The sequence below is a fragment of the Phyllostomus hastatus genome, unplaced genomic scaffold (assembly GCF_019186645.2).
Source record: "Phyllostomus hastatus isolate PE091 unplaced genomic scaffold, TTU_PhHast_1.1 phas_contig_34, whole genome shotgun sequence".
Taxonomy (NCBI): Eukaryota; Metazoa; Chordata; class Mammalia; order Chiroptera; family Phyllostomidae; genus Phyllostomus; species Phyllostomus hastatus.
The window spans coordinates 5,546,924-5,619,012 of record NW_025333857.1 but is presented as its reverse complement, the minus strand read 5'-3'; the positions used below and the strand labels follow the sequence as shown (position 1 = coordinate 5,619,012).

General features: G+C 38.3%; 1 pseudogene; it reads left to right on the top strand.

Moving 5' to 3' along the window:
* Positions 1-19,954: 19,954 nt before the first annotated feature.
* On the top strand, positions 19,955-48,359 carry LOC123819845 (annotated as a pseudogene).
* The last annotated feature ends 23,730 nt before the right edge of the window (positions 48,360-72,089 follow it).

Sequence of the window (72,089 nt, the reverse complement as noted above, 5' to 3'; positions counted from 1 at the left end):
TTTCAAAAGAAACAGGTGGTCATTGCTATTGTTGTTAATGACGTTGCTTTGCAGTATATAACTCTAATTAGTTATTTGCCTTTTACCTTTAAACCATTTAAATGTGCGCTAGACAGAGTTTAAGTAAGTAACATTTGTTAAAAATGAAAGCTATTTCACTTATTGCAGATTGTGGTGTCAGTGGACATGGCCCCTTCCCCTCTTAGGACTAAGGGCTGGTCAGGGGGGCCCTGGCCAGAAGGAACATGTTTTGTTTTGGGAATGGATTATAACTTCTTCCTTATCTCCTCTTGGGAGTGGCTTCTTGTCCTGTGACTGCTTCTTAACTTTTTGCACACTGAGGTCATGTAGTTTAGAGTCACAGGTAGGGCATGTGCCCTGTTTATCTGAGACCCCAGCCTCAGACTGGAGGACGTGCTGTCCTTCTTGCACTGACCCTCTGCGGTCAATGCACTTCCCTGTAATGTGAGTAATAAAGGCATGTCTACATCGGCTAGTCCACCCAGTAGTTTTTTCCCTGACTATCATAAACACTTAAGCAGCTCCCTGGTTTGGGGCTCCTGTGCTACAGAGACAAACAGAACAATGGGAGATTTAGAGGACTTAATTATCAAGAGGTATCAGTTATGTAACTGAGCCTGATGGCAAATAAAGCACCTTTTTCCCTACAAAATTTTTACTTCCACTGAGACAGTGGTTATTAACTTGTTCATGTATCAGAATCACCCAGAGGGTGTCTCACAAAACAAACAGAAAACCCATCCCTAGAGTTTTTGACTCAGTAGGTCTGGGATGGGGCCTGAGAATTTGCATTTCTAGCAAGTTCCCAGGTGATGACGATGCTACACTCCAGGGATGACACTCTGAGAAGTGTTGCTCTAGGAAGATCTCAGTGGCCCTTGATTTGGACTTACAGAGGTAAGCGTAGCTTTGCCTCTCTGTTATCCCTCTCCTAGGATTATCACTTGAAATATGATAACACCTCTAACTTCTCCATTTGACCTTGAGTTATGTAAAACAAGCACACTTCTCACTTAGTATAGCATCCCTAGGCATGCACAGAGCTGGGGCTGGGGAAGAGTAGATAGTTAATAATTATGTGTTGAATGATACTCGACTGGTCACTAAACAAGTGAAAATGTAAGTTTTGAGCAAGAGATAGAATGTGGGGGGGGAGTATATACATAACTATATTTGTGATTTGAAGTAGCCAGACAGTGTTAAGGAAAATGCTGTGCATTCAGGAAAAAAAAGAACATTAAGAAGGCAAGGCATGTCTAGCCAAAGAAAAAAATAAGAAATTAGAATCTGAAATTCACTTAAGTTACTATAGTATATGATGGGAATAAAATATTTTAGAAAGATCACAGTAATAAAAATGTACAAATGGTTTCAACATTGTCAGATGAACTATTTGGCCCACTGATGCCTTTTAATACTCCATCCTGTGTAGCTGGTAAAACTGAGAATCACTCTAATTTACCTGTAGTCTAGCCAAGGGCACACCAAAGATTACAGAGGTCACCCACATCCTAAACAGAAAAAAAGAATTATAAGAAGAAAAAAAATGGGAAAGACCTAGTAGGTCATTCAGTTGTAGTCTTTTAGAGTAGTGGAAGATTAAATAAAGTAATAAAAAAATTCATGGAAATATACTCACAAAAATTTAAGATTCTCTGATCCTCTAATTTTTAGTGCTTCATGAAGTTCAAGGGTTTATTGTCAAGTCATTGCTTAAACCCCTATTCATCAAAAGAAAAATAAAAGATTATTCCCTATAATCTGCATTGGAAATGAAAATAAGAAACGCAATGTAAGAAAGTTGATTTTTATGGTATTAAATGACTCATTTTTCCTGTGTTCATGAATTTCTGGTTCGTAACTCTACTTATCCAAAATATTAAAATGACCTTCAGGCCAACCCCTTTACTTATGAGTGAAGGGGGAAGAGAAAATTACTAAAAGTTGACCATTACAGAAATTACTTGTAAGGCATTTTTCTTTGATAGCTGCAGTTTTACTCATATTATCATCCTTTTCCGTTGACAAGTCTCCAAGATTTTAATCTCGGATTGGAAATGTTACGCTATCAGAAAGGGCTTATATTGTCAGGAGCAGTGCTGCTGTGGAATACAGAATCGTGTGTGAGAGAGCTTGTTGTATTGAAAAACATACCATTGCTAGGAAAGGCATTTAAATGTTTAGTCGGCTTGCTCATAAATCACTTTCAATGTGCTCAAGTTCTTAGACAACATATTGAAAGCTTTCTTATTTCTTTTATTATAGCAGTGTCATTTGCATTGCTGAACTTGGGGTTATGTTGGCAATTCCAGATAAACCCGTCCTTGGAGGGTTTATAACGCTGATTAAATTTCACCCTAGCTGGGAATTCAAAAGTACAATTTTTGTGAGTTATTTTTTAAACTAAAGTATATTACATATTTTAAGAAATGGTCAGATTGACAATTTGGGTTTACAAAAGGAAGCAAGTGACCTAAAGCACGCAAAGCTAATGTGGACATTCGGTGACCTAGGTATGTTTATCTAAATTCAAAGATTTGATTAGTTGTTTTAGAAAAACATGGTCAAGGTATTTTTGAAATTTCTATTAACTATTGGAAATTGTTTCTGTTCTTTTTCTTTACTTTCCTTCTTTTTTACTTCTATGAATAGCTTTTCTACTCCCTTTCAGTAAAAATATTTGAAACTCATTCAAATATCTATAATATTTAACATTGGGCAGACACATACTCAGTGCTTTCATTTTTGTTGCTTTATACAAAGCTAACACCAGTATCCCTGTCTTTTACCTACCACCTTGGGTTGTTCTAGGAATGAAATGAAACATCAATTAGCTAACATTGAAAAAAAGTTAGGGAAGTTAGAGTACATTGATGGGGAGCCTTTAAATTGAGAATAAAACTGAGTTAGAAATATGAAGAATTTCTGAGAAGCAGAATTTGAAGGAGATTCATAATTTTTTAAAAGATTAATCAAATTTTACCAAGTTTGAAAGATAATTGAGCTTCCTCTGGATTAGAGCATAGGAATAGTTAGGCTTAGAGCTAGCTGAGGGAAGGTGGTCTCAGAGCTTTCTGGGAATTATTTTTCAATTCACTATCTTTTTGAAAAACAGGAATAAAAGGCAATACAGACTCAATTGTTCCTGAGGATAAGAAATGTGCATTTATAATCAGATTGGCTTAAATATTTGCAGCTTCATGTAGAGCAAAGATTTGAGTATTGGCAGAAACCTGCCAATACCAGGCCATGCCCGTGTAGGTGTTTGAAAACCACAAGGTGACCCAGGAATTCCAGAGACCTCTAGGGTGGGCCTAAATGTTTTCAGGAACTTTCTCTTGCAGGGAAGATGCCAACATCAGATGTCAGCTGCAGGAGACCCTCCAGTACTAGCTCCACCCCTGTGATTTAAACAGACCTCTAATGTGATCTGATTTATATTTTGGAAAGAGCACTCCTGAGGGCAGTAGGCACCACTTGAAGATGAGATCCACCAGAACAGAGAAATCAATTAGGAGGCTGTTGTCAAAACTTGGAAAACACAGTAAGAACCTCTGTATGAGAGTTGGCATGGAAGTGAAAAGTAGTTATAATTTGAAAGATATTTAGGGAAAGAATTGACAGAACCTGTTGACTCACAGGTTTTGGGATGGGAGTCAAGGAAAAGAGAAAATTAAGGAAACTCTAACCCTAAGATGCTGAAGTATCAGGGTTATCAATTAGTACAAATAGACAAAATACACAGGTAAAGTACAGATCACCTCATAGTGTGAGATACCTAGAGTGGTGAAAATAACACTGAAAGGGAAATGGAAGATAAGTTATACAGAGTTTCTAGAGAAGGCATGACACCAAAATGAAGACAGGCTCATAACAGCCCTGCTAATAACATGAGTAACTAGAATTCTCTTAGGTATCCGTGCTTCTCTGTATATGCTGGGAAATTGAGTATGGATCAAATAGATACGCTGTGCCACTATTTATCAACAGATGTAGTGGGAAGCACAATCACAAGGGTGAAAAAAGGAATGGGAGGACCTTTAGAGTTCATAAGGCCTAACCTTGCTTCTGAGAAGCCCACCAGCCTCTATAGTGAGCTACAGTCATATGACCATGCCATGCCAAGTGGAGAAAAAGAAACACACCATGCTGTACCTTTAAAATGCAATCTATTCTCAAACCCCCAAAGAAATGATCAGTACATGCCATAGAAGTCATATCACTAATATAAGTTGCCTAGTTTAATGACCAGGTAGCAATACCCCAAAACAAAGAAGAGAAGACAGAAAGAGAATCACAATCAAAAGGAGAGACATTTAGTTTGAAACATCTCTAATTACACAGTGACGTCCATCAGGTGAGTGAAAGTGTGGGAACAGCACTCAGGTATGTGAAGTGTTCTGAGAACAAAGAAACCTGTTCCTTGCTCATGTTGAGAAACTCACAAAACATTAGCTTAATTTTGATATATGATATGTTTACAAAAATCTGTTTCTTTAGCTTTTAAAAAGCCGAAGATTTCTTCTCCCACCTGAGGGAATAAAAATGGCAATAAAGAGCAAAGTGAGTATCCCATCCTGCCACACTAAGGAGCCGAGGACAAAGCACGTCAAAAAGGAACAAAGAGCTTCTGTTTCCAGCATGTTCTCAGACTAGGTACTTTGATGGATCCTGACACTGAAAACAACAAAGAATGCTGGAAAATATAAATAACCTGTATCAGGGAGCTGGCAACAAATTAGGAGATTCTCAGGGGCCAAAGGGTAAGGCCCCTGAGAGTGAGATGAATGGTAGGAAGGTATATGTTGTGTTATTATTATTTATATTCTATATTTTTTATAAATATGCATTCACATTTCCTTTGCTAGATATTTGCACTTCACTTTATTTGTGTCACTTCAGTTACTCTGTCTTTGTCTACAATGCTCTGTGCCATGGGGAAGCTTAGTCTTAAGGACTACATCAAAATGCTGCCTTTTTTTTTGCTCAATTCCTCCACCCCCAATCCTCTCCCAAAGCTGTCAGCCTGCTTTCTATCTATGAGTCTTGTCTCTATTTTACTTATTAGTTCAGTTTGCGCATTAGGTTGCACAGAGGAGTGAAATCATATATTTGTCTTTCTCTGACTGGCTTATTTCATTTAGCGTAATGTTCTCCAGGTCCATGCATGCTGTCACAAAGGGTAAAACTATCTTCTTTTTTATGTCTGAGTAATATTCCATCATGTAAATGTTTCATAGTTGTTTTATACACTCATCTCTGATGGACACTTGGGCCACTTCCAAATCTTGATGATTGTAAATGCTGCTGCAGTAAACAGAGGGTTGCTTATGTTCCTTTGAAGTAGTGCTTTGGGTTTCTTTGGATATATATGCCCAGAAGTAGAATTTCTGGGTAAAAAGGCAGATCCATTTTTTAATTTTTTGAGGAAACTCCATACTGCTTCCTACAGTGGCTGAACCAGTTTACATTCCCACCAACAGTGCACAAGGGTTTCCTTTTCTCCACAACCTCATTGGCACTTCTTTGCTTTACTGATGATAGCCATTCTGACAAGTGTGAGGTAATATCTCAATGTGGTGATTACGGGGGATGGGGAGGGGTAGATAGAGGTGGAAGAGGGTATAAGGGGAATAAATGGTAATGGAAAAATGTGATAAAAAATAAACTATTAAAAAATGTTTGCAGAAAATGCTGCCTTTCCTATAGCTTCTAATTGAGTTTGGCCAAGGCAGCAGATAGAGAATGAGGGAGGGAAGTGGGGTTGGGTATGTACTCTCCTAGGTCTTTCTGCATCAGGTAGCCATGGTGTTGGCCATGTTCCTTTGCCAAAGACCACAACCCATGTCAGCAGAACTTCTCATGGAGCAGAGCACCTTCTAACAAATGCTCCTCCCTGCCATTTCAGGCTTAGCATGGCAGAGGAACAGGCAATGGGTCCATGACTTTGCAGCCCCAGTGAGCTTCACCATGCTTCATTGTTTTCTCTACACCCTACTCACACCTTTGTACAGAGTCTCTCATTAACCCTCCTTAGTTACCCTATGTGGCAGTGCCATCTGTTTCCTGGCAGGCCCCTGACCAACATAGTTACACCATATGTAGTGGAGAAAATTATCCTCATAAAGTACAAAATTAGTGGCTAAAAGTGCCCAATACTGAAGACATTGTGTAAAGAATATACATGGCAACACACAGGTACCTGGTGACCTCGATAAGCACAGGCAGTTTTTGCAGTGGGGTTGGAAGCCCTTCTAGAGCAGTGGCTGGGAGAAGAGGAAGTGCAGTCAGTACAGGTAGAAAGGGAGATAAAAGATTGATTGGTGATTTATAGGTGGCAGAGTCAATATGTACATACACATGCACACACACACACACTTTTTAGTTTTGGGTTTGATAGAACAAGAGATCAAGCCAGATAATTGCAAATAAAACTAAAAAAGAGTAACTAATGAGTGCAGGTCCAAAAGGAAGCAGGAGGAGATAGGATGATGGAGAAGCAAGAGCCTTTTTCCTCTGAAAAGAATCAAAAATAAAGTTAGGAACAAGTTTGGAGGTGGGAGAGATGGACGCTTCAGGCCTTTGTTCTTGCCTGTTGTTCCTTTTTTTTCAAAGCAGGAGCAACACAGTTTTCTTCAGAGGCAGGGGGCTGTGAGGCTGGAGACTCAACAAAACTGGTAAACTTTGGAACAGCTACTGTGGACATTGAATAGGTTGCTTTACTTTCAATCAATCATCTTTTCATTCACTGTAGCTAACCCACCATCAATGGAGAGAGATGGAGACAGCAAAGCATCCAACGTACAGGTTTCCTTAGCTGTCTGGGAGGAGATTTAGATGAATTGTTGTTGGTTTCTATTGTTGTAGAGCTCATAAAGTAGCCCAGGTTCTTGCAAATGTGACACAAGGATTACAAACATTTATCAGGCATTCCAATAAAGGAAATGCAGCAGGAGCAAAAAGTGAGGGAACAAATGAGAGGTAGCAACAGGAGGGGAAAAAACCTAGCAACCAGCAAATAATAACAAAATAACAGCATCCAAATTCATCCCACACAGTCACTGCTGGTTTAACAGGGAAGCAAAGAAAACTAGGTTTGATGAAGCTTTGTGGCTTAATAAAGTGTCTTTGAGGATTGAGGAAATAATGTGTACAGTGTGTTTTGTGTACCTGCATCATCAAAGGTGTGGGATTAATGGAATCAACTCTTCTTTCTCATGTATGACAATGTGTTTATCACTATTTGCTTATATTCTGTGGCCCGATGAGAATGTCTCCAGCCCATTGCCCTGCCAACCCTACTCAAGTACTAGGAGAGTTCAGCACCACTTTATGTTTGATTATTAAACTTCCTGCTGAAGCTACCCACTAATAACAGTAAATGTCAACAATGTGAACAACTCTTAGAAAATGAGAAACATGTTATGGTATTCAACCTATCTAAATGCAAGTGATATAAGCCTCAAAAGTTGTGGTAAGTAATGATTGTAAGTAAAAACTCATTTTTAACATGCCTGTGATACGCCAAATGTCCTGCATAGGAACACCATCACTAAAAATGGCCAAAGGCAGGGAGTGAGCTTACAAAGCTCAGGCCCCCACTCTCCCTGCCTGTCCTTACCCAGCTAGAGCAGGTGGGCTTTAGTATTTTCAAATATAGTCTTCAGGTAAGATTGTGTTTGAACAAAGTTTTCTACAACTGAAATTTTTGAAAATCGCTGCACTAAAGGAACAAACATTTTAAAGGAATCTTTTGGCAAATCCACCCCTGAACCAAAGAACTGTTCATCTCTTGTGTGAACATTTATTGAGTATCTTCTGTGTATGAGACACTATTCTTTGCACTGTGATGGCATCATGAGGTTAAAGGTAAAAGAGAGAAGAGGGAGGGAGAATAAAAAGCAGTTCATTGATTTGAATGTGGTCCTTGAGCAGGGAACAGCTTTGACTGGAGGAGTAAAGCCTTGTCTACCACAATGAAAGAAAAGACAAATGGTGTCTTTCTTGGGGGCAGGGATGGTGGAAAGTTAACTAGAGAAGGGAAAGGCTGACAATATGAGGAAATTCCTGTTTGATGGCCACTATCTCCTTTACAAATAATTCTGCTGCATTCGTCTCACATTCAGCAATGATCTACTATGTGCCAGACATTATACTAAGTGAAGGCTATAGAGATGCATAAGCACATACTGGGCCCTCAGGAGCTTGCAGTCTAGCTGAAGCAGTGAAACAAGGAGATACGTGGCTATAATTAAGAAAGAATATGAGAAAATCCATACTAAGTAGAAAAGAAAATAGACAGCCTGTACATACACAAAAGAGAGCACTTTTGACATAGCTCACCAGAGAAAATCAAGACAGAGATGAGGTTTACACCCAATGCCTTTGAGGATGATTAGGGCTTTAACAGATAGAAATGGTGAAAGCTGATTGAAATAGTAGAGTTCTACTTAAGAATGTGGGAATGATCTTTGTATAATACATACCATTATAACCTGTGTGCTTCCTAAACTAACATTATCTCATTAAATCATCACAATAATGTTGCAAGTGAGATAGTATTGTCCCCATTTAACAGATGAAGAAACCATCTCAAGGAAGGAAAGCAACTTGGCCAGTGGCACATGCCTGGTAAAGAACAGAGCCAGGATTTGAATTTAGGTCTGTCTGAGTCTGAAGTCCGTGTTCTGTCCTCAGCACCAGACTGCCTCTCTGCAAGGGTCCCTTTCCATCATCCTTTTCCTGCCTTGCTTCCCCTGACTCTCAGCTCATCTGCCCATGATCAGCAATCAAAACACTTTTTTAAAATAATAAATTACCCACTGTGAAGGGATATTTGTCACTACAGCAAGCGTGTACTGAAGGAACACACATTCTCTTTTAAACTTCAATAGGTTTTCTTTTATCATGACCAGAGACCACAAATTCTTTAACTGCAAAAGTCGCTGTACAGCCAAATTCCCACCGGGGCTGGGATGCAGCTCTGAGCACCTTCAAGAAGTCCATGCCTTACTCATTTGTGAATCTTCAGAACTTACCCCCGTGCCTGACACAGGGGAAGAACCTAGCTAATGTAGTTGAGATGGAATGAACGAAAAGTGGAATATTCCCATTTGCTTTGAATAAATGGGCTGGTGAAATCAAGTGGAGGAAGATATCCTGTCTAGCAATTCTGCTTGTATTAAACCCATCAACCAATAACGTGATTCCAGAAAACTAAAAACTGGTGGTATATGTTTGTTTCTCTATATATTGACCTGTTTGTGTTTCAAGCTCCAACTCAAAACCCACTTTTTCCATTTCTATTCAACTGGTATTTATTTAGTTCTAATGACCACCTCTGTGATAAGACACATTTATCCTCATTTTGCAGCTGAAGAAACAGGTCCAAAGATATTTTTGTGATTTTTATCCATTCACTCAGCTAATAGTGGTAGAGAACAGATTTTACCCCAGAAATGTTTGATTCCCAGCCTGTAAAATAGAACTTATAAAGAAATCTTAGAAGAAACTTATTCCAAGAAGAACTGACTAACCCTCTTCCTAAGAGAGAGGTGTATATTCACAGGACCAGCAGAGAAAGCCACTTTGCTCTTGGCTTTGCCCACAGGACATAAAGAAAAGATTATGTCACACAGGCAGCCTCTGCAAATGAAGGCGGAAGACCCAGGAGAGCTCAGAAAATAAAATACCCAGATTTAATTTCCTACTAATACATCTATCATTAATCTTTTAAATGGGTTTTATAAGAACTTTATTATACATAACTCTAGTCCTGAAATCTCAGATTTACAGAAGGTAAAATTTCCATAAAATATAAAATGTGAATAATTTAGATTACATTCTACTATACAATAAATATAAATCCCAGACAGGAAGAGATCTATAACCTCATTTACCTCCTGACATTCACAGAGCAGCTTTTCCTGGCAAAAGTTTTAAAAAATTGCTGACTCTAGCAATTCAGAGGGAATTCTAAAAAAGGAAAGGGATAGTTCTCTTTGACCAAAATGCCTTCTTACCAAAATAGTTTGGAAAACAGCTCTAGAGTTGGGCAGTCTGGTTTTAAATTCCACATCTGCCACTTACAATCTATGTGACCTTGGACAATTTAGGAAGCCTTTCTATGTCTGTTTCTTCCTCCATAAATTGGGCTATGATTGTTAGACGCTCAAAGGAAAATAATATATACAAATTATTATCTTATTTCCAGGCATACACCAAGCACCTAATAAATGTTAGTTATCATCATCATATATTAAATATATAATATATTAGCATATCTTTGTGCCTCCCAAAACCTGGGCCAAATTCTTTACCTCACCTTTCATTCTACTAGGCCAGTGGCAGGTGAGGCTCCTTTTAAAGCAATGGCCTCCACAGTGATTATCCTTAACTTCAGAGGAAGGAATTCAGAGAACCCTGGAAATCCTAACATATATTTTGTTCAGTTTTCTAAACAAAAGCAGCTCAACAGCAAAGTTACAAAATTAAAAGGCACTGTTGTTTTTAAAGTTACCATTTATTCGGAACTCACCATGTAGTAAGTGCTTTACATATATTCTTGCAAACTTTCCCCACAATCCTGCAATTCAAAATAATTTAAATTTCGTAACTGAGGAAATGGATTCTCTAGGAAGTCATATTGAGATGAGGTGTTAGGAGGCGGAAGGCCAGCTCAGGCCAGTCTCACAGTACAATCCATGTTATGTCCACTCCATCAATGCACAACATGAGTTACTGCACCCATATTCTCCCTTTGAGAATGCTGCTATCCTGGAGCCCATTCTTCCTTGGAGTCCCAGGGCTAACTGAAAATTGTGTGCCTCTGGCAGGGACTTGCACTTGACTTGCCTCCCTTACAACCTAGCTAGACTTATATTCCTGGCATTCCATCCTCCTTTCCACATCCTTTCTTAAGGAAAGAATAAATTCATTCTTGCTGCAGTGTTAACAGACATGAATAACCTAATGTTAACCATCTCGGACTATCGAGAATGATAGCTAACATGTCCTCGTACTTAAAATGCACTGAGGTATTCTCAATGCTTATTCCCTGTGATCTCAGTTCTCACAAAACCATTTCACCTTTGATGAAACTAAGGTTACTCACCTTACTGAAAGTCACAAACTTAGTAACTGGCAATCAGGAAACTGCCCAGGCCTGCCTGATTCCAAAAACCAAATTTCAGAGCATTTTACTTTTAACTGTTGATGTACCAGTCAAAGTTTGGACAATGGCCAATGTGTTTGGCATGTGGGGATGGAAGAGGCGATTTCTTGGCCCATGTGAAAATTCTCACAGCAATTTGGGCTGTTTTCAAGTTAAACTAGTTTTATATTGAGCATAATTGAAGTTTTTCTTGGGTCATCCCCTTCCCATTCTCAAACATTGACTCAAGCATTAAGCTTCCAAAACACACTTTATTTAAGAGAAGAACAACCCTGGCCAGGTGGCTCATTTGGTTGGAGAGTCATCCCATACACCAAATGGCTATGGACTCAATTCACAGTCAGGGTACATACCTAATCTGCAGGTTTAATCCCTGGTTAGAGCACATACTGGGGGCGACCGATGTTTCTTTCCCACATTCATGTTTTTCTTTCTCTCCTTTCCCCTCTCTAAATTCAGCTCAAAAAATCCTCAGGTGAAGATTTAATAAAAAATAATAATAAGGTGAGAACACTCCTGAAAACTAAGAGAAGAGTCAATTCTTCTGACAATTTCAAGTGCCTAGGGCATAGTTTCAAAAGGGCCAAGATCCTTGAAACGGTGGGATGATGTTGGGTGAATGTGAAATGATAAGATTCACAGAATTTGTCTGATTTCTAGGCATTTTTTTACCACATAGGTTCTTTACCTAAATACAGAAAATGAGGAGATGGGGCAAATTTTAAAAAAAGGAAAAACCACATGGAAAGGGATTAGAACCTTAAACCAGTGTTGCAAATCATGCAAGTCCCAAAAGACATGGCGATCATGTTTGCAGCATTATGTCAGTGAGAAAAAGCTTCTGTTTGGGCTCTTTGCAGCGACTAAGGGAATTCAGTCAATGATGCTTAGGGGTTTATTTGTATAAGGTGTGGCACTGACCAGGGATAAACTTATAAAGATATCTTTATAAGTGACAGATTTTATGTTACAAATTTGAATTCAGTGTAATAAAACAAAAGCAATTCTGAATTCATAAAACCGAAGAATCTTCTCCTTACTCTCAACTATCTGCAGCATAAACTCAGCCTTTGTTTCTTCTTTTGTCCCAATCTCACAGGATGGCTGAGAGAATCAAACAGAATAATGTATCCAAGAGCACTTTTTAAACTCTAAAACACCTTACAATTTTAAGGGATTCTCATTCTTGTTACTACAATAGATTCTTCCTAGCCAGGGCTTTCAGAAGTCAGAGAAGAGTTTGGGGGGCAGCAAAGAAGGGAATACAGGTCTGTATTAATTCATTTAGGCTTTGTGCTAATTGAATTCTAACTCTAGGATTATTTCCTATAATTATGATTTAGCAGTGCCAGAAACAAATATAGCTATCAAGTTCAACCACTTGTTCAGAGAACAAATTAGTTCATAAAACATAGTGAATTTTATGTCCAAATTGAAAATGTGGCCTAAGTTACTAAGAGACACTAAGTCATTTGATTTTTTTCTCAGGAGGGCAATTTTGTTTAGCAGGAGTTTTCAGAGGAAATGTAGCCAATAAGAGTAAGGTAACATAATTAGGAGAAAAATATATATTCCTATATAGAACCCAAACAAGAGTCCATTTAAAGTACTAACATTTTCATCTGTTTTTTAAAGACTATAATTCTATTTGGTCATTGATACCAGTGATTCCAACCATTTTAGTTTATAAAGAATTGCCATGCTGTACATCATACATTTTTATTCTGTAGTTCAGGGCAGGAGACCAAGAGTCTCCACTTTTAATAAGAATCTTGAGTATTTTGGATGCAGGAAGCTTTCAGAATCACTGTTGGAGATCACAGGTTTGCAAACTCAAACTAGGTTTTTGTCTAGACCAGGGCAAGGCAGGGATCAGAGATGAATGAACAAAGGAATGGTGAACAGAGGAAGCCATGTCACTCCCTCAGGGTGCAGTATGCACTTAGCGTAAGTCAGTTTTTGCCCCAAAGGTATATATATCCAGTTTCTAGATATTTCAATATTTTAAGAGATTCAAAAAGCCTGAATTTTTGTGTGTGCAAAATACTATCATTTTTTAAATGTTAGCTCAACATTTAAAACACTACATAGATTCAACAACACATTTGCAAGATACACTTAACAAGTGAGAGATGCCTTTTCATACCTCTATTTTAGGCTAAAATTCCTTTCAAGTTTTGGAGTACAGACCTTAATCATGAGTGAATGAATGAATGACATCTAACTGGACAGGATTGCTGACCTTACCTTGCTTCTAAGGCAAAGATCTATTGTAACACTTGAAGTAATTAAAAAGGACCATCCCATTGTTTTCCACGAAGGAACCATCCGATAAAACAGCTGTACACTTGCTCACTGTCGACAAGTCCTTCCCTAAACAGTAACATTTTATTTTGTTTTGGGTGCTGTTGTCTACCTATCTTTCATGGTGCAGCTCATTGAATTTTTAAAAGCTGTTTCTTCCAGGAGCTAATTGAGCTTTATCTATGTGAGTGAGCTAGAATCTGTCACTGACAGCCTGCAGAAGGCCATTTCTTCAATTGCTTGAAAGAACTAAAGAGTCAGACATGACAAACTGCAGCTCAGGATACCTGGCAGCAAGCCTATTAGGGCTGCTGTACCAAGATGCACTAATAAATTACTTAGAGAACACAGAGTCACTTTATTTCCGTCATGAAACTCGCCACCCTAAAACCAAAGAAAAAGATTTTATTTTCCCCCCCTATCATATTTTTTCAGAGCCTTTCGGAAACAGAATGCATTATTTATTTTTTACAAAATGTAATTGCTGGCAAAAACCACTCTAGTCTGTGAGAACAGCTTTCTTTTGTTTCTTGTATGACTTCTTGAGAAACAAACCTTATAGGCTTTCTTTATATCCCTCATTCTCTGCCAAGAAGCAACTGTTAACATAGTAGCAACTGTAGCAAATAAAAAATCAAACTGCATTTCATTCCAATCCTATTTTATAAGGAGGATCCTATTCTCTCAGCTTTTCTTGTAACCTGTGAACAATTAACTTTTTCCTAGGGAGCAGAGTACAAGTATCCATTTTACCAGAATGTTGTATCAACTGTGGATTTAAAGGATTAAGAATAAGTTATAAAGGTGTCTGCAAGTATCCTGGGGATTTGCTCTGTATAGTTCGGATCAAATTCTTCCATTGGCAAAGCAGACCAGGTAGGATTCTAGGTCTTAAATTGATGAGTTCCTCTCTAGATAATTTTCTGAATGGATTGATTCAGCTGTGCTCACCCAAGTTCTAATGTTCATTTCTGATTAGCTAGCACTTTACTACCTCACGGATTCTGGTGTTCATCTTTGTGTGGTTCTGATTGTTGATACAGCCCTTGCTTCACCAAATCACTTGTGGCTCAGGGAAGGGAATTCTCTGATTGGCCAGCCAGGTGGAGGAGCTTTGTGAGGGACAGTGTGAAATGGGGAATGGGTGGTAGCCCACATGAAAAGTAGGGTGCCATTGCCAGATGGTGGGAGATTAAATGCAAGCAATGAACAGTGATCCGTTCAAGTCCACAAATATGTTTGAGTCATAGAAGCCTCACAGGAATGAGTGTAGATTCCCAAGAGATCTTTGGCACAGGTAAGAGATCATTTAAAGGTAAAATTTCTTGTAGCAATTGCAAATGCAGTCTCACTATTATTTGCTCTCATGCTGTAAATATTATCAAGCTGACAGAGATAGATGGGCTATCAGACGACTTGGAGCTTCTTCTGCAGCTCATCACTTGTCATTCCTTTGATGTAGTCCTCCAAGAACTTCAACTTGACAATGAAAGAAGTAGCTATTCAGCTAACAGCCTGAATCACAGGGATAGGAGATGAAGATTCTGTGACAGTTTCTGTGCTCACCCATGTATCACACTGACCAAGCCCCAGAGAGTTAGTAAATTTGTTACCACAACCTTGGATTGGGCCACAGTGAAATTATTAGTAGCAAGTTGGGGTCTCTGTGCTCTGAATTGCTCTAGGTTCCGACAGGGATGGAAAGAAGGAAATGAGAAAACATAATTCTGGTACTCATACTTTTTGACACACTCAAAGTCCAAAGTATGCGCTCTTTATCATTTATTTCCATCATGTATGAGCCTTTTCAGATGACCTTTGCTACAGCTTTGAGAGAGAGCTCAGAACAACCTGCTCTTTAGACAAGGTCACTCACATAGTCTTTCTGATAAAACAGAGATCTTCGCTCCATGCTGCTCAGGTTGTCTTTTCCTTTATGTGGATGTCCTTCCCCCGAGAATGCCTGCTTTCCTCTGTTATTATGTGTATGTCCGGGAAATGGCAGCTGAAGGAATACAATCTGAACCTGGTATTGTACATGTTCCTGCAGCTATCTCACTCTGTTAAAGCTTTTCCTTTCACCATCCATTATCAATTTTTTTCCTAAATGAGTTCCTCAAGATACTGTTAGCCTCTTAACTATGTATTTCTGGTTGATTCAGTCTTCCCTTCAGAAAACATTTATTATTTTGTACCTTCTTTGCATCAGACCCACACTGAACATTGAGAATAAACAGCACAGAATTTAATTCAATCAACATATCTATGTCAGGCACAGTTTCAATATCCTAGGTTTCTCAGTGTCCTATAGAGAAGACAGGCAAACCAGAAGACATTGTGATAGAGGAAGGAAGGTGGTGCTATGCTCAGCACAGTGTGTTTGGGGAACACAGAACAGATGTAGGATCTGAGCAGACCCAGAGGCAGCCACAAAGAAAAGGGGTATTTCTTTCACTTTGGCTGAGCCAAATTCATGGTGTGGCTGTTTTCCAAGTATCTGTTTAGAGTGGAATGGAACATGTTATACTGGGATGCTCTTGAGAGAGAGCTAGATATTGTTCTAAAGAAACCTGATAAACTTGAACCAGTGTGCTCTCTTCCACCACATGCCCAACATCCCTTTCACCTCAGCAATGTTCGCACATTTGACAAGTTTGTGCCTCTGGGTCCCTCTCCTGTGTCATCTTCCAGGCTGACAATAAAATTTAAAAAGTTAAGATATACAATATAATAAGATAAACTAAAATAAAATCACTTAAGTGGTTTTCTTAAAACTGGTTGAAGTAAATAGGAAAAATATCATAATCTCATTGCATCTGTCCCTGTGACAAGGATTCATAGCTCATTCTGTGAGAAATTTAACAAGGAAAGTTTGTTCCCCTTGGTTTGAGCTTTAATGCCCCATGATTCTGTGCCACATGATCTATTAAACTGTTGAGCTATAGGATGGTGCAAGTGTTAATTCGTTTGTTGTGAATTTCTTATGGTTTCCTTTTCTCCCAAGGACTGAGCTGTCACCAGATGTAGCTCAATGCTACCTATTCTTTTTCAATATCCATTCGTCCCAGGAGCTTCAAAGCCACATCAGGGGAGATGCACATGCAAATTTCATAGTTTATCATTGTGGTACATCCCCTTGCTCCCTGGGCAATCTCCAGCCAGTGAATGAAATCTCTAAGATTTAGCTTCCCTTCTATAACATGTTGAATATGGCCCCACCCTAACATATGTCCTCACCCTAATTTCCACAACTCTGAATATTTCCTTATACAGAAAAGATATGACTAAATTAAGGATCTTGAAAGGGGGAGCTTATCCTATATTATCTGGGTGGGCCTTCACGTATTTCATGCATTCTTAAAAGATAGAGACAGAGGGAGTTTGAGGGACAGACACACAAAGGAGAAGACACATATGGGGGAGGAGAAAATGTAGCCACAGAGGCAGAGATTAGAGTGACCTGCTCAGAAGCCAAGGAAATCTTGGATTTACCAAAGACTGGAAAAAGAAATTGATTCTCCCCTAGAGTCTTCAGAGGGAGTATGGCCCTGTTGACCACTTGGTTTTAAGTGGCCAAAACTATTATAAGAGAATAAATGTCTGTTATTTTAAGCCACCAAGCTTGTGGCAATTTGTGAAATCAACCACAAGAAATGAGTGCAGGGAAAATAGACATCTTGCAGGGTCAATGCAAAAATCCATGACAATGTAAGTATGGAACCTGGAAAATGACCTCTGCATAAATTGCGACAATGATGACATGAGGATGGTGATGATTTCCTAAACAGGTGGTGCATATTCAAATGTCAAAGTCTTAAATATTGATAAACTATGCCTAATATTTTTCATGTTTCCAAAATAGGAATAGTTAACAAATGACCCCAATTCACTTTCCCAACTTCATCTTCTACAACATACCTTACACTTAGTATAACCACACATCCTGTTTGCCTGACATGTCTTGTTTGATGCCTGTTGTCCCACTATAATTATAGTTTCTCCTTTCACTCTCAAAGGGCCTGAGGAGGACAATAAATAATATGGTCAGCCTATCTACATGCCAAGCATGCTGGAATAACAACTGCTAACAATCACTGCATGTGTACCATGAGCCAAGAACAATTTTAAACATTTAACTTGTATATATTCATTCAATTATCACAAACTTCTGTAGATAAAAACATTAGCTTACTCCCCACTGTGCCCAACGACACATAAATAGTGGGCAGTAGAGTTGATGTTTGTTCCCACATAGTCAGAATTTAGACATATATTTCTCATAACCATTCTGCTTTACTGCCACTTTATTTCATGATAATGCTCCAAAAAGTATTCATTCTCACATGACTTTGTATTTACTGGTGGGTTCTCAGCTGCAGGGTGAAGTCATTGTTATGTATTCCTATAGATTACGAGAAATTTCATATGCTGTTCATTACTAACAATAGTATGACTGCTATGTTTTAAAATTATTTTTAAATAAATTAAAGCAGATTCAAGATAATCTCTGCAATCACATAGCACTCACTCACTGAGTAATAAGAAAATCTGAGTAATAAGAAAAGAAGGGAAGAGCTGCAGCATCAAAGCACATATCCATAATCATATGCGGTGCATGGGAACACTACTGCATCATGTCAGTTTCAGTGGTAAAAGAGCTAAATTTCTTCATCCTGTTCCTTTTGTCTGAAACATCACCTTCCATCAATCTCATGTTGGTTATCTACTTCTTCCTCCAGTCTCAATTCATATGGCCATGATCACATCCCCAAACACCTGTGAAGAACAAACCATTCCCTCTTCAGAGTACTCATTCTTAAGTCTTTTGTTTGCCATGCATCACACCATGATATGAATAGTGACCTAGGTGCTGATCTGTCTCCTGAGCTTTTCTATATGACCCTGTGAGCAAACTTTATCTTTCCTTTTTCTGCACCTCAAACATCAATCACAGGTCTTTACACATAGAAGAGACTCCTAAGATGTTAGTTTGTGAGCTGGACTGTGTCCCACCATACCATGCACATTTCTTTAGCCTCAGCTTCCATTCCATAAACACTTTGCTCACTAAATGAACACTCAGGATTCATTTGGTGAGAATGTGTTAAGTACCTCCTCTGTTCCAGGTAGGGAGCTAGAGCCTGAGAGTGTGGAGATGAACATTACTATCTTGTTGCAGTGGATGTGGAGTCATGTAGTAATCCCTGGGAGAGTTGATAACCTGTATTCAGTGTGCAGATTTAGAAGGACTTACTCTAGGTCTGTGATACTCAAGGTGTGGTCTGCAGGTTAGCAGCATTATTGTTAGAAATGCAGAATGTCAGAGCTCACCACAGACCTACTGAATCAGACTTGGCCCCCTGGTGTTCTATAAGCACCTTAAAGTTAGACAAACACAGGTAGAAACAGTGAGATATTACTGAAAGGCAAGAAAGAATGATTACATATGGCTTTTAGTTGGGCACCGTAAGTTGTTCAGGGCAGCTAGAGAGAAAAGTACAAATTTTGGATGGGGTAAAGGTAAGACTGGAAAGGTAGGCAAGGTGAGATCTTGATGGGGTGCTAATATCATCCTGAGAGTTTGAATTTTATCATGAAAGCTGTGAGGTTCATGGAGAGCTATGCACAGGGGAGTAACATGATCAGACATGTTGTGGAGAGATCACTGATGGCTAAGTGGAGCGTGATTTGAAGAGGGCAGTCTACAGGCAAAGGTTAATTAGAAAGCTATTAAAAATTAGGTTAATAATTGAAGATATGGGCAACTGAGAAAAGAAGAAAAGTTTCAATATATATTAAAATAGTTGAGTTTTTATATTTATATTTTATTGTTATTTTGGCTTAAACATTTTAATTTTATAGACTTTATTGTGATTGTTACTATGGTGAGAAAGTATACTCAATTCTGGGCTTACAAACACAGAGCAGCCATAACCCCAGCCCTGAAAAGTTTACAGACTCTTAAAGAAGATAGACAGATCTTTAACAGACCATCTATTAGTCAAGAACAAGTATTGTAGAATCAGAGAGTCAGGCCAGAATTACTAAATCCTGACTGAGCCAATAAGAGAAAGCTTCAGAGAGGAGGTAGTATATGGAAAACTGAATTAAACATGCTAAGAAGGAGGCAGAATATCTATCATGGTTCACAGCATGTATTCTGGAGTCAGGCTGCTCAGGTTTGAATACACTGGTTCTACTAGTACATATACCTGCCCTGTATGACCTTATGCAAAGTATTTCATCTTTCTTTGTTTCACCTTTACAATGGAAATGATAACACCAGGCCCAGCTCTTGGGGTTGTCATGAGGACAAAATGAGACATGTCAAGTTTATAGCACAGTGCCCAGAATCTGGTAAGTACTCAAAAATATTACCTATTATTATTATAATATAAAAGTTAAATTTTGAGTGATGAGAAGGTATTTTCCAGAAAGATAAAGTTGAAAATAGTTATGGGAAGTGACTGTGCACAGGAAGGGAAACAAAAAGAAGTCATTGAGACTGGAGAATGGATAAGACGTTCACCGGAAGTGGAGTGGATGGAGTGTTCAGGAAAAGACATTGGAGCAGTAAGTTTGGGGAATAAGGCAAAAGACTGGAATGACATTCTCAGCAGCCTCCATGTTATATTGAGGATAATGGCAATGTGGATACAGAAGTACTAAGATGATGATATTTTATGAGGAAGTACTGAAAATGGAATAAAACAAGAAGAGCTTGGAAGCAGAGTGAACTATTAAAAGTGTGCTGCAACAATCTTGGCAAGATACAATGGTCAAAATAATAATGTTAGTGATAAAGAGGGGCATGGCCAGATTCAAGAAACATCACTGAATTAGAACTCCTAGGTTTCAGTGAGCAATTATGGTGGCTATGAGTTTCCTGTATAGTGTGACAAGAATGATGATAGTGAAGCATCTCACCATTTGTCATTTAGGCTTAGGGGGCAGCTACAAATAACAGAAAAACAAAGCAGGAGGGATTAGCAATGTAGAAATTTATTTTCCTCTCAAGTAATAGTCCACAGCCAGACAATCCAGGACTGACAAGAGAGCCCATGGTGTCAGGCACCATGGCAACAGATGAAGAAGTGCTTCCTGTGGCAGATACCAGCCAGCAGTATCCATCTCTGCTGCAGATGCTCACTGAAACATGAGAAAAACATACACAGAGACAACCAGGTCCTGTGGGGAAATAGGGACAGAACAGCCACTCGCCCTAGTGGAGAGCACCCCATATCCATTCCCAAACAGATTTTTATTGAGAATACAGACTTAGTTTGTGGATTCACAGTCTGGCAGAAAAGATCAAAAGAAGTAGGTGACTTACAAAAGTGAAGACAGAACCCCCGCTGTGATTCTGGGCAGAGCTTGGAGTTTTAACATATGGCCCAAAGGGCTAGTTTAGGTTGCCTGTCTGTGCCTTCAAATTCTAATCTAATAACATCCTCCAGCAAACAGATCTCACAGGATCTTGCATATTCTATGTCTCAGGCCTGATTACCCCGGAAGTCCATCGTTTCTGGTCTGAGCTGCACCGCCCCTGCTATTTCTGCAGGCCTGAGTCAACAGAGGAGACAAAGGCAGCCAGGAGACTTGGATTTCTCACTTCTAAGAACAAGGACTCAGGCTTTGACAAAGCCAAGGGGGCAGGGGTTGATGTCCATCACCCCTTCATTTCCACATCTCCGAGTCCCTTCCCAGAGACCTCCTTGTGATCATGCCTGTCTTAGGCAATTCCCTCCATGGAAAATCTTACTCATCATTGGCTAACTGATCAAGCCCAGGAGGTCAGGTGCAGAACAGGCAGCATTCATGTCAGGGAAATAAGTTTTGTCTCCTTAGTGGCTCCTGGTCCAGAGGTCTCTCACTCAGCCTCAGTCATGGGGGGTTACAGCTTCCTGAGACCAGGAGAGGCATTCCCCAACAGCTTCCAGTGGCAGTCATTTAAATAGAATCCCCAAAAACTGACACAGGACCCTCCCCCTTACATCTCATTGGAAGAAATGAAAAGTAGGTAGATATTATTTTGGGTGACCATTTGTCCAGTTAATAGTTAGAGATCCTATTACTGTGTTGGAAGGATACAGTAGATCCTGGGAAATGAGAAGCACTCTCTGCCACAACCCAACCAGAGATCAGAATGGAGAAGCAAATATAACTCTGGGGAAAATAAAATTTGAGCTTAAGGTAGCTGTAGAAACATTCAGTAGGAAACATCCAGGAGATAGCTGAAGACATGTCTCTAGAAATGAGGAGACAGGTGTGAAAACATATATAGGAAGCTTACATTCCTTTCCTACCACTTCTAGTTCTCCTGAAATAAACCTCTGAGGCTCTGAAAGTGGCCTAGTTATTTCACCCATAGAGAAATGTTGCTGGCATGACAATAAACTTATAATAGAAATTATTACATTATGATTGTCAAAACATAGAGTAATTCACAAAGTTTATAGGTAAGAACTTTCTTCAAGGGTGGCTTAATAGGTCTGTTTCTGATGCCTATGGGCTGGTCATATTTTCCCCATGTTGGGTTTTGGAGCTTACATTTTGCTTCATGAATTTGAGGCAATGAACATTCAAAATCCCTTATAGAAACTTCTTTCAAAGAAACTTCATTCCCAGTGTGTATGCTCTATCAGGAATAACATTTAAAATTGTAAAATTTCTTTTGAGAAACAGAACTCTTCCTGGATTTCATGGTACCTGGAAAGCATAGGTGCCCCTACCCCATCCCCAAGTTTGACACCCTCAGAACACAGGTCAATAATTACCTCAAGTTGATCTTATATTCCTAAGGGACTCTTCGTTGTACTTCTATGAGTTAAAAATTTAGGCCCCCAGAGGCAAATCCATATATTCTTTCCAGGAAGAAAAATAATAGACTTTCAAAGTTGATCAGTCATAATTTAAAGAGACATTGGTAATTGGAGAAAATCCAGAGAATAACTCATATGGTGAGAGGTCTGAAAATCAAGTGTGTGTAAGACAGTTTGAGGAATCTTGAGAAGAGGGAAGCTTAGCAGGATTATAAGTTTCAAATATCAGAATCATGAACAAGAAACACATTTATCTATAAAATGGGACTAAAAAGAAGTTGGGAAGAAGCATATTGAGCCTAAAATTAGGTAGCATTTCTAACACCTGAAAATAATCTATGGAAAACAATTTTTTAAAGTAAAGTAAGAAAATAGGAAGTTGTTTGATGTAGTAAAGACTGCAAAACATCAATCAACACTCTATTTAACAATCAACACCACAAGCATTTCCATTCAAATCAGAAATACAATAATGATCCTTACTATTGATACTATTGTCTGACATTATTCTGTAACTTTTAGAGATTGAAATATGACAATAAAAAATAAAATGTATAACCATGGGAAAGGAGATGATAAGAAGTCATTATTTGCAGATGATATGATTTATATTTTTATCCAGAAATCCTAAGCAGAAACTGAAAACATATGTAAACAAATGAGAGTTTAGGAAGATGGCCTAATATTTTAAAAATGCAGAAAAGCAAGAGCCTGCCTATATATCAGTAGGATTGAATTAACATATATAATGGAAAATGATTCTATTAGTAATGAAATGACAGATATCAAGTTCTTGTAATACACCTAACAATTTGCTGTGCTAAGTGCAAGGTCAAATAAGCAGAGTGAGAAAAATCCATCTGATCCCCTCAAGCTTCATTATCCCAATGATAATTACACTTAGGCTGAGCTGGGCTCTAGGAGTGAGTCCCTGGCCTGGTATCGCCTCACTTATTTATATGGAGGAGGAGAGGATAGGGGAACACCAACGGACTGTGCAATGAGGTGAGCTATATGTGTTCTGGGATAGAGTCTTATTAGAAAAGGCAGCAAATTGAGGCATCCAGAGCTCAGCCAGGAGATTTTGAAAATCAGCACTGTCTTTATTGGCCCAAGATACTACTGTCCTACTGTTGAGCCAGCACAGGCCTGCTGACAGCTCAGAGCAAAACCACCAGAAAGAAGGATGAGATGGTCTCTAAGGCCACACACAGGACAAAATTTTTGTTCTTTCTCACAAGTAAATTGTAAGACTTGAATTACAAAGAATTTTTTTCTATGAGATGTTAAAAGAATATTTTGATAACTATATTCATGCCATTTACTCATTCATTCACTGAAAAATATTTTTTTCACTTTTTTTATTGTTGTTCAAGTACAGTTGTTCCCATTTTCCCCCCATGACTCCCCCCACCCAAGTCATCCCCACTTCCCTCCCTTGATCCTACCCCCTTTGTTTTTGTCTATGTGTCCTTTATACATGTTCCTGAAAACCCTTTTTCCCTTCCCCCCATTATCTCCTCCCACCTCCCCTCTGATTACTATCAGTTTGTTCTTAATTTCACTGTCTCTGATTATATTTTGTTTGCTTGTTTGTTTTATTAATTAGTTCTACTTATAGGTGAGATCATATGGTATTTGTCTTTCACCAACTGGCTTATTTCACTTAGTATAATGCTTTCCATTTCCATCCATGCTATTGCAAAGGGTAGGAGCTCCTTCTTTCTTTCACCTGCGTAGTATTCCATCATGTAAGTGTACCTTAGGTTTTTGATCCATTCACTTATTGATGGGCACTTGGGTTGCTTCCAGCACTTGGCTATTGTAAATTGTGCTGCTATGAACACTGGGGTGCATAGGTTCTTTTGGATTGGTGTTTCAGGATTCTTAGGGTATAACCCCAGTAATGAAATTGCCAGGTTAAAAGGCAGTTCCATTTTTAGTTTTCTGAGGAAATTCCAAACTGTTTTCAACAGTGGCTGCACCAATCTGCTTTCCCACCAACAGTACATTAGGGTTCCCTTTGCTCCACATCTTCTCAGACACTTGTTGTTTGTTGATTTGTTTATGATAGCCCTTCTCACTGGTTTGAAGTGGTATCTAGTTGTGGTTTTAATTTACATCTCTCTGATTGCTAGTGATGTTGAGTAGCTTTTCATATGTCTCTGGGCCCTCTGTATATCTTCCTTGGAGAAGTGTCTGTTCAAGTACTTTGTCCATTTTTTAATTGGGTTGTTTGGAATGGAGTCATGTGAATTCTTTATATATTTTGGAGATCAAACACTTGTCCAAGGTATCATTGCCACAGCAATTTTGAGAAAGAAGAACAAAGTAGGAGGGGTCACAATACCTGATATCAAACTGTATTACAAGGCCACTATAATCAAAACAGCTGGGTACTGGCATGAGAACAAACACATAGACCAATGGAACATATTAGAGAGCCCAGGAATGAATACAAGTCTCTATGGTCAATTAATATTCAACAAAGGGGGCAGAAGCATAAAATGGAGTAAAAATAGTCTCTTCAACAAATGGTGTTGGGAGAGCTGGACAGCTACATACAAAAGAAAAGGAAACCCAATCACCAACCTACACCACACACAAAAAGAAATTCAAGGTGGATAAAAGAATTAAACATAAATAATGACACCATAAAAGTCATAGAGGAGAACATAGGCAGGGAAAAGTAAGATATTCCATGCAGCAATATTCTCACAGATATGTCCCCTAGAGTAAGGGACAAAACATAAAGAATAAACAAATGGAATCTCATCAAAATAAAAAGCTTCTGCATGGCTAAAGAAAACAGCATGAAAATGAAAAGAAAACCAATCATATGAGAAAACATATTTGCCAATGAAAAATATTTTTTCAGAATCTGTTCTGCTGGTTAGTGTCACAAGTGCTAGGTTTACAATGGAGACCACACATGCAGCTTGCATTCTAGTGGGGAAGATAGTCAATAAACAAGTAATAAAATAAATCTATAATTAAAATTATGGCAATCACTAGAAATCAAATCAATGAAGGGCAATGGTAAAGAATAACTAGGGGATGGGGCAGGGAGGTGGATTACCTTAGGTAGCCTAGTCAAGAAATGACAGTAAGGAAGTACAACATTAATGGTGGGACTTAAAGTATCATCCAAAGACCCAAGAGAACAGTATTTTGGGAAGACAAAATGAGCAAAGATTCTGAGCTCAAAAAGAGCTAGAAGTGTTCAAAGAACAGGAAAAAAAAAGGCCAATTTCATTAGAGATCTTAGGCAAAGATAGTGGTAGAAAAGTGAAGACATAAACATTTGAGAGTTCTGGTCAAGGTGGAGGCATAGGTAGAAACCCTTTGCTTCCTCACTCAACCAAAAGGAGGATAACAACCAATCTAAAATCAATTAAAAAAAAAACAAAATCACCAGAAAATCAAACTGCATGGAACTCCAACAACCAAAGCAACCAGATAGGTAAGGTGGACCGCAGGGGCCAACTCAAAACAGTTGCCAGGTGGCTGGGGGGATGGGCTGACTGCCAAGCTTGGCAGAGCTGTGAAGGAGGGACTGACTTAAAGGGAAAACTGAGACTCAGAGCTGACATTAGACTAAGGCTGGGATTGCAGTGAGAGATACTTCCAGTGTGACACTAGAGGCTGTTGGAAAGTGCACTAGAGACAAGCAGGCAAGCTGCATTGTTCCCTCTCTGGCCCCTCCCACACAGGCAGTGCCACAAAGAGGATTGCCCTGCCTAGGTGAATACCTAAGACCTCTCCCCCTTACAACCTATCAGCTGCACCAAGACAAAGAAATATGGCCCAAATGAAAGAACACAGCAAAACCTCAGAAAGAGAACCGCAGGAAGGGCGGATAAAGTGATTAGGAGATTGCCAACCTATCTAATAGACAATTTAAAGCCCTGGTAATTAAAATGCTCACAGAACTGATTGACCTTGGTCGAAAAATGAGAGATACCCAAAATAAAATAAAGCAAAATATTCAGGGAAGCAGCAGTGACAGGAAGGAAACCAGGATTCAAAGCACTGATCTGGAACAAAAGGAAGAAATAAACATCCAACTGGATCAGAACAAAGAAACAAGAATCAAAAAAAAAAATGAAGAGAGGCTGAGGATTCTCTGGGACAATCTGAAATGTTCCAATATCCAAATTATAGGGGAACCAGAAGGAGAAGAACAGCAGCAAGAAATTGAAAACTTATTTGAACAAATAATGAAGGAAAACTTCCCAAATCTGGCAAAGGAGATAGACTTCCAGGAAGTCCAGAAAGCCCAGATAGTCCCAAAGAAGTTGGACCCAAAGAGGAACACATCAAGGCACATCATCATTAAATTGTCCAAGATTAAAGACAAAGAAAATCCTAAAAGCAGCAAGAGATAAGGAGATGGTTACCTGCAAAGGAGTTCCAATAAAACTATCAGCTGATTTCTCAAAAGAAACCTTATAGGCAAGAAGGGGCTGGAAAGAAGTATTTGAAGTCATGAAAGGCAAGGAACTATATCCAAGATTACTCAACCCAGCAAAGCTTTCATTTAGAATGGAAGGGCAGATAAAGTGCTTCCCAGATATGGTCAAGTTAAAGGAGTTCATCATCACCAAGCCCTTATTATATGAAACAGTAAAGGGACTTATCTAAGAAAAAGAAGATCAAAAATATGAAAAATAAAATGACAACAAACTCACAACTCAACAAATGAACCTAAAAGAAAAGAAAAACAATAAAAACAGAAACTAAGCAAACAACCAGAACAGGAACAGAACCAGAGAAATGGACATCACACAGAGGGAGTTCAGTGGGAAGAGGGAAGGGAGGAATGGGGGGGTGAGGGGGGGGAAGTACAGGGAAGAAGCAGCATAATTAGTGGGCATAAAATAGATGGGGAGAGATAAAAATGGCATAGGAAACAGAGGACTCAAAGAACTTATATGTACAACCCATGGACATGAACTAAGGGTGGAGCAGATGCTGAAGAGTTGGGGGTGCAGGGTGGAGGAAGGATAAAGGGAAAAAAGCTAGGAAAACTATAATAGCATAATTAATTAAAAATACTTAAAAAATAATGCATTTGAGATTCAAAAAAAATGGAGACATAAATGAGTGTGGCCTTGGAGATCATATGAAAAACAGTTCAGATTTTATTTAAAGTGCAATGGGAAGTCATTGATGGGTAATAGACAAAAGAGTTACATTTTCAGATATATAGCCATAAAAAAATTATATTGGCTTCTGCATGCATGATGGAGTGGAGACCATTTAAGACAGTATCAGTGGAGTTCAGGGAAGAAATAATCATCACCTAAACTGAAGTGCCAGCAATGGGGATACACAGTGGGTGAATTTAAGTATCATGTTGAAAATAGAATTAAGAGAAATTCTTCAGGATGATTTGTGAAAGGTGAAAGAGAAAAAGAAATCAAGGAAGACTTCTAGGATTTTGGCTTGAGCAACACAGGTCTTGCTGAATTGGCTAAGATCAGACAGGGAAGAGTTTAGGGAAAGTGAGTCCAAAAGTTCAGTTTTGAACATAATATATTTAAGAAGGCAGTAAGATATCTAAGAAGAGCTGTTGATTAGGCAGTCAGCTCTAAGACCCTGAATTCCAAGGAGAGGTTTAAGTTAAAGCACTAAATGGAACTGTCTATATGCCAACTATTTAAGCCAGGAGAAGAATGAAATGACCTAGGACAGTGGTTCTCATCCGAGTCCTGACATCTGTCACTTCTGTGTAGTACTTCGAGAAATCAACTAATAAGTGCACTTAAATCCCCATTTTAGTCTCTTTCAAAGCAATTATATCCATGAAATCTCCTGTTTAATATTATAAATACATTCTAGTTTAACAGATATCTAAAATCAACTTTGATTCCATCAGAAGAATATCATAATTCAGGAAATACTGACATAAAGAGGAGTAAATATTGAGAGAGAATGTAAGAAAACCTAGGACTAAGTAAAAGAAGTTGAATATTTATTTAAAATTTAAAAAAAAAGAAGTTCAATATTTAGAGTTGGGAAAAAGGAGAAAAACCTACAAAAAGTCTGCAAAAATGGAACAGCCAGAGAGGAATAAAGTAAGCCAGAGGAGTGGGGTATAGTGGGTGTTGTAATGTGCCACCCTATCCCCCTTTCAGGACTGAAGGACTTATTCTTTCCACCAAGGAAATTGCCCAGGTCTGCTGTTTTCTAGACTAGGGCAGTGGATTTAAAGGCTACTGGAACCAGGTAGGAAATGTAAAAGAATGAAATAGGCCAGCGCTGAAAATGGAAAGCACATGCCAAATGTTTGTAAAACAGAAATCTACAATTCAACTCAATAAGTCATCCCAGTTTCTAAAGAAACTACATGCAGATTGGTTTTACCTAAAATTAATCACTTTTTAAAAGTTAGCAACTAATTCCTGAAATATACACATACACATTCATGCACATACTACAATGCAAAGACACAAAACTCACCTTGGGCTTTTTATGTAGGGCTAAACCACTCCCTACATACCTGAGGGAAGTCCAGATTGTGTGGTTTAGCTTTACATCAGTGACTTCTTTTTTTTAAATATATTATATTGATTATGCCATTACAGTTGTCCCATTTTTTTCTTCCCTTTATTTCCCTCTGCCCCATACACCCCTTCCCACCATCATTCCTCCACCTTAGTTCATGTCTATGGGTCATACATATAAGTTCTTTGGCATTTCCCATACTATTTTTAACCTCCTCTTATCTACTTTGTACCTAGCATTTATGCTTCTTATTCCCTGAACCTTTTCCCCCCATTCTCTCCCATCCCCCTCCTTGCTGAGAACCCTCCAAGTGATCTCTATTTCTGGGAATCTGTTCCTGTTCTAGTTGTTTGCTCAGTTTATTTTTGTTTTGTGTTGTTTTTTATGTTTGGTTGTTGACAGTTGTGAATTTGTTGTCATTTTACTGTTCATAGTTTTGATCTTCTATTTCTTAGAAAAGTCCCTTTAATATTTCATATAATAAGGGCTTGGTGATGATGAACTCCTTGAACTTGACCTTATCTGGGAAGCATTTATCTGCCCTCCCATTCTAAATGATAGCTTTGCTGGATAGAGTAACCTTGGATGTAGGTCTTTGCCTTTCATGAGTTGGAATACTTCTTTCCAGCCCCTTCTTGCCTGCAAGGGTTCTTTTGAGAAATCAGCTGATAGTCTGATGGGAACTCCTTTGTAGGTAACTGTCTCCTTTTCTCTTGCTGCTTTTAAGATTCTCTCTTTTTTCTTTAATCTTGGCTAATGTAATTATGATGTGCCTTGGTGTATGTTTCCTTGGCCCCAACTCCATTGGGACTCTCTGAGCTTCCTGGACTTCCTGAAAGCCTATTTCCTTTGCCAAAGTAGGGAAGTTCTCCTTCCTTATGTTTTCAAATAAGTTTTCAATTTCTTGCTCTTCCTCTGCTCCTTCTGGCACCCCTATGATTCAGATGTCAGGATGTTTAAAGTTGAGATGTTTAAGGTTCCTAAGCCTCTCCTCATTTTATTTTGAATTCTTATTTCTTCCTTCTGTTCTGGTTGAATGTTTATTTCTTCCTTCTGCTTCAAACTTGATTTGAGTCCTGGTTTCCTTCCCTTCACTGTTGGTTCCCCACACATCTTCCTTTATTTCACTTTTCATAGCCTTTACTGTTTCCTCTATTTTGTGGCCATACTCAATCATTTCTGTGAGTATCCTGATTACCAGTGTTTTGAACTCTGCATCTGATAGGCTGGCTATCTCTTCATTACTTAGTTATATTTTTCCTGGAGCTTTGATCTGTTCTTCCATTTGGACCATATTTTTTTGTCTTGGCCCGCCTGCTTGTAGTATGGAGTGGAGACTTAGGTATTCGACAGGGCGGGGCAACCTGCATCACTGCATTGTGGTGCTATATGTGGGGGATGGGTCTGAGAGGGAACAATGCCACTTGCTTGGCTTTAGTCAGGCTTTTAGTCACTTCCTCTACTACCTACAAGCAAATTGGGCCCTTCTGGTGCTGATTTCTGGGTGGGTGGGTTTGTGTACATTCTAGAACCCTGTGTGTCTCTCCAACAAACTCTCCTGTGAGGTTGGGAGTTTCTCCTGCCACATCAACCCCCAAAGGTTTTTTCAGTCAGAGGTTTTGAGGCTTTATTTTCCACACTGGAACTGTAGATTCTGTGGTCTGTCTCACTCCCCAGTTGTTCCTCCTGGTTTATCCTCATGCAAATGTGGGACCGCCCAGTCTGCCATATACCACCCTGACTACCCCTGTCCTCCAGCTGCTGTCTTGCTATGACTCCTCTCTCCCCCGGCTGCGCATCCTTGCCCCTCTACCATTCTAGACGAAAATTTCTTCTTTAACTCTTAGGTTGTCGGCCCTCCATACAGTTAGGTTTTCTGTCAGTTCTGGTTATTTTTTGTTTTTTAATTGATTATTGTCCTTTTTTTGGTTGTGCGAAGTATATCTACCTATGACTCCATCTTGACCAGAAGTCAGATCAGTGGTTTCTAACCCGTGGTCTTTAAATCAATGGCTGCTATTATATTTTTATATGTTATATTTGTTAAAAAAATCATAAAAATAAGTTAGCATCGATTTGATTTTTGATATTAGGACTTTTTAAAAATGTCAAAACGGTTAGCAACAGAGCCTCAAGCATTAAGTTTGGGAAGCAGAGAAACAAAGATAATGACAGCGAAATGCCTCATAATAAACAAGGAGTGTGCAGACAGAAAAATAAATTAATTTGTCAACATGTTTTGCTCCAATTGAGTTAGCCTGTTGGGCTTAGCATTTATTTTTATGTAAACAATTATCTCTATTGAAATCAACATGCTGGCGCTGGCTAATTTACATATAACCCAAAAAAGACCAAAAGTCTTACAAAAGACAGCAACTTGCCAACTTGCCAGCTCACCACAAGGGCTCTTCTTATTGTACTCCTGTGCTTCCCAACCTCCACACCAAAACCGAGTCTCCTCTGTACAGCTAGACTGGCTGATGGCAGGGCTGGATCAGGGGATGACAGGGCACAACTTGAGGACTTCTCAGTGATGTGGGGTCCATGCCTTCTGCCTTACTACTCCTTTGTGGCAAATCCTTCTAGCCATGATTATAATTAGTTACTGGATATTGCTCTTATTGGCTCTTGATAACAACTCCTTTGCTGGGTATTTAAAATGGGTTCTAACCGGTTTAGCAAATTTGTGATTGCCATTAATTTACCTGCTTGTGTTTTTGGAGGTGACCAGACCAACAGAAAAGGATCCACTCACCAGGTGCCAATGTACATGAGGCACTGGACACCTGGAAATCCAAAAAAATGAAGACATTTCCTTGTCTACAAGACTTTCTGTTCCAGTGGCAGGGTATTCATTCAAGGAGGTCAACAGAGATAATTTCATCTTCCACCTTACTATTTCCCCAGTTTCTATGTCCCTCCAGTTAGAACATTCCATGGCACCAAGCCTAGTGTTAGTCATATGCTTATAATTTTCAACCCCTGAAACTGGAAACATAGTTGATATAGTATCAGCCTCTTCTCTGTGCCCAAGAAGGTTTGGATTCCTAAAGGGTACACAAATCTGTATTTAAAATAACCTCCTGACAGTTTCTTAACATCACCCTGTCTATGTAACCAAATGATGGTTTGACTGCCTGCCGCAAAGAAAACCAAACTTGTGAGACAGGTACTGGTAAGAAGGAAAGCAGTCTATTCAAGTGATGGACACCTGAGAAGTGGAAGACTGCTGTCCCAAAATGCATCTTAACATCTCAGTGCAGGCAGGATTTTTTATCAGGTGGGAGAAGGAAAACAGAACAAAGAAATCAGGGGGAGTGATACAGGGGCATCTGGTGAGATCACTGGGGAGAGGGGTGGGACACAGAGGTGGCATGGGAGAGGTCAGGCCCCAGAGAAGTAAAGGATCAGGAAACACTAGGTGTAACTGGTTTGAAGCTGCAGCATAGTGTAACAGATTTTCCAACCCCCGAGGAGGCAAGGGAGAGGCTGCTTCCCTGGGTAAAAGGTAAACAAATGGGCTCAATGCCTGACAGAGCAGGATGAAGCTTGCACCGAGTATGTGCAGGCTGGAGAGGTCCCAGCAACACATTTACCATGGAGGTTGACATGGCAGCATAGGAAAGGGCAAACCTGCCAGTGTCGCCCATGATATTAGCTGGAAAAACAGGATACTTCTAGAGCACATGGACTTTTGAAGCCAGAGATTTAAATGGAGGGTGGGCTGAGTCTCACTCCTTTGCTTTACCTTGCTTGCTGATCAGAGGTCAGTTCACACCAAGGCTGGTCTCAGACCATGGTATGCTGTGGCTCCCCACTGCATGGACTGGATAGTCCTGGACTGTACACTCTCTTATGCTGAGATCAGTGCACAGACACATGGGCTAGAATGCACATGGGCTAGAAGAGCATGAGCAGCCTTGGGCATGGGGCCCCACAGACGAAGCCCCTGCATGACCAGCTGCAGTGGTTGGCAGTGGTCCCAAGCCCTGGGTGTGGGAAACAGCCACCACATGGTGATAGTGACATCAGCTCTGCAAGCAAGCACTCCAGGGAGGGAGCCTGAAGCCAGGAACCAGTCTACCTAGTAGCCTTCTGCTCCAGAAGAACAGATAAGAATGGAAGGGGATCTCTGGGCATGGATTTGGATTTCAGTCTTTTTGGGAACAAGAGAATTTCTGTGTTCTGGGAAGAAATTGGCCTGGAGCCAGGGAGTTTCCCACTTCCCCAAATTGTGTAACATTTAAATAAAGAGTTTTTTCCTTCCTCACCAATCTTTGTTTTATGCCTGTATTTGGTGGTGGGCAGCCGAATCCCACTTTGGTCCAGTAACAGGAGGAGGGCTGAAAGTTCTCTATGTGTAAGTCAGCACAGTCCATCCAATGATTAAATTGAAACTGGTCAAGTGGAGGTCCAGTTTTCATGGGTCAGAAGCAGGAAGTCTCCTGGAGCCAGAATGTCCAGTTGCTGGAGTCATCCTCCTTCCCTGAAGCTAGTTCCTGTGATATGCTCAAAAGGCCATTAGTGATTTACGGCAGTAATGATAAACCTGGCCTTTGTTTTAAGGCATACATCCTATTCCCTGATTTGGGGAGAAGCACAGTTCTTTATATGTTATTTAATCAAGGAGGTTATTTTGTTGGCTAGCATAAGACTTCATATATCCTATGTAACAGCGACAGCAGCCTAGATCTTACCTCTTGCTTCACTCTCCATCTGTAAAGCCCGACCATTTTTCTAGTTACTGAACTACCAGCCTCAGGACCTGAAGATCACAACCACGGCCCTGACACACAGCCCTGTTCACAAAGGCTGTTCAAAGCCATGGCTCTTTTATAATTGTAATAGATATTGAAATGAAGCACATTCTATTCTCTCCACAGGGAGAGTTTTTTCTGTTCTCCTCTTCAGTTCAAAGATTCCTCCTGGTACTCTGATAGCATAATAATTTGCTTTTCTTTCCTATTTATGCATGCTTGTGGACACAAACTCCTCTGTTTTTGTCCTACTTCAATAAAAATTATCAGCACAAACCTTACAATGAATCGCTCTGATATAACTGATTGTTCTCCTGTTGAGTAATAATACTCATAAAAATAAATGGAAGGCACAACAAGAAGAATCAGACAGTGGGCAGAAATTGGAATCGTAGAAGGAAACTGTTTAGCATTTATAACTTCCATAAACTTAACCTTGTATTTGTGTCAGCTACTTTATAGTTTTCCAATTTACTTTTTAATTGAGTCCTTTTTTTAGACGTGTTTGGAAGATATAACTCTAAGTCGCCTTTCAAGCCCATACTACTTTAGTTCGGTTCAATTGATTGTTTCTTATATTTATTATTCTTATGCCCAGCATATATCACTTTCCATTTGGCCAACTTCAAATGCAATTTACCATGCATCAGGTCACTTACACAGCAGATCTGTATTAGTTTATATTTTGCTTAGAGTGGTCCTTCCCATGTTTGCTGTTACCCCTATCAGTGCCACCTACCATATTGTTTAAGTTGTAAAGACAGGAGTATTCAAGTGAAATGATTTACTTGTTGACTTTATAGTTAACCACATAAAGTGTGGCTATTGTTAAAGAACCATAAATGGGAGTTAAGTGAACCAACGTTGATCCCAGACTCTCCAAAAATGCTACAGAAATGTAAAAATTGTCCTTTCAGGCTTCTTTTTCTGTGTGATCTCCTGAGAAACCCTGCAATTGAGAGATCTGGTTTTGGCTCTGCTGCCCACACATTCTGTGACTTTGGGCTCTTTTCTCTCACTTTGCCCTGTGTGTATTGCTCTTTCCTGGAATTCCCAGAGAGTGCTTCCTAAGAAGTTTCACTGTCATTTTCTGGAAAAGTGAAATCAAGGAAAACTTGGACCATGGAGATGGAAGTTATTACCATTATTGTTGGTGTTATTGAAATGACACTAGTCCTTTTTCTTCCTGCTAGAAAATATTAAATTCTTCTGAGTTTTTTAAATAAGTGCTATTAAAATTGGTTTTACCACTGGGATGGTGCCATTTGACCAGACTCATGGTTTTCAGGAATCTTATTCAACCATTCATTCAGTTTATAATCCTAATGTACTCACTCAGAAGCTTTTCAACCAGCTTCTTAATTCTCAGTTAATTTCTATACAAATTAAGCAAATATATTTAAAAGATATATTACCTGAAGACAACTCTGATTTCTGTTTATATTGGTAAAGTCCTAGTTAGACTTACTCAATCTCCCTATGTGCCCATAGCACTTTCCACATGTACCTGTGACAGAGATCATCTGATCATATCAATGTCTCTACTAGCTCATGGAAGACAATTATTTCTTAATTGTTTTTGTGTCACTGCACAATAGGCAATTACCAAACACCTACAAGTTGACAATCACTATGGAAACTATCAGAGATATAGAAATACATAGATGAGTATTTCCCATAGCCCATAATCAAGAGAAACAGACATGTTTATAAACAAATAAATTCAATAATATATTATGGGTGGCATAATTTAGCATGCATGAAGCTGCAAGTAACAGAAAAACAACTCAAACTGACTTTAGAAAATTAAAAATTTCCTTGCCCTTTTCATATTTACTTTCCTTCTCAACTTCCTTTCCATCTCACTGAGCCGTCCCTCCAATTGTTGACCTAAAAAAAATTGAATTTACTTATTAAAAATTGTGTATTTACTCTTACGTGTTTAAACTGCAGTCACCTTCAAAGTATTCCATCTGATGCAATACATCTATTGAAACGTTTTTTCCACTGCTCAAAACAGTTTTTCAACTTGTCTATTTTGACACCTTTTAGTGTTTCTGCTGTTTTTTGTTTCACCTCTTCAACATCAGCAAAATGTTTTCCTTTGAGGTCTTTTTTTCATCTGGGGAAACAACAACAAAAAAAAGTCACATGGGAAGAGATCAGGTGAATAGGGATCATGGGGCAAGGGAGTTATGCCATTTTTGATCAAAACTGCTGAACACTCAGCACAGTATGGATAGGTGCACTCATAAATCATTCATCATGAAATGGGCAAATGCATTGAAGGAGTCTTCAAAAAAACTTCACTGAAGCTGAACTCAGCCTCTCACAACAACACCAGTTAGTATACTGATGCAGATTGGTCCCTAGACCACTTACTTCATAGGATAAGCCTGTTCTACAAGGGGCCCATCCTCCAGAAGGTAGTTTCAGTTTTCTGGGTCCCTCCTCATATGCTGGAACAAGATGCTGGCATCTGAAAAAGCAAAGTGATGAAAGGGTATGTCATGAAAGGGGCAAAGGGAAGAGATAACTGGAGCTTAGAAATTGAGCAAATAAGTTAATGGATAAGGAAAATAAATAAATATATTGAAGATAAGGGAGGCAGGTTTCTCAATGTCTGAGAATGTATTTTATAAGAATGGAAAATGGGAGGCTAGAAAGAATCTTGAAATATTAGACTGTGGTGTTAAGCTTCAGTATGAACTTGTGGGCTTTTTAATACACATATTCAGATAAATATGGAAATAGTTGTTGACAGATGTGTGTGTGCACCTATGTAGATATAAACACATGTACATTTTCTAACTCTATCCTCTGAGAGGGTCTAGATATAGGCCCACCCTGGTCGTGATGATTACATTAAATATCTAGATGGTGGTTCCTAAATTCCATCCTTCACTAGATAGAGTCTGGTCACAAGAAAACATGAGGCAGACCTGAATTAAGGGTCATCCTATAAAATAAAATACCTATATTCTCTAAACATTTTAAGGATATGGCAGGAAAGAAAAGACTTAGAAACTGTTCCAAACTGAAGAAAACTGATGAGACATGACAATTAAATGCAAGCATGTCCTAGTATAAGATCCTGGACCAGAAAAGAACAAGAAGAATTAATAGGATGAGATACCAACTGGTATGTGATAAAGTTTGATCCTTACTGATATTTAAAGATCTAAAACTAAGACACTACTAATACAATTGGTTTTAGCATTTGCAAAAATCGAGTTACAAAGCTTATGTTTTCCCCAAACATTTTGTTGTTTTCATATAGATGAACAGCCAGTAAAGTTCTTTTAAATGACACATCTGATTTCAGAAATATTGTTCTGTGAACTTTATACTAAAGCCTCACTGCTAATGATGATAACATGAGGTCACATTTATAGTAACACCAAATTACAATGGCTTAGTACCTCCATTTGCCACACTGCAACTTAAAATGCACACGCACCCACCACTACTACGTTCTCTGTGTCTCTGTGCTCTATTTTTTCATCAGGCCCCCAGGCTATAACCCCTGGACATGATCTGCTGTAGCTCCAGGACCACCCTGGAGATTTGGAAAGTTATGTTACTACACGTCCAGGCCTGAAAGAAAATCTTCCCTGAGACCCAGCTTGAATTGTTAGAAAATTATTGACAGTTTAGGCAAAAAAGAAGAAAAGAGCATTATATCTAGTAATGTGTTCTTAGTACTAAATGTGACATTCTAACAGCATGTGGGCCCCACAATTGGGTATTACCCTGCCTAGTTCCCAGCCTGTCTCTGAAGGGCTGCCTCCACCTCATCCCCCCACCCTATTATGTGCTCCATTTGTCCCTACAACCCAAAGTCTAGGTCCATCTTCCCTGAAGCTCAGAGAAAAATGAGACTTTCTCTCCTTCCAGTTGTTGGCCTGACTTCTCAATTTTCTTTTTTGTACCTGGAACAGCTTCTTCCAGGATAATGGGATTTGCTACACAAGAAGCCCTAATCATAGTCTTAACCTAAGACTCTAACAGCTGAATTGCAAAAGACACCTGAATTGCAATAAGATGACCTGAAATCTCAGTAAATTCCAGGTTATTATATCCGAATAACATGTAGTACACTGTTATGGGCTGAACTGCATCATCCATATGTTTAAAGATATTCATATGTGGAAGTCCCAATTCCCTAGTACCTCAGAATATGGCTCTATTTGGAGACAGGGTTTTTAAAGAGGTAATTAAGTTAAAATGACATCATTGGGGTGTGTCCTAATCCAAATGACTGGCATCATACAAGAAGAAATTTGGATACAGACACATAGAGAAGGAAGATGGTGTGAAGACATGGGGATGAGACAGCCACTTGCAAGCCAAAAAGAAAGACTTGAAACAGATTCTTTCCTCAAAAACTTCAGAAGCAACCAACCCTGCTAACACCTCAATCTCGAACTTACAGCCTCAGTGAAGGTGAGAAAATACCTTTCTGTTGTTTAAGACACACAGTATGCAGTACTTGTTACAGAAACCCTAGCAAACAAATAAAGATATTAAATTTGAATCATGTGCCCTGGCTAGCGTAGCTCAGTGGTGTGAGCTCGGGCTGCGAACCAAAGCATTGCAGGTTCGATTCCCAGTCAGGGCACATGCCTGGGTTTCAGGCCATGGCCCCTAGCAACTGCACATTGATATTCCTCTCTCTCTTTCTCCTTCCCTTCCTCCACTAAAAATAAATAAATAAAACTTTAAAAAAAAATTTGAATCATGTCCATCTAAGTCCTGTTTCTTTTTAGTGTTTCTTCCATTGTTAGGGAGAAGATAAACCCTTGAGTTTCAGTTTTTACACATTTTTTGCCAATGACTACAAACAGAACAAGTGGAATTTTCTAAAAAAAAATAGTTCATGGGCACAAATCATTCTAAATATGAAATTTATATGTAGAAAAAAACATTTTCCAAATCTCATTCCTTTCCTCCACCAAGAAAATAAAAGCCAGCAAGGTCTCTAAGATAAGCTGCTTCAACCATAAATAGCCACATATAGGAGGTTTGTCTGGAAAATGTCCAGCCATTGTTAATATAACAAGAACATTTTGTGCAACATCAAGGTAACCTGGAGGCCAAGGCAAGTGGAATGGAATGAGCATGCATAAACAATGATGACTTCACTTTACTAGTCAGTGGAAGTGGTAGATGTCATTGAGTGAGAATGTGTACTGCATGGCCATTGCATTCAAAATGACTGAGCAAGTAGAGCAAGAAATCTGCATTGAATTTTGTGATAAGCTTAAACATTCCTGGGCAGAAACTATTCAGATGATTCAGAAGGTTGCAGCTATGGGAAACGTGATTGGCAGTTTCATCACGACAACATGCCCACTCATGCATCACATCTCATTCAGTTTTATGGTAAAATATCAAATCACTTAGGTGATTCAGCCCCCCTATAGTCCAGATTTGGTGCCCTGCAACTTCTGGATTTTCTCAAAACTAAAATCACCTTTGAAAGGGAAGGTTATTTCAGACAGTCAATGAGATTCAGGAAAATATAACGGGGCAGCTGGTGGTGATTGGGAGAACTGTGTGAGGTCCCAAGATGCCTACTTTGACTGGGACTGAGACATCATTGTCCTAAGTATAATGTTTCTTGTACCTTGTATCTTCTTCAATTAATATCTCTATTTTTCATATTACATGGCTATATACTTTATGGACAGATCTCACATTTCTAAATAAAATACTTATCTTCTCAGTGTAAAAAAAATGGCCCTCATAATCAGTACCTTTACAAATGTGTAAACATGTAAAATATAACAAAGGGATGATATGCCCAGAAAGGACTTCAAATCTCCAGCTCTTAACAAAGATAAAAGCAATTTAAAATTTCAAAATAGCAACTATGTTCACATTCTGGCCATCAAGGAAGAGTTGGACTTTATTCAGGGCAACTCTTCTTATTCCATAATAAAGCATCTGTATCTAAATTATTCATAAATGAAATAAATTGAACAAATAAAAAAAGAGAATTTCTTTTAGTCTTTGCTAAGAGGGTGAAGCTGCATGTCATTGGAATCCAGCTTTCCTGAAGATGAGCTATTACTCCCTACCTGAGGCCACCATTATTCCTGTCTTCCCCCTTATCTCAAGTTGTATCACTTCTGTTTACTCAAGCACTATCATCTTTTCTATTTCTCTCCCCAGCTTGCATCATTGCCTTTTTCTTCCCTGCTGCTATGTGGATGACATACCTCTGTTCTGAGTTGAAATGCTCTGTTTCATGCAATCTAATGACAGAAAAGTCATGAAAACCTACAGCAGTGGTGTTCAAAGTGTGGTAGATGGACCGATGGTGGCAAATGAGGTCATGATAGGGAGTCTACAAATGCAATTTTTAATTTTAATATATTTTTAAATGTAAGTATACATAAGAAAATATAAAAATGAGACATCAAATATTTATACACTAACATAAATGAGCAGATGAAAGAAGAATTTTGAGTCTTAAGAGAGTCTTCCAGGTGACCGTGAAATGAAACCACATTAGATTTTACAAACCTAAGTGCTTTTTCTGACACACTCAACCACTGAATAGTGCAGTCCTCTTTGCTATGAATTCTCAGAGCACAATGTACCTCTCCTTTACATCACTTAGGCCAATTATAACTCACTCTTTGTGCAACTGTTTGTCAAGTGGCCATCTTTACTACTAGACTATTAGCTCTGAAGATGGTCCCAAGACTGTCTACTACTGTATCCTCAGCTCTCAGCATAGTCTCTGGTACATATTAGCATTCCTTAAGTATCTGTAGAATAAATGCCTGAAAAAATAAGTGGATAAATAAAGCTTTTCTCTGATTAGATGATATACCCATCACTTTCCTAAGAAGATTTCTGAGCAAAAGAATGAAACCATAATTTGAGAATAAGTCCCACAAAAAAAAATGAATTAAGTGCATAGAGCATAGTGTGGGAAAAAGAAGAGAGCAATGGGCTCCCAGTTGCAAGACCACAGTGTAAGCCTTAACTCTGCCAATAAGCAACTGGTTGACTGACTTCTCTTTTTTATCCCTGAGGTTATTTCACCTCTAGTGTTTTTTTGTATGCAGAATGAATGGATGTTCTGTAAGACATGTCCCTGCCTTAGGTGCTATGTAGTCAGCTGAAAATGGTTCAAGAGTTTCCTTAAGGCTGTGCCTTTCTTTTTCTCTTCCTGTGTATACCTATTCTCAATGATTATTATTAGAATTAAAGCTTCAATCAAACAATACTCTTATCAATGGAGAATATGTCAATCATATGGCTAAGTAAAGAACATACAAAGTCTTATGTGTTCTGCTGGTGGGAATATATATGAAGCAGCCACCATGGAAAACTGTGTTTGGCCTTTCCTCAAAAAGTTAAACACAGAATTAATTACCACATGACCCTGCAAATCTACTCTTAGGCGTATACCCAAAAGAACTGAGAACACTAAACCAAAACTTACACATGGATGTTCTTAGTAACATTATCCACAATTGCCAAAGGTAAATACAATTCAACTGATAAGTGGATAAACAAAATGTGGTTATATCCATACAATGGAATATTATTCACTCATAAAAAGGAATAAAGTACTGATACATGCTAGAACATGGATGAACTTCAAAACATGCTAAGTAAACATAAGCATACACACAAGGTTACATATTATATGACTCCACTTACACAAAATATCCAAAATAGGTAAATCCATAAAGACACAGAGTGAATTAGTGTGAAGGACAGAATGATGAATAACTGTTTTATTGAAAACAGGGTTTTCTCCAGGATGAGAAAATGTTTCAAAATGAGACAGAGGTGATAGCTACACAACATTGTGAGTGTACTAAATGCCACTGAATTATATATTTTAAAATGGTTAATTTTATGTTATCTATATTTTACTTCAAATTTTAAAATCCTGTGGATTCCAGTTTTAGAAAATGTACAATAATCTTTCCAAAAATGTCACTTGATATCAAATAGAAGGTTTATAATTCTAAGGAAATCAATGGCAACAATCTTAGGCAGGATGAACAATCTCCCATCCTTGCCTATAGCCTTTGCGCTTTAAGATGTAGCCCTTGATATCATTACAGTCACCAAAACTGAAAATATTCAAGTCTGATAGTAATAATTCCTGTTATATAATCAAAGGCATGACCCTTCTTGAGCTGAGTAATTCCAGCCCACTCTCCACCATGAATTGCAAATGGTATTGTAATATTTTTATGAATGTGACTGTTAATATAAGATCAAAACTAAGTTAAAATGATCCAAAACTCATCACTCTCTTCAAAAACACAATACATAAATAGTTCAAACTCCAAATTGATCCCATATTCCTCCATCTGGAGACATACAAGAGGTCTGCATTCAGAACGCTAAAAAAGTATATGTAGTTTAAAAGCCCCAAACTTAGAAAAGTTATGCTTCTGAGTGTGAAAAAATAGTAGTATTCACAGCAATTTTCCCCATTCTTCTTCCCTTTGACAGTGCTGCACAATTCTCCTAGGACCAGAGCTGCCATGATTTCCACATGCCAGCAGGTTACACCCATGTGAAGAATCAGGCCATTCACGAATAACCTTACTCACCAGCTTACCAAGCACATCTTCCAATGCCCTTCAAGGCCAACATTAAAGACAAGCTTCACACTTTACACAACTTGAAGACAAAATCTCCTTTTGAGCTTCTGTTCTAAATGCTTGGTAAAATGGCTCATTTAATCAGCATAAGAATGTCTTTGGAAACAACACTGATGCTTCACCACATGACTCATAATGTCACAATATGGTACTTCAAGAATCAGTTCATTAAATACCTGTTAAAGAACAGCATGGCCCTGACTGGGGTTGCTCAGTGGGTTGGGCATTATCCTGCAGACAAAAAGGTTGTCAGTTCAATTCCCGATAAGGGCACAAGCCTGGGTTGCTAGCCAAGTCCCCGGCTGGGGTGTACCGGAAGCAACTGATTGATGTTTCTCTCCCTCTCTTTCTTCCTCTAAATATAACAAAAATGAAATCTTTTTTAAAAACAAGAATATTACCTATATTATACTCCATATTTTCTTTCTTCTCTTCCTTTTTTTCTTTTTTTCCCCTTCTTTCTTTTTTTTCTTGTGTAATTAAAAAAGTAATACAGGTTTCTGTCAGGAGAAAACAGAAATGTAGAAAAAAGGAAAATCACCCAGAGTCCCACATTCCAAAATTCATCACTATTAACATTTTAACCACTAATTTCTAATCTATGTTGAATGATTTCATAAAGTTTTGACGTTCATTTTCCATTTTACCATTTTTCTCTGTAATCAAGCTAAGTTTTCTTGGGTAATAAAACTGTAGTGTTTTCATTATCAGACACTACAGTTTCTGTTAAATGTTCAATAAAATATTTTTGGGAATAGTGTAGGCCCTTTAGATTAAAAAAAGCTTTATGTTTAATCACCTTTTGGCAAGTCCCAGTTTATATTATACATCACCTCCATAGAGAAACTTCTAATTCTCCAGATCAGGTTAGACCCTCACTCATGTGCTCTCACAGCTTCCTTTGCTTTTCCTTCATAACATCTATCACAACTAACCATGTGCATCATTATCAACTATTTCTCTCAACCAAAACATAGGGTCCCAGAAGGAAGTCACTGAGTTTGTCTTATTCTCTGCTGTTCTCCAACAATTGGGTTTTATTATATGAAAGATATTTAGTAAATGGATGGATAGATGGATGGATGGATGGACAGACAGATGGATGGATAGACAGATGGACAGATGAATGGATGAATTCATAAACCAAGGAACAAATTTTTCAGGAATGCAATCCAGGAACATGACTGAGTGAAGAGATAAAACTAGTGTGGCAGTGTATCTCCATGTAAAACAGCTGAATTTCTACTGAATGAATTTATGCATCTTTGATCCTCCTCCTCAGACATCAGGATCATGAGGCACAGGAATTTTTCCTTTAACTTGAAACAACTACCAAAAAAAAAGGACAAAATATGGTTTTCAGACATTGGACATCAGGCAGCATAGGACAGTGATTCTTGGAAGAGGGAAACAATAAGGTGAGCCCAGTGAGTGCCCCTACCTTTTTGTCTGGAGACAGTTTTCAGGCTGCAATACAGGAAGAGAGGACCTAGGAGGTACCAACGTTCTCCTAGAGTTTGTTAGTGGGCAATCTCTAGAGTTGCCCATGTGAAATTTGAAACTGGCCCAGATACATAGAGGACAAGAAGAGAACAAAGAGGCAGGTCACTCCAGATAGGGAGGTGATAGGTTTAATAAACAACAGCTGTTATACATGAGACTTGTCTTGGGTGCTGCAAGGTAAGTAGATACACTTCCCACCCATGAGAATCTTAGAGTATATATAGAGGCCCTCATAGGGTTCAGTCATATATATCATCCAGATGGTCTCAACACATTGCTCTCTTTAAGGTACATCCTTAAGTGGCTTCTTTTATAACAACAGTGAATAGAATGCACATTCAAGGACAGGGAAGCGGGGAGGAGCCTCCTATTAACCAAGTCCAGGTCTAGGGTCACCTGGCATTCATGTCCTTTTGATGACCTTCTTCAGCAGATTTGAGGGGAGGGAGCTCATTGCCTGGAAAGGTCACAACAGTTAGTGTTTATGGGATAGAATACCAGAGAAGCCAGAGCTACACACAGGAGAACTTTAGAGATCTACAAAGGGTGCCCCTTAAGTCTCCAACTGAGTCCTTATGAGTGAAGAAACTGCCTGAGAAAAATCATCTAAATAGATCAGAAAGAACAATTCAGTATGTTTAACAAAGGACAAGAAATAATTCTTGTATCATGGGTCAGAGAAGAGAATCTTCACAAATCATGGGTTTGGGGTAGAATATTCAGAAAGATGGTACCTCAGTAGTGGCGGAAAACAGCCCTAGTCTACAGACTGCCCTGGTCTTACTATACCCAAAAGAGTCAAACCATTTGAAAGTAACTTCACTAATATATTATAACAAAGCTCAATGATATTTATAAAAATGTAAAAATATCCAGCCCTCAACAAGGTAAAATTCACAATACTGGCATCCAATATAAAGTTATTTTGGCATGTAATAAAACAGGATATATGACCCATCATGAGGAAAAGAGAGCAATAGGGGAGAGAGCATCTGAGTGGGAAATAAAGTGAAATTTAGAGGCATCTAATAATGTTGTTAGAGAGAAAATATGGTATATATACCACAACAAACATCCATATTTGCAAAACATCTCTATCATTTACTAGGTAAATCTGACTCAGAACCCTGTTTTCATAACCACTGGTTCCTCTTCTGTTTATTTATGCTCATATAAGGACTGACAGAGTTGAGATGTGTGTACATAGAGAATTGTTTAAATATAAAGGCAACCCTAGACTTTCTTTTCCATTTTGGATGGCCAAGCCATCAGCACCTCTAAGGCTCCTCCTGCAAACCCAAGGATATAAAAACTAACCACCTGCACTACTCTAAGGAAGAGACTGATATTGCTGAAAGAATTGCTGCACCTAATTAGTATTTGCCTACAAAGCTTTCAGCCATCTTTCCTGAATTTTGGATTTTTTTCTTTGCTAGCAGTTTTCATAACACAATTTAAGTAGGATAGATTTTTCATCAATTAAGTAACATATCACATTGCCCTAACATGTCATAAATTTCATGAATTTCTCAATATCTTGTCAGGATGAATCAAATTTAGCAATATTATCAGACTGTGGCTCTATATATCAAGATTCTTAATGTTTGTGCCAATAACTAAAATTTATAATGTCTTGAATTTAATGGACCCAGTGCCATTGCTTCTTTCAGATTGTTTCAGCAGGGACTAAACTTTTTGAAGCCAATAAAACATTTCCTGTCCTTAAAAATAAACTCTAGCTGTTCTCTCTTAAGTTGCTTTCATAGACAAAATATTGCTTCTCACCTCTTGCAACTTGCTATTTAAAAAGGGACGTTCTTTGGATTTTACTCAATGATCAATAAGTAAAGCTCTGAAATGACCCTAAGTGTGATAAAAGAATTATTAAATACTAAGGGCCCAAAAATAATGTATAATAACACAAAGTATTTTTGTCTAAATGAAAAATGCAACACAAGGTTCTAGTGCCTATTAAAGTACTGCTCTTTTGGGGTGGCAGAGGTGGGGGGTTAGATAGCCCAGGAATTTTGTCAAAGGAAACCATACCTTTGCCACTGTGGCTGTTGTCCAGACAGATGACAGTCATTACAATCATAGGCAACACCCGCAGAACAGGAGATGCAATGTAGTGGAGGAGGGGATAAATGAAGACAGACTGAAATCAAAGGTCAGATCAGTGAAGGGATGAGTAAACCAAAAGCATGAGGAGTTATGGGAAAGGTATCTACATGCACCCAAAATTACAGCATCAGTGGGAGAGAACAAGGGAGCAAATCCAAGTGTGGATCTGCCGTGGCTCTGAGAACCTATGCAGCCAGGGAGTCAGTAAAGAAGACAGGGCCCATAGCTTCTGCCCTGGTTCTGACAGATACCTTGAGTGAGAGAGGAGTCTTGAGCCATCATTCTAACAACATATAGGTTAGATAATATCTAATTAGAAAAGCCATAAAATGTTTGAAGGCCACGTAAAAAGCAATTAAAGGACAAGTATGGATTTTAGCAGAAACAAGGTGAAGACAAAACAAAAAAAATTTCTAGCATTTGTTATATCACAAAAGGAGCAAAGAAACCAGAACTCATGCATGTGCATGCACACACACACTGTACTAGGGAAGAGAGTCCCCAAGTAGAAGACCTATTAGCTGTTAAAACTGTTATTTCACATAGAATTTTCTAAAATCTTATGTGGAAACAAAGTAGCTAAAGCCAGAAGAGTTTTTACTTTGAAATTCATGTGGCAGTGTACTTATATCTCAAGAAATGATGAAGTTATATGGCACCTTCCTCTAACTTTAAGACACAAACTGAAAAAATAATTCAATGTAGTCAGGAGAGGGATAAAGGTATAGAAGTAGGAAACAAAATATTTGTCATATTTTATTGTCTTTTTACCAGACAGTAAGCTCCAAATGGTAGAGCCTGTGTTTGTTTCACTAACCACTGAAATGCCTAAAACAGTGCCTGGTGTACAGCAACTATTCAATGAGCACTTATTAAATAAATAAACAAGGATGTAATGCATTAGAGCTACAGAAGGACATAATAAAAGCCTAGATCCTCAGTAAAAGTAACATTGGATAATTGAATTAGTTAGAATTAGTTTGGTTCTGTATAACAAAGAAATTTATAATACGGGTGGCTTAACCAAGATAGAATTTTATTTTTCATTTACATTTTTTTAAATAAACTACTGAAGGTAGTCAATTCTTGGAATAGTATGGCATTTCCACAAAGTGGTCAGGGAACAACCAGCACTCGCCTCTTCTGTCCCTTATGTCTGGTCTTTATCCTCAAGGTCCAAGAGGGCTGTTAGAGCTCTACATCTTCCTTCCAGGCAGAGGCAGAAGGATAGAAGGAAGGGAGGAGACAAGAAAGGCACATCCTTTTTATTGATACCCACACAATACTCTTCATTACACTGATTAGTCAAAGCTTAGTCACACTTAACAACAAAGGGAGGCTTGGAAATTTAGTCTTTTAGCTGGAAGCAATGTTCCAGTTTAAAATCTGTGATCTTTTATTAAGGAAAAAAAGGGATCATAGATATTTGGCAGTTTTCACCATAATTTGAGTATTGATGAAAATCTTTAGAAAGTATAGCGAGAAAATAGAAATTATTTGGCATTAAGTGTTTTCCTTTTGTTCAATGTTTTTTAGAAAGACAAGCAAAGTTGGCACCGGGCTGGCAGTGGCAGCAGGAGCAGACAGTGCCATGTGGCAGGAGATGTGGGGTGGCTATGGGGTGGGAAGAAGGGCCTAGCAGCCCTGGGCACCTGGCAGAGTGGAGCCCTAGTCGCCAGAGTACATAGGCAGAGCTGCCCCACAGAATGCAGTCCAAGAGCACTGAATCGAATGCCACATGATGAAATTCTTCATAGACCTATGGAAACGCTAAAACTTGCTGTTCCATCAGGGATATATACTTTTCAGAATAACCTACTCTATGTGGCATTGTCAAATCTAGATGCAGCTACCTATCAGGTCACCCACCTATCAGCTGAAAATTCTTACAACAGCACTATTTCCTATGTCTATGCTTAGTAAAAACTTAGATGTGTACCAGTGGCTCTCCCTGGCCATCCTGATGACAGGAGTTGCTTTTGTACAGTGGCCCTCAGATTCCCAAGAACTGGATTAGAAGGAACTTTCAGCTGGCTCTCAATTTGTAGGCCTCATGGCTGTTCTCACAGCATGTTTCTCAAGTGGCTTCTCTGGGGTTTACTTAGAGAAAATCTTAAAAAGAAACTAAACAGTCAGTGTGGATAAGAAACATTCAACTGGGTGTCTTTGGGAGCATGTTTGGATTGATGGGCATGTAGGCCTATGACGGAGAGTTGGTATCAAAGAATGTTTTTTTTCTGGGATATAACCGACTGACCTGGGTAGTTGTTGCTCTTCAGGCACTCAAAGGTTTTGCAATCACTGCTGTTATGAAGTACGCAGATCATATTTTAAACGGGTTTGCAACCTCTTTATTCATAATATTATCAACACTGATATCCTATTTTTGACTCCAAGATCTTGTGCCATCCAGTATGTTTTCCTTGGAGCCATCCTTGTCATAGCAGCTACCTTCCTATATGCTTATGAACCCAAGCCTGCAGGAAACCCTACAAAGGCATAGTCCAAGGCTGTCTTTCACTGGCTTTGCATGGGGCACAGGGGTTTCTGCATGAAACTGATTCAGAGGACTCCTGCAGACCCTCAGAGGGTATCATGCTGAGTCTGGTCATAGTGTCCAAATGGTTTGAAAACATGTGTTTCAGGGTGAAATATGTGTATCTGTTACAAAATACCTATTGCATCTAGAAATCAAATCTTGAAAATATTTTCAGGGATTAGAATTATTGGAAGAAACTTGAAATTTAAGCTTAGAAAGATTTTACTGTTTTCATCACTACAGACATGTCCTATGCACTCTTTGCAAGAGCACACACATGACAAATGTCAGACCAGCTTCCGCAAACCAGATCTATTTCAATTTATTCAATAATTTTATCTTACTCTTTCTGCACAAATATATCAAATCACATAGAATATTCAAATTTTTAATATTATAATTACCTGTAAAGCTGTAAAGAAATGAGAATATGACCTGAAACATACACACACACACACACACGCACACACAGATAAGCAAATTCTTTTCAATTCTTTTCTACCTCTATGGTTTTGCCTATTCTAGACATGTCATATAAATAGAATCATATAAGATTTGGCTTTTGTGTCTGGTTTCTTTCACTTAGCAAATGTTGACAGGTACCTCCATGTATCACTACTTTTTCTGGCTGAATAATATTCCATTATACAGATAGACCACATTGTTTATCCATTTATCAGGTGCTGGATTTTTGTGTTGTTACTACTTTTTGAATACTGTAGATAATGTGAAAATTCACATAGAAGTTTTTGTTTAACACCTGTTTTTAATTCTCTTGCATATATACCTAGAAGTGAAATGGCTGAGTCACAGGATAATTTTTATTTTTTTTAAGATTTTCTATTTATTTATTTTTAGACAGAAGGAAAGGGAGAGAGAGAGAGAGGGAGAAAAACATCAATGTGTGTTTGCCTCTTGCATGCCCCTCACTGGGGACCTGACCTGCAACCCAGGCATGTGCCCTGACTGGGAATCGAACTGGTGACCCTTTGGTTCACAGGCCGGTGCTTAATCCACTGATCCATACCAGCAAGGGCTCATAGGATAATTTTTAATTTTCTGAGGAATTGTTCAACTCTTTTCCACAGCTGCTATACTATTTTGTTTCCCTACTAGCAATGCACAAGGGTTTCAATTGTTCAACATCCTTAAACACTTGTTATTTTCCATTGGTTTTATTTTAATTATCACTATCCTAGTAGTTGTAAAGTGCTATTTCAATGTGATTTTGATTTTCATCTCTCTAATGAGTAATAATGCTAAGCATTTTATGAGGTTATTTGTCATTATTATATCTTTGGAAAAATATCTCTTCAAGTCCTTTCCAATTTTCTTAACTGGGTTGTTTGCCTCCTTGTTGAGTTGTACCTCGAAAACATTTTAAGCCAAAACATTTGTGATTGGCTTTTCAAACCAATAACCAAACTGCAAAATGGACTACAGAAAATAAAGCAAGCCTAGACTACTTGCCACCTTCACTAAAGCACACATATACAACCACATACACACTCACTTTGGGCTTCAATTTTTGAATTCTAATATCCCCAGCAAGACAACAAAGGTAAGTTATTTCAACAGAAGATGAAATTTTTCAACTTAAAGAAAGGAAAGTTATTTATTCATGCATATATTTTTTTCAACAAATATTTATTGATCACTCTGCTAGGCATTAGGATGACTAAAATCCTTGTGGCAACACTCTGAGTAATCATACTTTCCACCCTCACAGGAAAATGCATTATAAAGTGGGTCTGCATCCAGAAAACATGTAGAATGTGAGGAAAAAATAATGGAAGGGAAAAATTTAGTTCACCTTACTCAGAGACTAGAAGAAAATGAAATTCTTAAATAGCCTAGAGATAGATAATCTGTTTTTATCATCCATTACAAAGGATGCTGTATTAAGAACAAAAATCTCTCCTGTAAAATACACAAGGACACATCCAAACTCACCCATTTAATGCCTTTGAATTGGTAGGTGTAAATGAGGAGGTATCAAATGTATACTGTTTCTTTGTCAAGGATAGTTCTAGGAAAAGTGTTGTGAAAACTTGGAATACTAAGGAGAATTTGGACTCCCATTAAGAAATGTGATTCCAAGTTGGCAATTTTGGATGAAAATCTAAGGAAAAAATCTATGAAACAAAAGCTGTATCTCCAAAGGGTGAAAACTGTATTTTCTGATTCATGAAACTGAGGCATTCAATGAATGAATTATACAGGTGTTTGGGACTTAATAAATAAGAGGTAGAATATAAACATAAAATTAGTAGTGGTTTAGAACACAGGATTTGAAATCAGACAGATCTGGATTTGAGAGCCTGGTGTCACTAATCAGGTTGTTCATCTCAGTTTCGGATCCATCCTCCTGACCCAACTTTGCTATGCTGGGACTCTGAAGCACCTTTCTGCTTTGCCCTCTGCTCCCTGTTAAACCTGCTGACTAGGGCACCACAGGAAGATTGACAACCTGGAGGGGAAAGAAGAAACCTGTGTGTTCCTGCTTCCATTTGGTTTTCTGTTACTGTTAGCATCATCTTAGCAACACTTAGAAGCAGCAGTTGTTCCAAAAGTAGTTGAATACAGCTGAATCCAGTTTGCAGGGTTTGAGTTTTGGTTTTTGTTTTTTTACAGTTGCAGACCAGTCCTGTCAAATTCTCTCAGAGACACAAGGATCAGCTGTCAGCCACCTTCTCAGAGGCTTGTGTTAGAGCCCCAGAGAGACCCTCCTTCAAACATGTAGGTTTTTAACAAGGCCGATGTTTTCCTGTATTTCCCAAAACAAAAGCCCATAGCCTTTTCCTGCTGTTTCCCCTTTCTGTGGTATTGACTTTTAAATTCTTTAATACCCTCTAATAACTGGAGTAGCTTCTGTCTCCTGACTAGACCCTGACTGATAACATTCTCCAGCAAGTGGCCTTCTGGTCCTATTTCTCTCCAAGAAAACAGAGTTCTCAGAGGAACTACCAAGAAGCTGGTTATCATCCCTGGGGACCCAGTAGCAACCACTGTGTCAATACACTAAGAAATCCAGTCTCATGTATTTCCCAACCCTTGTGTGAATTAGAGTGACTCAGACCTTCAAAAAAACCATCCTCTGAAAAAGGCAAATTGAAATGACATAAAGTAATAATGTTATCCTGAGCCTGGGGGCAAAAACAGGAACTGACTGCAAACAGGCATGAGGGGTATTTGGGAGTAAAGGACACTTTCCAACACTGGACTATGATGATGGCTCTGTAAATTACTAAAAAATCACTGGATTGTACACCTAAAATAGGTGAATTTTATGATATAAATTATACTTCAAAAGAGCTTTTTTAAAAAAGCAACTTCTGAAAACTAACAAAGGGTTCTTATACTCAAGGCCTATCATGGAGCAAGTGAGGTCATTTAGGACAGGATTCTCACTCCTAACAGACCTCAGATTGAGACCTCTATGGTTATTTTCAAATGAGAGATTACAGATATTCATAGAGATACACTAAGAAAATGGAAAGAACATGTTTATCACCAACATTAATTGTTAAAATATAACCACAGTTTTTGTTACCCTCAGCCTCTGCACATTTGAGGTGTATGTCTTCAGTGTCCAATAAATATCTTAATGGAATAGGATTTCTCTCTTTAGTGTCTGAGCTCATATCTAAGATGTTCCAAGTCCCAAAATACAAGGGAGGGAGGGAATTAACACTTACTAAGCATCTCCTATAAAGCAGGTTCCCTATTCTTTGCTGTCCACCATACTTCAAGCTAATTTTTACAATAAATATGGTGGGCATTTCAACCCAACAATTTTACAGTGATGAAAACTGAAGCACTTAAAAGTGAAATAACTTGCTTAAGGGGATATACTTACTATATAGGATAAGTTATATTTAAAATCCAGTTTTTCTCACATAAAATGGTATTTCCACTAAAATCTTGGTGCTTCTTTAGTGAGTCATGTCTGAGAGTCAAGAGAGAATTATACAGGGCTCTGCCTTTTAATGAACAAGGATATCAGTCAAATCAATTTAAATAGCGTGTTGTTGTTTAAGATGGTATAAATTATAAAGGTAGAAATGTTTAAGGAACTCTGAAAGGGTAGGTGACCCACACTGTATATTTTACATAAGTATTAAATGTAGATCTTTCCCTCATGATTTCTTTAGGGTTTTTTTGGTTCAAATATTTGGCAACACTTTGTATTATGCTGTTTTATAATATTCTCTGCTAAAAAGTAGCAAACTCTGAGAAAACACATTCCTTTTTATTCCAAACCTATGAAAGCATTATTGTGCATTTTGTCTTTGGTAGCTCCTGTGGTTATGATTATACATTTAGAGTTGGTGTTCCCTGGAGTCAACCAAGCCAACACTGACAACTTAAAAAATATATATCTGAAGATCAAAATACACCTTTTCAATTGAGAAGACCAACATCAAGCAGAAATAGTATATTTAAAAATACACATATACAATTTTTAAAAAATTATTAAGGGAAATCATCAGATCTTGTTTTTCTCCCTTTTTTTTTTTTGCTTTGAAATGAACTTTGTCATCTTTTAAAAGAGAAGAGGAAAAATCACCTAAAGTAATTTGTGGGTGTTTCAAGTCCAGCCATGACAAAATTTTAAACAGAAATTTTAATACAGATCTTTAATCCCAATACTTTACAATAATGTGAATAGTGTTAACATTTTACCTCAAAAAATTGTATTTATCTTGTTTATATATATATTCCATAATTACATTTATCTTATTAATATAGATATCACATAATTTGCCCATCCTGCAGCAATAGCATAAAGGCTATATCTGCTTGGTGCTTGGGTCTTAAATGAGCTTGAAAAATTCATTATGGCAGAACCTCAGTATCATACAATACAAAAGTTCATGTTATCCACCTTGGATGAGGAATGTAATTATACAACTATAGCTCTGAGGTTTAAATAAGGCTATCCACTGTAAAATAAATAACTTTTTAAACAAAAATACTGTCATTAGTTACCTCAGAGAAGTTAACTAAGAAGTTTGAGAGGATAAAGGAATTTTTACTTTTCCTATATTATCTCGTGCTTAAACTTTAATGAAAGTGCTGAAACATTTATTCATTTATTTCATCAAGGGCATGCATTGCTTTGTTAATAAAGTAAATAATTACTTTTAAAAAGAAATATTTCAAAAGAAAAACAAAAATGACTTTGGAAAAATCACATAATCTTAAAATAAATTTTCCATTATAGATGGATAATGCAACCCCAGGAGACACATGCTCCCTGGGGTAAAATTGCAATTATCAATAAAACAGAACAAGAAGCAGTATTAATGCCTAGAGGAAGAAAATCTTAAGTGTGTGGCCTTTGGTCATTGAGTAAACCAGTGGTACTCAAAGTCCCATCCACAACCACATCAGGAGCCTGTGCCAGAACATAAATTAACATATTGTTCCCTTCTATGGAAAAGTTCACTATCAAAAACAAATAAATGAATCAGTTGAAAGGTGTGCATAATGACTACATTGACTGACATTTTAATGCAAATTGGTCACAAACACATAGACAACCAGAGACTACACTTTGATTAGCACTGAATCCTACATACTTTAATCCTACATAAAAAAGTACTGAGAGGAGAAAGGGACAGATTGCAAACCAGTTAGGGTTCAGTGTTGGCAGTAAAAATCACTCTACACAAGCTTAAGCAGACAAGGAATTAATTCAAGGAATTCAGTGCACACAAAAATAGTAAAAAGCTAGAAGCATGAGCATCAAGAAAAGAAGGAAACACTTAGCTAAGTCAAAGACCTTCCACCATAACACAATCCAGATATCAGGCAATTATTACTGCCATTGCCACCACTGCTTAACATTCACAGAGCTGCTAACTAGGCAGAGGAATGCTGAGTCTGCTCGATGCAATAGTGTCTATCTAATCCTCATGAATTTGGCTTGCCACCTGAACATACAGCCCATCTCTTTTCTGCTTTCCAAATGTTACATCTCATTCAAACAATCTATCTTGCAACCAAAATCCTAGCTTCAAGGAAGTCTGGCAAATGTAGTCATTAACTTTACAGCCCCTGAAAAGTAAGACTTACAGAAGAGTGTGGGAATAGAAGTCAAATACCAATTGATTATATCTAACCTAAAAAAGAGATGTCTTGTAGGAATGAGTCTTCAAATATAAGAAGAACCTTTGCAGAAGAATAGACTTATTGCGAGTAGTACTCGAGAGCAGGCTAGAACACTTGATCTTCCCTGGTTCATCTCTTTAAAGGGTGTTTAAACACCCCTTTAAATCCATACCTTTGGATTGAGGTCAGTTCTGCTTGGTGTATGTTCACTGTGGGGCCCAGGTTGAAGGAACAGTGGCCATCCATGGCATGATTACCTCATGGTGATCAAGCCAAACTACACAAGTACACAAAAGACCTCTGTTCACATCACATCTACCAACACCCCATTGTCAAAAGCAAATCACATGGCCAAGTCCAATATCAATGGAATGTACATTCCACCCACAGTGGAAAGGCACCACAATATTACATAGCAAAGGGCATAGGTGTACTTTCAAGGGAAGTGAAAAATTGGAACCAATAGTCCAACAGTTGCCAGAGTCTTTTTCAATGTTGTAGTTCTACATTCTATAACCTATTATAGAGATTCCTAAAGATGTATGAACTCCCTCACCTCTCCAATTACCCACTTTCTTGCCTTCATCAACTCCCCGAAAGGCCACAAACCACTCATCTCTGGCCAACCCTTTTCTTAGCCCTTTTTATCTCAAAGGAAGAATTACTCCTCTCTCCAACAAGGACCCATTTCCAAGCTCTGTTCTAAATTTCAACCCCAAAGTCTCAGAGATGTTGGTTGATCCCTATTCCCTCTTCTTCTCTCTTAAATCTTCAGCTTGGTTCCTTTACTGACATGTAATCACACATTTGGCCTGTGATGTTAAAAAAAAAGCAGCCCCCTGGCATTACATCTCCTCTGTCACTCTGCAGCACTCTGAAATCTGGCCAATAATGCTCACACCAAGAGCAAGGAGATCTTATTTGCCAAGTTTACTGTTTATTGTTGTGGGGTTTGGTGAGGTGCAATGAATAGCACTCCTCATCCTTACTTGAGTTCCACAACAAAACAGAAAAAAGGATGAAGCTAATATTGAAGAAATATGGTTTTGATGTGACAGCCAAATGTACCTATAAACTTCCTATGCCCTCAGGACCAATCAATCTGAGGATAATTTTGAGTCTTCAGGGCTGGCACACTTAATTCAGGTTTCTTTCTCACTATTCTAGGTGGAAGAAAAAAAGAAAGTACAAATCCCATTCTACCCCAGTGACCAGTTTTGTTCATAGATAAGCTGCAATCAGGAAAAAATGGACCAATAACATTTACCTAGGATCCAAAAAAGATATGTAGAAATAGGTGAAAAGTATATGGGTAAATCACCTCTCATGGAGAATATAGGATGGGAAAACAGGTGCTCCCCTGCAAGAGTTACTTTACAGATTTTTAATTTGCTTGAGCTCCTTGGAATATTTTCACTATTGTTCCTTCTGGGATATTTATACTTCCATTCTTCTGGAAAGCTTTTTTCCCTTAACTTCCGAGGGACTTCCTTTTCCAGGTTTTTCCCTTCATACTGTGACTGGTCCTATATTATGTCCTTAATGGGGTGATCATGGGGATACTACCCTGGCTATTTTCCCATTCTCCAATATCCCTTGGAAATCCTGTCCACTCCTGTAACTTTCATTGTCACTCATGTACTATAGATCCATAATAAACATAATAAGATGTTTATCTGCCTACCAGCCATTTCACCTCAACATTGCTCTTATACATCTCAAATGCAAAATGTCAAAATAGATTTGTCATCTTCTCCCCAAAGCAAGCTCTCTCCTCTATTGTCTCTGCCTTTGTGAGTAGTACTAACATTCACCCAGTCTTTCAAACCAAAATCTTAAGAAACATGCTTACTCCTTGTTCACCTCTCCCTCTCTGCCCTCTCTACCACATGACTAGGTCCAGTGAATTATATTTCCTAAATATCTTTCAGATTAGTTTCCTCACCTCCATTTATACTGCCCTTGCCTTGATTTGAACCCTCAATAATTCCTCAACTACTCTACCCAATTTCAAGTCCCTTATAGTGGATATCTTTCATTTGGGGTTCTTTTCTTCTTTTTTTTTCCCTATCTGATATCAATTACCTCTCCTTCTTGTTAGTAGTACCCTAATTTTGCTGAATGAATATAAGGTGCCAGAGTATATTTTCTTTTTGAAAAATTATTTTCAACTGGTGTGACATATAAGGCAGGTCCCCATGGACTGGAATATTTGAGTAACCAAAACTTCCTATTGTTTAATAATGTTGGTGAACAGAAAAATTACAAGATGTGTTGAGGGTCAGGGAATTAGATAACAAAAAAAGATTTCATAATAAAATTAAGTCCACCAAGAGAGAGGATCAAAGATCCTTTGATTTTCCTTCCTGGTCACTAATAATGTTTTAATATCCTTGAAGTTCAATTGTATAGCTTCCATGGATTTTGTTTTAAGTGAACATAGTTCCTTTGAGTAGTATTACTTCTGAAACAATATTCAAATTAGTGAAACCCACTCCATAAACTTCTATTATACAAAATTGTGCTTTCATCTTTGTAACTCCCCTGAAACACTTTTCTATCAAAGTAACAAGTTACGTTAGATGTGTTCAAACCCACCTAAACATAAAGTATTCACTTTAGTCTGTTACATACTGTTTCCTCCACCTTATATACTGGAAAGAAGTCCTTTGGTTTGAAAGCATTTCCAGTGTTTGAGGAAGTAAATCACTTTCAAGTTCAGGGTGAATATTTTCAAAAGGATTTTACAAAGGATTTTAATGACAACACAGTTTCTCTTACCCCACCCTCAGCTCAAACCTGGTTTTGAACTCTAATTCAATTCTTCCAAGCTTCAATTCTTAGACTGTAAGAGCTGAAAAGAATTTTTATTTCCATCTAATTCCCACCTACTCATTTTACAGTCAAGGAGACAGAGACATGGGGAGAGAAAAGCATTTGTTCAAGGCCTTGATCTGTTTGACACGTTTGAGATTTACTTCCCTAAAAGTCTTAGGATTTTTGAACAGCAGGGTATTCAGTAACCCTCAAATTGTGGCACATGTCTTGCCTGATTCTTGGCCTCTGGCTTTAATTCAGGTACTGCTCATGATCCCCCATAAAGGTGAACTTGGCCTCTTTTTCCTTAAATCTGAAGAGGCTTCTTCAAGCCTTTCTTAGAGGGAGAAAGGATGCATGGGAGTAGGGATGGGTAATTTCAGCAAAGGCTGATCAATCAGCCACTGCTTCTAGTGGCTTATACCCCTTCTCAGACCGAGAACAGACTGGGATGTTGACAAAGCCACTAGCTCATAGAGGCAACTGGGAATCTGAAATGAAAGACAAAATGATGACATCAGGCCAAGATGGAGACATAGGTAGATACATGTTGCCTCCTCATACAACCAAAAGAACAACAACAACAAATTTAAAAACAAAAAACAACCAGACCAGCCAGAAAATTGAACTGTATGAAAGTCCAACAACCAAGGAGTTAAAGAATAAATATTCATGCAGACTGGTAGGAGGGACAGAGATGAGCAGCCAGGATGGAATGGACTCATAGCAAGGTGGCAGCTAGAAGACTGGGTGGGCAAGGTGGTGGCTGACAGTCCCACGAGTAGATAAATGGGGGGGGGGGTTGAGGAACAACTGGGAAGCCATACAGACCACGCAACCCAGGGTTCTAGCACAGGGAAACAAAGTCTCAAAACCTCTGGCTGTAAAAATCTGTGGTGGGTGTGGCAGCAAGAGAAACTGCCAATCTTATAGATGAGTTCATTGGAGAGACCCACAGTGTCCTAGAATGTAAACAAACCCCCACACCTGGGAATCTGCACCTTAAGGTCCCAATTTTCTTGTGGGTAGCAGGCGAAGTGACTGAAAGTGGCCAAGAGCCAAGCAAGCAGCATTGTTCACTCTCAGACCTCCCCACCACATGCAGCACCACAACCCAGCCAAGTGGGTTGCCCCATCCTGGTGGATATATAAGGCTCCATCCCCTATGATAACAGGTGTACCAAAAAAAAAAAAAAGAAATATGCTCAAATGAAAGAAAAGATCAAAACTCCAGAAAAAGAACCAAGTGACAAGGAGATACCCAACCAATCAGATGCAGAGTTCAAAACACTGGTAATCAGGATGCTCACAGAAATGGTTGAGTATACTCACAAAATAGAGGAAGAAGTGAAGGCTGTGCAGAGTGAAATAAAGAAAAATATACAGAAATCAACAGTGAAGGGAAGGAAACTGGGACTCACATCAATGATTTGGAGCAGAAGGAAGAAATAAACATGCAACCAGAACAGAATGAAGAAATAAGAATTCAAAAGAATGAGGAGAGGCTGAGAAACCTCTGGGACAACTTTAAACATTTCAACACCTGAATCATAGAGCTGCCAGAAGGAGAAGAACAACAGCAAGAAATTGAAAACTTATTTGAACAAATAATGAAGGAAAACTTCCCAAATCTAGCAAAGGAGATAGACTTCCAGGAAGTCCAGGAGGCTCAGAGAGTCCCAAAGAAGTTGGACTCAAGGAGGAATGCACCAAGGCACATCATAATTAAATTATACAAGATGAAAGATAAGGAGAGAATCTTAAAAGCAACAAGAGAAAAGGAGTGAGTTATTTACAAAGGTGTTCCCATAAGACTATCAGATGATTTCTCAAAAGAAATCTTACAGGCAAGAAGGAGCTGGAAAGAAGTATTCAAAGTCATGAAAGGCAAGGACCTACATCCAAGATTGCTCTATCCAGCCAAGCTATCATTTACAATAAAAGGCAGATAAACTGCTCCCCAGAAAAGGTAAAGCTAAAGAAGTTCATCATCACCAAGCCCTTATTATATGAAATGTTAAAGGGACTTATCTAAAAAAAAGATTTTACTGTTCATATTATTGAACAGTAATAATATACTGTTCAACACAGTATATTTGTTCAATATATTACTGAACAGTATATTTGTTCAATAATATGAACAGTAAAATGACAACAAACTCAAAACTATCAACAACTGAACCAAAAATCAAAAACAAAACCAAACTAATCAAACAACTAGAACAGGAACAGAATCACAGAAATGAAGATCACATGGAGGCTCATCAGCAGGGAAGGGGCTAGGGGAGAATGGGGGGAAAGGTACAGGGAATAAGAAGCATAAATTATAGGTACAAAATAGATGGGGGAGGGGAGTAAGAATAGTATAGGAAATGAAGAAGTCAAAGAACTTATATGTAAGACCCATGGATACCAACTAAGGGGTTGGGAACGCTCATGGGAGGGGAGATGCAGAGCACAGGGGAATAAAGGGGAGAAAAAGCTAGGAAAACTATAATAGCATAATCAATAAAATATACTTTAAAAAGAGAAAGAGAAAATGAGGACTCAGGCTGTTCAATATATCTGTGGGTGGGGTTGGGGGAGTGGCAGCAGAATTTTCTCTTCTCCAATCACAAAAATAAAGTGGTTGGGGTTTCCCTGTTCCTTTTTGCAACCCCCCCTACAAACATATACCCACACAATGATGACAATAACCACTACCTGTCCCATCCAGCTACCTTTCTGTTACATTTTGCTACATATTTACACATTTAATCTGAGAGTAGGAGAACAAAGATATGGTATAATTTCCTGCAAGTATCTTACTCCCATAGAATACCCTGTATAACTTCTCTGAAACCCAGATTTGAATTTTTCCTCTCTTCCTAGAGTCATTGTCATCTTCAACTGGCATCCTAATTTAATGAATATAATGAAATAGCTGAGATTCCCATAAACAGCTTTCTACTTTCTGCAAACTGGAAGTGTTCATTTTCAATTTTTTTAGTCACCCAAGAAGACTAGTAAGAAATAGATTCCAACTCAAAATTAAAAAGAATGCCTATACTCAAACATCATAAAATGTGAAATACAACATACCTGGGAGTGATGCTGTCTCTGTCACTGGAAGTATTTGAGTAGTGACTGAAGGAACATTGGACAAAGATTTTGTTAAAACATGTGGAAGCCTCTAGCTAAGGGATGGAACACATGGTCTTTAGAGGCTTTCCAACACTGAACTCTTTTAGCACAGGTATGGATATGCATTGAATGCAGTTACAACATCAATAGGAAAGTAGATTACAAATAGGAATGAGGAAGAACAGAACAAACCTTCATGGAAGCTAATGGGTGGATTTCAAGGAGACACCATTTCTACAAATCAAAACATCAAGGCAATAAGTCCTTGCTTTAGTCAATATTTATCTTTCAGGTTAATCTGTCTGGAAGTTGAACAAAACAAGAATTAAATGCTCTGGCTATCCTCTCTATACACACAATCCCTTAAGCAATGAAAGTTAGATTGGTGTCTGGGTACATAAAAATTGACTATTGGGAATGCCCTTTTTGCAAAGAACATTCTAAAGGCAAAATGGCCTAAAGAGCTTCTAAGAAGTCATTATTTTCTGAGAATTGAATACAAATGTAGTTAAGGCAAACAATTGTTGTCAGTAAACTCAGCAGCAGCCAATGGAAAGAACCCATTTGTAAAAGTGAATTAATGAGTTAATACAATTGCAAAGTGTCATTGATCCTAGACAGTGTGAATGATAACGAGGCTGACTACCTTTACTTCTTTTTCCTTTCTCATCACAGACCAATAAATTTACTGTTATTTTTATTGTCTTTATAGGTAGAAATGTCATGTTATTTGAAAAACGTCCCTCTTACTGCACAGCTTCCTCTTTCAGAGAGGGAACCAGGCAGACAACCCAGTGTGGCAGCAAGAGAAACTGCTCTTGCAATTGGTCCACTGCTGCCACAACTGATCCAGAATTAAGTGCCAGAAGGAAAAAACAAACCATGATCTAAGAGGTGAGGTCACTTAACATAATAAGAATGAAAAACACCAGTGTAGGACAGAAATATTTGTGAGCATATTTGTGTTACATACTTGTGAGCAGTGCTATACAAAGGTGGGAGTATTTTATCACTGACATTGTTTTCATTGTTACATGAATTCCTGGTGCATAATGATAATACCAACTTTTAGTCCATTTTATTATTGTTTTTCAATTTTATAGAAACAATGCATCTCCTCATTGCTATGTTAGAGCAGAACCTGCCTCCCTCCACCTAAGGTAAGGAACTGTTTCTGAGCATTCTCTAGCCTTTCTCTCTCATAGACTCTTCTCTCCAACACAACTCCTTTGAGAGGAATATTCCATGCCTGCTAGTCCCCATGGCACTTATTTTTCTAGTCAGGACAATGTACAAAAATATTTGAAAAATGGAAGGAGACAAAGATAACTAGGGAAATTTTTTAATTTACTTAAAAGTAAATTTAAAGATTTAAATTTACTTATAAATAAAAGAGATACTTACAAGAACAAAAAAGGAATAGATGGTCCAAAAAGGTGCAAATGGGTGCAAGACTCCTCTTGTCCCACCACCACCACCACCACCACCATGGAATTAAGGATGCAGGTAGGATTGAGGAGGCAAGAATCACTAAAGTTGAGCTTCAGGAAGGGTTAGGAATTGAAAATGAGAGGGGTTGAAGGTAACAGCTCAGAAGTCTTTAAGCTTAAACAAGAGTGGGGAGACTGGAAAAGGAAGAGACTACAAGTAAACAATGTGTACTTGTTTGAACAATGAAACTGGAGGCATATTATTTTTGGTTCAAAATAGTAATGGTCCAAACACTATTTTTGTCACCTTTAACCTAGGGGGTTCAATGTGATTTAAAAACTCTTATAACTCATATGTCTAACTTCTCTCAGAGTTATTTCTACCCTATTTCATTTCAAGTAGGGAAAATCAGGCACAGAAGCTTAATTAACTGACTTCAGGCCACAAAGCAAATGTAGAATGGAGCAGAAAAAAGTGCAAAAGCTCTATGAATTCCATTTCACTACCCCCTTCACTAAGCCTCTTCTTCCTATTTTCCCCTCTTTTTTCTTTTCTTAAATTTTATCTATTGATTTTAGAGAGAGAAGGAAGGGGGAAGAAAGAGACAAAAACTTCAATTTGTTGTTCTACTTATCTATGCATTCATTGGTTGGATCTTGTATGTGCCCTGATTGGGCATCAAATTCACAACCCTGGTGTATCAGGATGATGCTCTAACCAACTGAGCTACCCAGTCAGGACCCTTTTCTTCTTTTCTTGACATCAATTTTCATAATTAACCAATTACATCCTTTTTATAATGACATGTAATATCTCCATTGTTTAACTCTCCCAGAAAGATCATGATTTTAGGAATATCCCTGAAGCTGGAATAAGAACCCATAGGTCCTCTCTCTCTGGTGTCCAGGGAAATGCTCTGCATGATTTTCCTATCCCTAACCCCTTTTCTTTTTCTCTCTTGCCAAATATCAGCCAACTCATCTGCAGCATTTCTTTTTTAGCAAAATTGATGAACATCTACTACCTTGAGGGATGAATCAATATATACTCTGGATAAGTGGGTGTTACATAAGATATACAACTGTGGGTGTATTGAGATATAAACATGTGTATTTACTGATAGACACACATACTCCTTTGCTATTTATTTTAGCCTCAATAGTAAAAAATAATCTCCTTTATGTGCTGCCCTAGGTATTCCTCATTCTTGTTCAAATCAGTTTCAAATTGTTCTGGAAACAACCCAAGGAGACTTCACGTGTCAGGAGCCTGATTGCGGTTGTTCAATTTCTACTCAGCCTCACAGTCAAACAAGCACAATACAGTCTAAGATGTTGGTGAAAATATTCCTCCTCTCAAGTAATCACTGGCTTGCCTTTTCTAATTTCTTTGGGTAAACCTCAGCTTCCCCACTACCAGCATTAGGAGGAATTATTCAAGGAAACTGATATGCTCTGCAAGTATGTTCCTCATACTAACCATAAATGATGGCCTCCTCATCATCTCTCTTCTGTTTTCTTTTTCTTTTTCTATAAGAAGAGAAATTATTTTTCTCTTTTATTCATTGCCCTCCATCCTCTCATCCACCTCTGCACTTGCCAGAGAACCATTAGATGTCTCAAAAGTGCATTTTGACAGAAAAGAAATAAGTTGAAACTCTCAGTGTGACATAGGAGGAACATGTCATCTGTAAAGCAAAGTCCATCTTCCTGAACATAGCAAAATACAGGCCCTTGCTTACTTCTGCAACTTTATCCAATGCCAATCTTCTGGATAAAAGCCATACCAAAATTATCTGTGTTTTTCAGGAAGCACCCTGTCATATCTCATCTCTAGGCTTTTTATCACACATGCACTTGACCTGCCTTGAATGCCTTTTCCCATCTCATCTGTCTGGTGAGGTCCTAATCATTCCTCAAGAACCAAGACTCTTCTGTGAAAGCTTCACAAACCACCTAGAAAAGTATTCACCACCAGTTCTTTTAATACATAGTCTCTTGTGCTCTTATCGTAATATTTAAATTTTACATATTTTCCCTTACTCTGTTATGTTTTCTCAGTGATGGCTTGTCTTGATCTTTTATACCCAGAACCTACTGCAGCACCTGCTTATATAACAGGCTTTCACTAAATTTGGTTGAATGGATGAGCAGGTGAGTATGATTCTATCTTCCCTTTGGATCCAAATAAAATTTTATAATTACTTTAGGATGGCTTGAGGAGACCTAGAATGCTAGCAATGTTGCATCATTATTATTGAAGGCATGTAGGCTATCTGACTCCATGCAGAGAAAAGTAAAATAAAAGCAAAGAGCTTATCCATTAGGAAATGTGTGTAGTGCTGACTCTCCGATATTTATCTTGCTCGCTCTTAATTTTTTCAGATCCCTCATATCAGAGAAGATCTTTCTTTGCCTTCTATCTGAATAAATTAAATTTTGGATTGGTGCCACTGGACCATTTTACATAAAGGAGGTTTTAAAAATTAGAAAGTTCTTGCAGGAATTATTTCAGAGCTGGGTCCTCAACTGCAACAAGACAATATTGCACTGGTCTTTAAATTCAATGAAGGACCCACAGTCCAGACTCATTGTTCTACTCAGGGTGGTGGGGTGAATGTTCTGGGAGTCTTGCCAAGTATCCCTTCACTAAAGTCCAGAAAAAATAAAAAGAGTATGTGATTTTCTACCATTTTAACCATTCATATTATTACACAGTAAAAACTGATCTTGGGTTCTCTATGACCCAGACACTCAACTAGTAATTCTATACTTTTATATTTAACTCACTTGTAATGAATTGGGGAAGAGTTAAAAAGATTCAGAAGAGATAAAAAATAATTTTCCTTCTAGGATAACAGTATTTTGAGGGTTAGCCATGGGTTTGACAAATTAAGTATATCTTCTCCTACTTTCTTGCATAAAGGGAAGTTTTCCAAATATGAAAAAAGAAAATATAATAGAAAGGTATCTTTAGAGAAATAGGCTTCCTAGGGGCACTTTGTCAGACAGTTCCTTTCTGCCTCATTTCTCAAGGACCAAACAAATAGTTCCTGATCTTGAGAGAGAGGGGTTGTCAAAATCCAAAAATCAAAAACAGCTTGCCCACAAATTTGCTCTGTGGTCAGAGTGGCTACCAGGCAGGGTAGCCAAAGTCATGAGAAAACCCAAAAACTATGTGGTAAATGGCATCAAATCCTTCCTGGAACAGTAGAGATTAAAATAAGCAAATTAATTAAACACCAGCAATATTGACCAGTGAGGTCATTAACCCAATATCCATGTAGCCAAGCACAGGCTTCCATAGACAACTGAGAGTTTTAAGCAAATTGTCAATGAAATGGCATGACCTTATTGAAAAAGACACAAGAAATAGCAAAATAATGGAACACAAAGATTAGAAAGCCCTTCCTAGGCACCTGGAGGGTTTAGGTATTTGGCTCTCTAAGAAGGGTGTCCATGCTGATATGTAAGGCAATTTAGAAATAAAAAATCACAATGAGATGAAAAAGAACATCAATAAAAACAGAGAAACTTCACATTTAAAACTAAGTGTAAATATATACAGACTCTAATGAGCCTTTATATATTACTATAGACTTATGAACCAAAGATTTTACCAGATCCTAATCAGGCAAACCAGTAGTTTAAAAGAGTCTCATCCCTAGATAGGCCTAAGTAAACAATTTTAAAACCTGTTTATAGTTGACCCTTTGTGTCAGACTAGCTTTGTTCAATTAGTCCTTTTGTGTCTATGGTCCCAAGTTCAAGGTAGAAGATCCTATTCAGCTATGAGAGTAGAAACATTGGGAAAAAAAAAAAAGAGAGAGAGAGAAAGGGAGAGAGTGAGAAGGAGAGAGAGAAAGAGAATCCAACCAGCTGTATATGAGCCTGATTTTGGTGCCTTGATAGCAATAAAGAAGATAAGATCTTTCTTAATGGTTCTACTAAAACATTTCTTGCACCTAAACTGAAAGCAGGGTTTTTGAACCTCAATACTTTTGACTTTTTAGATTGTATCATTTTTGTTGTGGAGGGCTGTTCTAAATATTTAGCATCTCTGCCCAAGAGTGCACACAAACACATACACACACAGTTGTGTCAACCAAAAATGACTTGGTGGAGTGGTGGGGAAGTGGGGAGGAGGACAAGTGGTAACATCATCCCTGGTTGAGAAACATTAAATCTAAATCTCAATGGAATATTTCCCAGAAAAAAATGGTGATAAATTGCTACTTCACACAATGATCATGGAGCATTTCAAGTTTAAATTCTTGGGTTTATTAATCTCTTCAGATCAAATTTCAAAAGAAGTCTACTATTTTTGCAAATGTCATTATATATTTACAGGCAGCCAGCTAATTGAAGTCCTATTTAAACTGTCAGTGTTGAACTAAAGTTCCCAAATTTCAGGATTCTTAGGATATAATCCTAGCAGGAGAATTGCTGGGTCAAAAAGCAGATCCATTTTTAGTTTTCTGAGAAAAATTCCATACTATTTTCCATAGTGGTTGTACCAGTCTGCAATCCCACCAACAGTGTACCAGGGTTCCCTTTTCTCCACAACCTCTCCAACACTTGTTGTTTGTTGCTTAATCCAAAAGAACCTATGCACCCCAATGTTCATAGCAGCACAATTTACAATAGCCAAGTGCTAGAAGCAACCTAGGTGTCCATTAGTAAATGAATGGATCAAAAAACTATGGTACATTTACACAATGGAATTGTATGCAGCAGCAAGAAAAAGGAGCTCCTACCCTTTTCACAGCATGAGTGGAACTGGAGAGCATTATGCTAAGCAAAATAAGTCAGTTGGTGAAAGAAAAATACCATATGATTTCACCTTTAACAGGAACCTAATCAACAAAACAAACAAACAAGCAAAATATAACCAAAGACACTGAAATTGAGAACAGGCTGACAATGACCAGAGGGTAGAAGGGAGGGAATTTCAGGGGAAAAGGGGAACTTTTTCAAGAACAAGTATAAAGGACACATGGACAATAACAAGGAGGGATTGGAAATGGGAGGGAGGTAGAGAGGGCTGGGGCGTGGGCTGGCATGGAGGTAAAAGGCAGAAAACTGTACTTGAACGACAATTAAAATTTTAAAAAAATGTTTAAAGATGAAAAAAATAAAGTTCCCAAATTTCCCTCCCATAAAATAAAAGTATGTGTGGGTACAAGAAAGAAAGAAGCACATGACCATTTTGTTTGTTTTGTTTTGTTGTTGTTTTTACTATATGTGTGCTTTTGTGGGGGAAACATTTCTGTTTATTTTTTAGGGCACACTGTAATCTACCCTTGTCTCTCTGACAAATGTTACCTTCATTGTTGAAAATAATTCAAACTAACAAAGGAAGAGATGGGCCTGTACTCTTGCAAGCATTTGGAATCCATGTAAAGTTGGGTTTAATTGCTTATTGATTCATGCAGATTCTCTACATTGCTTTCCATAGCAGTTTCAATAGGGAGAGAAAAAAAGAAAAATACAGGTTACTATCCTAATGGCAATGTCATTTGCAGTGATCAACTACCAGTCATATGTTTTTGATAAAAAATGGCTTGCAAAGAGGAATTCCTGTAAGAAGAATACCAATAATTACCTTCTGACATTCAGGAAAAAAATTAAAATGTTATTATAATTTCCTGAATGGCAATCTGTGAAGAGCCATTCACATTCCCTCCAGGGTTTCTGTGAACTACCTCTTGTCCAGGAGTTTTTGAAGGACATCTGAGTCTAAATGAGTCACAAGGTTATTTCACTTTTCCTATTTTGAGACTTATATGAACTCACATGAGAGGCTCTCTGTGTCTTGAATGACATGAACAAGCAACAATGTTTTATGATGTTGAAGCCTGGAAACTTCCAGTTCTCCTTTTAATTTAAATGTCCTTGTCCATCTGACTTCTGATATATATATACCCACACATCACCTTTTGACCAACTAATAAAATCTGAATTCTTTATTTTACAATTCTTTATTTTGATGGTACACCTCAGTCATTAGAAATGGCATTTGTAATTGGTCACCTCGACTGCCTTCTTTCCCACACCCTTTTGCCAAGTGTTGCCCTACATATTTTCCTTGCCTCATTAGACCCTCAGGGAAAATCTAGGCTATGTATGTTTGTGTTGTAAAATTCAAATGTTTTACTGACCACTGACTGAACTCATTAAACTTTATCTTTCTTTATAAAGAATAAAAACAAAGGAACATTCTGCCAGTAGTAAAAGTACAGAGGTGCGTGGTTTAGATTGATTCAAAATTCTAAATGCTAAACCATCTTATTTTTATCATACTTTAGAGTTGGTCACAGTATCTCCCATCCCACTAGCTCTTCTCTTTGCCACTTCCCCCATTAAGGGGTGGAGTCTATGCCCTCTCCCCTTGTGACAGCCTTACCCAGTAGAATATAATGAAGAGACACTATTAACTCTGAAGGGTAGGCCATAAAAATGCTGTGCATTTCTTTCTTGTTCTTTCAGGATATTCACTCTTGGAACCCAGCCACCATGGTATGAAAAATCCCAAATGGTTCACAGAGTGGGGCATGTGGAGAAGAACTAAGGACCCTGGGCCATAGACCTATCTGAGCTTTCAGCTGACAATACAAAATGCTAGCTAGATACATGATAGAGCCAGCTTGAAAGTTAACCCTCCATTCCCCAAGTGAACCTACTCAATTGACACAATTACCGTGTGATGGACCTGAAGAGGTCATCTGAACTTTATCCAAATTGCAGATTTGTAAACAAAATAAACAATAATTGTTGAAAGCCCCCAAATTTTTGGTTAATTCTACATGCAGAAATAGATAAGTGATATAAACTTTATTACTGCAAGAAATAGCAAGTATACTTTAAACACAATGAATTCTAGGAATTTCTCCAAATAAAGCTCTTGGACAGTGCCAAGGTAAATATTTTAAAATAGTGTTTATTATAAGACTATTTACATTAAAGAAAACAATTTAAAACTCTAAATGCCCCAAATTTAGTGTTGTTTGAATAACATATGATATATTTATGCAATTGTATGATGGGGAGTCATTGTTTGAAAGGATGACATTTAAAGTACAATGAGATAGGAATTTTTTTAATAATTGACCAAAACAGCAGTTTTTAAAACAGTATGCACCTAATGATTCAATTTTTGCAATGTGTTAGTGTGTGAATGTCTATGTTTATTTATGGGAAAAATTTTAAAAATATACTCCAAGATATGTATAGAGGTTACCTCTGTATGAGAGGCTAAAGAGTGATTTTTATTATTTTTTCCTGCTTATTTGAATTTTCTAACTTTTCTCCACTGAACATGTGCTGAAATAATTTGTAAAGACTTTAAGAAAAATAAATCAAGGATTCTTTTTAAAATTTTAGTGTAAGATACCAGGCCATCTCTGGTAGTTGCTGTGTCTCCAGAAAATGAATTGACCTGCAGCAAGTTCAAACACACACCATGGTAAGTTGAGTCATAATGTCAGCCATGGTAGTGGATCTTAGTTCTGAGTTCAGCAAAAAAAGGATTCAAAGCCAAGAACTTTAGAGAAAGAAATTTACTTAGAAAGTCACAGAGGTAGAAAAAGTGAGCCAGCTGGGCTGTGTGGACTCAGAAAGCAAGTTACAGAGGCAAAGATGTGCTGTTGGAGCTTAGGAGAAAGAAAGCAAAAGTATATGCCTGAAGAAAGAAGGAGGTGAGGGGAAAGGCACAGGCATTTTCCAGAGAGAAAGAGCATGCACTGGGCTGCTTGTCTTAAAGGTTTTTATCTGTTTTCTAAAGGCAGGAATTTAGAGGAGGTCTGAGAGGAGGATCTCAACAGAATATTCATCAGCTTTCCAAGTGTGTCCTTCAATATGCAGATACATCCAAATGAGCGTATAGCTCAGGGTTGTGGTCTGTAGTGAGGTTGGAGCTAGGGTAGGGGGTCATTTCTTGTTGCATCTGGTCCAGAGGTCAGCCATGGCATTGCTTCACCTAGTTTGCTGCTTTTCTAGGGCTAGAGCTGAAACACAGCTGCGGCCTAGATGTTAACTCTAGTGTGAGCAAAACTATCTTTGTGGAGGATTTTTTCCCAATATTACTTGATGATGATCACAACCTCATTACCCCAAGGACTTTTTGAAAAAATATATCTTTACCTGAGGATATTTCTTCACTGCTTTTAGAGAGAAGGGAGGAAGAGAGAGGAACATCTGTGTGAGAGAGAAGCATAGGTTGGCTGCCTCCTATAGGCATCTGGACCAGAGACCAAACCTGCAACCTAGGTATGTGTCCTAACTGGAAATTGAACCAGAAACCTTTCAATTATGGGACTATACTCCAACCAACTAAGCCCCCCTGGCCAGGGCTCATTGTCCTGAGGTCTTAATGCTTGAGGGAGTGGTCATGCAAGGAAGAAGGAGGCAGGTAAGCCAGGGAGGCTGGATGAGGCCAGTTTGAATTGGTCATCTCAGTTTTACCATTTTCCTTGTCAAGCAATTTCCCTAGCTTCCTACTATCCTGCCTCAAAAACAGGGTCCCTCTCCAATTTCAGGTGTCTTGTTTCCTCTATTTGATTAAGGAGTATACAAATTTATTTTCTTTCCAGTAGCAATGAAAAGAAAACCTATTCTCTGTAAATTTAAGAAAAAGTTTTGACTGAACCTTACTGAGAACAGCAGCCCTGGAACATGAATTCAAGAAGCCTTGAAAGAATGCTGTCACTGAAAAGTGAATGATGCTTATATAGGCAGAAAAGTAAGGAAAAGGTACATCTGGTGCATCAGCAGCTTCAATTAGAATATGTATATTTCAATGATTAAAAGTTTTACATCAAATGAAAAGAATGCATACATGAGGTTAGGTCATCCTCCGGCTTCAGGGAGTCTGGGAACAGGGTCTGGAAACAACTATGTTTCCTGACGACTATTTGAGATGAATTTTCATCTGGAGTAGAAAGAACAAGCACTGTTTACTACAACTGGTGGCCTTTAGTTTTGAAATTCTGCAAAAGGTGTACTTGACTAGCCCCCAGGGTTCATGCCTTAGTGAAGAATGTAGGGAGGCTCAGGGCTCTCTCCTGGTTACTGATTTATCTTAAGCACTCTTTCCTTTCCTCACCAGAGGAGCCACCTAGAAGCCAAGGGCACAAAGCAAACAAACAAGCTTCTCTGTGAGTGAGAGATTAGGAGCTAGTGCCAGTAGCAATAATGCCAGCATCTAATGTGATTTTTGAAAATCTCAGTCACAAGGAGAGAGTGATTCAAGAGACTATTCCATGGGGAAGGAAAAGTTAATTCCTTGGGTCTAAATAGGCAATTTTGGATGAAGTGCTATCAGGGGTGTCCAACCTTTTGGCGTCTCTGAGCCATACTGGAAGAAGAAGAGTTGTCTTGGGCCACACATTAAATACATTGCAACACGTAATCACCAAAAAAATTCTCATAATGTATTAAGTAAATTAATGATTTGGGGTTGAGCCACATTCACAGCTATCCTGGGCCACATGCAGCCCAAGGGCTGCAGGTTGGACACCCCTGGATGGGCAAAGAGAAATTGATCCCAGAACAAGGCAACTTTGCCAACCCAGGCTAAAACATTTAAAACTGGCTCTCAGAAAGAGAGTTTCCCATTTAATTACATACTCTCTGCCTTAAAAAGCCTTGTTTCCTCTATTTCTGTCTTCAGATAGTACGTTTCAAACTGTCTGCTGGGAAGGCCCAGTAGAATGGTAAGTGGTATAGGGATTAGAAGAAAAAATAGGCAAGAATGTGAGGCATCAGAAAAGGGGGCTCCAAATTTGAGATATCAGAGATAGAACAATGACTTACAGTTATGTGAATCGAAAAAAGAAACATTCCTTGTAAGAAAGGAACACAAACTATATCAACTGGCCAGGAGGTGTGTAGTTGATGTATTCTTGATAATCATCCAAAAGATAAAAATTAAAGTAAATTCCACTAAAAAAAGAACTGTCTGACATGCCTTCTCCTGGTTATACAAAGGGCTTGAATTAATAACACATTAGCATATCACACTCTGGGCTTCAAACACACATGTGTAGGGGCTAGGGTGCTGGTAGGGGATGTTCTATCACCAGTCTTGTCACCTGAACTTGAAACTCAGGCTCTTCAAGAAAAGAACTTCAGCTGCATAATTTAAGTGGCTATCATAGAACTGGCAAGCTCATTCAGTTTGGAATAAAAGGAAAAGGCTGCTGCTATA